The sequence below is a fragment of the Dendropsophus ebraccatus genome, chromosome 4 (genome assembly GCF_027789765.1).
Source record: "Dendropsophus ebraccatus isolate aDenEbr1 chromosome 4, aDenEbr1.pat, whole genome shotgun sequence".
Classification (NCBI taxonomy): Eukaryota; Metazoa; Chordata; class Amphibia; order Anura; family Hylidae; genus Dendropsophus; species Dendropsophus ebraccatus.
In genome coordinates, this window is record NC_091457.1 from 55,310,833 (window position 1) to 55,375,375 (window position 64,543).

The 64,543-nt window shown below is 43.5% G+C and overlaps 1 protein-coding gene across 1 annotated transcript; it reads right to left on the reverse strand.

Annotated features, from left to right (window-relative positions):
• Window positions 1-431: 431 nt before the first annotated feature.
• LOC138789651 (transmembrane protein 178B-like) lies at window positions 432-29,588 on the reverse strand. Its single transcript, XM_069968408.1, has 4 exons — window positions 29,076-29,588; window positions 7,876-7,989; window positions 5,372-5,509; window positions 432-1,612 (listed from the first exon to the last, which is right to left on the reverse strand). The coding sequence occupies exons 1-4, from the start codon at window positions 29,515-29,517 to the stop codon at window positions 1,368-1,370; spliced, it is 939 nt and encodes a 312-aa protein (XP_069824509.1). The 5' UTR covers window positions 29,518-29,588; the 3' UTR covers window positions 432-1,367.
• Window positions 29,589-64,543: the final 34,955 nt, after the last annotated feature.

Here is a 64,543-nt window from a genome sequence, read left to right on the forward strand (position 1 = left end):
GCAGAAACAGACAGCCCTTCTGAGTCACTACGGCTCCGTTCTCATTCACATTAATGATCCCAATAATGCATATGTGTATGTCAAAGGTGAGTGCATCATAGAAATAGCCCAGGCAGCTATTATAGAGCCTCTGAAAAGGAGGCGGGCATTCCAAGATGGTTTCATCCACAATTAAATGGGTGGTGAGAACCTGCACGGGTCTTGTCTCCAATGTTAGAAATACAAAGATGTAGAGGCACTGGTTGGTAGTAGTGTGCTGGTGTCAAAAAGCTCCCGAAAGAGGTCCAATTTTTATTGTTGCTGTATAGAAGGTAATGACAATTTCATAGTGGTGTAAGTGCAGGGATAAAAGGTTAAAACATCTGCAAATACCAGTTTTAATCGATTTATTCAATAAATAAGGTTAAAAAAAAGAGAGAATTGCCGGACAATGAGCTGTTTTATCATGTGCTTTTTATCATTTGTGATGGGACCACATGTACATAATTACATCCCCTGAAGAAGGTTTCTAGAATCACATATTCCCTCCTCCCACCTTAACTTGACAAACTCCCAACCCACAAAAGGCTTTCAGTCCATCTCATCTGCTGGAGCCTCCGATCGTGACGTGCTCGCTGGAGCGCTCTGTTATTGTCATGATTCCGAATATTTCTTTTACCTTATTCCCAAAGCTTCCTGGATGGAGCCTGAGTTTGCTGTAGGCTCAAGAGACCTACTCAGAAGGCACGGAAGGAGGTCTGCATGTTTCTAATGTATCTGTGTTGACGGTGTTGTGCCAAGGCACTAAACTCAGGGCGCAATCTGTATCTGGACTATTTTTTGCGGGGCCAATTACGGATGTGTAAGGCGGTTTTGTGGACTGTATTAAAACATGTAAAAATCATTTACCTGTTGTTATATTACTATATATGTGTGTATACAAAATTCCCAAACACTGAACCCTTAGGCAATGGTCATTTAGCTGCACCAAACTGATGAATGTCTCTGTACAATGAGGAAAGTATCTTCTCTAGAAGGCTGGGATTAGATTCCTGTACCACATGGAACCTTTAGATGACTCCTGTCAATAATGATATCACTTGGGAGACATTACCCATGTCAGCACCTAAAGGTTGAATTTCATCTGTGGTTTTCCCAGTAAAGAGAAAGTCCATTATTCCCTTCTGGCCATGTAACCTGTCCCCATCCACACTTCCCAGAATTCCCTTTTGTTAACACAAAGTTCGAACCTCTGTAATTTTCACAAGCAATCACATGGTCAGACACACAAAGTTGAACAGAACAACTTCCTTAGCAGGATACGAGTGCCTCAGTCTGGTGGCATGTCCTTTTTAAAGGGGCTATTCATATCTGCTCACGGCCATAGGTCACACTGCCCCATTCTCCTGCCGTGGTTTGTGGACGGCAGACTGGGAAGCACTAAGTGATGGAGCCAAAGTGCAGAGAAATCCAGAGAGAAGGGTGAGTCCCAGCCCGCCCCAGGCACAGAACATTGACCAGCCATACCCGTGGCTGATGTCTTCTGGTAAACCGTACACAGAGCGTGGATACCGAGACAGCTCAAAATTGATTCCAGCTACACAGGTGCAGAGGGAGATAATACAGCAGGTTCCTAAAAGAGAAAAGATCAGTACACAATTATACTTGGTGGACACAATTTTTAGAAACAGGATCTACTTTTTGTGGTGAGTTTTGTAATCTAATAGAAGTATGCCGACACAGACTTTTTGGCTCTATGGCTCCTTCATCTATAACAATGCTGCTTCCCTCGGTGTACATACTAACAGTCAGGTCATGTATGACTCACACACCTATGTGACCATAAGATTTCTAAAGAAAAGGTTGTTGAGTGAAACACAGAAATACAAACCTACAAGGTAGGGGTACCGAAGGAGGGGGGGGGGGGGTTGAATCATTAGAGTAAACAAGGCTGAAACTGAAGAGAAGGCTCCCTGTACTAGTAAATATCAAAATCTCACAATTATCTATCTATGCCTTTACATAACTGTTCATCTATCTACACTGCATTCATAGGCTGGGTTCACACTACGTATATTTCAGTCAGTATTGTGGTCCTCATATTGCAACCAAAACCAGGAGTGGATTAAAAACATAGAAAGGATCTGTTCACACAATGTTGAAATTGAGTGGATGGCCGCCATTTAATGGCAAATATTTGCTGTTATTTTAAAACAACGGCTGTTGTATTGAAATAATGGCAGTTTACTGTTATATGGCGGCCATCCACTCAATTTCAACAATGTGTGAACAGATCCTTTCTGTGTTTTTAATCCACTCCTGGTTTTGGTTGCAATATGAGGACCACAATATTGACTGAAATATACGTAGTGTGAACCCAGCCTATATAAAATGTAAAAAAAAAAAAAGAATGTTAGAAATCTTTGCTAATTTGTTGAAAAGAAAAAAATTTAATATTGCATTGCAGGTTCACACATCTGGATTTACGGATTCTTCACCATTCTTCTCTGTATAGATCCTTTCCAACTCGTCAGATTGGGTGGAATGGTGGTTTTGAGGTCTCTCCAGAGGTTTGATTCGATTTATGTCAGGGCTCTGGCTGGACAACTCGAGGACATTTACGCCATAAGCCACTCCTGTGCTATCTTGGGTGTGTGCTTAGGGTCATTGGGGACATTTATCAAACATGGTGTGAAGTACAATTGTCTTAGTTGCCCCTGGCAACCAATTAGATTCCACTTTTCATTTTCCAAAGGAATGAAAAGTGGAATCTGATTGGTTGCTAGGGGCAACTAAGCCCGTTTTACTTTACTCAAGTTTGATAAGTCTCCCCCCTTTATCTTGTTGGAAGGTGAACCTTGGGTTGAATCTGGGGTCTAGAGCACTCTGGAACAGGTTTTTATCAAGAATATCTCTGTACTTTGCTCTTTTCAGCTTTTCCTTAACCCTGACCAGTCTTTCCTGTTCTGGTGACTGAAAAACAGCCCCACAGCATGATGCTATCACCACCATGCCCTATTGTAGGCATCGTACTTAGGCCAGAAAGTTCAATCTTGGTTCAATCAGACACTAGAATCTTACTCTTTTACATTTTGAGAGACCTTTTGGTTTTTTTAAACTCAAGATGGCTTTCATGTGTCCTTTACTGAAGAAAGGTTTCTATCTGGCCACTCTGCCATAAAGACCAGATAGGTGCATGTTGACCTTCTGCAACTTTCTCCCATCGGATCTCTGGAGCTCAGCCAGAGTAACTACTGGGTTCTTGACCTCCTCTCTTACCTATCATTTTTCCTGAATACTGGTGCGGACAGCTCTGGGAGTAGTAATGGTAGTGCCAAGCTCATTTTATTTAAGAATTATGGAGGATTCTTATGGAGAATTCCCACTGTGCTCTTGGGAACTTTCAGTTCAGCAGACATGTTTTCCCCTTACTTTTAGGCTGCATTCACACGTTCCGTGTTCCGCACAGATCGCAGATGTGGATTGCCTATAACGGACTTGTGTGAATGCAGCCTTAGGTGGTTCTTTCCCCCTCATGGCTTGGTTTTTGCTGTGATAAACATTGTCAGCTGTGGGACCTTACATAGACAGGGCTGTGTCTGTACAAATTATGTCCAACCAACTGAATTTACCACAGGTGACCCCAAGCTGTAGAAACTAGGAAATTTAGAAAAATCGGAGACCTCAGTGCTACAGTTCACAGCAGCACATCAAAAGGTCTAAATACTTGTATGTGTGAAATTATTTTTTTTCCTTTATAATAAATCATTTACTCATCATGGGGTAAAATTATTATTATTTTTTTATTATTTTACACAAAGCCTCAACATAACAAATGTCCAAAAAGTGAAAGATCTGATGACTGTTTGTCAAGGGTTGAATGCACTGTTTGTTTGTATCTATCCACATGTCCATCTATCTTCTATATATTTTTCTGTCTCCCGATTTTAAAGTCAGAAAGGGTTAATCTCTACAGGAAAACCATATTGGACAGATTCTGTGTTCATACAGTTCAGCTGCCTCCTTTGGGTTTACAGGATATGAATGACAAGTGACTCCACAGACATACTGATTGAAGTCCCTGGACATCTGCACTTGCAGCCAGGGCCAGAGGTTGGTATTGATTTCACTTTCTTACATGTCATAATTGGTAGATGGGGGAGCCGTACGGTTTATAAACTGAATCAGCCAAAAATAGAAGGGAATATATTGTTGGGAGTGAACAGCTTGGTCACCACCCTGGTCATATGGCCCAGCCAAAGATTCATGTGTATGGGGAAGATGGAAGAGATAACTTGGCCGATAGGTATTGAAGTTGTATATTCACTTCAGACTCCTTACAACAGTTGGCAGAAGAAACAAGCCTCCAACAATTATCATAAAGGTATGTTCACACACAGCAGATTTGTGCATGATATCACATAGGCCTATGCAAATTTATGCATTACCATAAGCGAACATTAAATGCGATATTGCAATGCAATAACAGCATGTACAATAATCACTTGGGTCAAAACTCTGTGAAGCCCTGGCGTAGTAAGATAACTTCTGAATATTGCATGCTACCCTAGAAGCTCTGCTGTCTTATATGGTCCTATATCATGGCACATGTGGTTGGCTATAGGCCCATAGCATGAACTCAGCCTGCATAAGCCTTAGGGCTTGGTTTTACACACCTAAATTTACCAAGACATTCTTACTATTTTAGTAAGATTTAGACTAGATTATTTCAGGTCATTTGGTTATATCTGCATCTGGGAAAGCTAAGTAACAATCAGTGTGGCCATCAATATAGCTTGTACAGAGGCTGCCATTTAGGTTTATGCTTCTCCTGAATAGAGACTCATCAGCCTGGAAAAAGGTGGATGCAGCCCAAGAAGTGCCTGAAAAACATAGATACAGCCTATGTATCTATGTTTTCCAGGCAGTCCTTAGGCTTCACCCACCTTCTACAAGCGGAGGGATTCAAATGCCAAACCTTTAGGTTCATATGAACCCAAACATTCGTCAGGTTTGCTCCTCTCTACTCCAGAATGTATCAGTCAGTAACATCAGGAGAACAGAAAAGAGAGGTGGCAGCCATACTGGAAATCATCCAGCTTTATTAGAAATTGATATAAATAAGACACCTTTTAATTTTAGAGAAAATGCCCTTTAATTTCATGTATCACTAGACATAATAAATCAGACTGCACCGGGTGTGACAAGGTAATTTGTGAGGGGTCCCATAAGACCTCTTAAAAATGAATATAGAGCATCCCCTCCCCCTCCTGGCAGTGTCCTCAGCTGGAGGAGTCTATCATCAATCTATGATCTCTTTGTGCACAGACAAGTCAATAGCTGATAATTAGCTGATTCTATGACCTGAAGTGGAGAGAAAAGTCGTCCTCACCTCCCATGAGAAACAGCAGTCCTGCCACATACTGCATTAGGTCATGCTCCTTGCAGCAACCCAACACTCCTATAAGCCATCCAAATAGGATGATGGAGACCGCCATTCCTATAAAGCCGGCTGTCATCCGGCGCAGATCTGGGGGAGGGAAACAGCAAGAGAAAATTATTTATTCATTGGCAAATCGGAAAATGTTACCAACTAACCTGGTCAATTCTAACCTGTTTTTTCTATTAGAAAAATCTTCACAGTTTTTACATCTATGTTCACTATTTTACAGGTTATATATGGAGTTGACCTAGATATCAAGTGAAGAAAGGTTTTAAGTTATTGCTTGTATTGTAGTTAAGGTTTTTTTTTCCCATTCTGTTTGCTGCAGCTATGGTGAGTGTAATTCCTTATCCAGACTTGTGCTGCTTGGGGGCGACCTTCTCCGCCGGCGGTGCTGGCCGGGTTCTGGTGTGGTGTTTTTGGGTCTGGTCCTGTGGCATGGGGGTCGCAGGGCCGTCCCATTGGCCCCCGTTCCCTGACTGTGCACGCCTGCGGGGTTGGTGGCCACTGACTGGCACGGTGTGGACTTAGTGTAGGGACCCATGTGTATCAGATACCGGCACGAGGTACATGGGGCAGTATGGCTTGATCAATTCATACACAAAATTCTGATGTGTTTTTTATTTAGCCTAGCGGCACTAGTATCAGCCATAGGTGTGAGGTGCAGCACTCTGTTTCTTCCCTGAACCGCATTGTAGTTAAGGGCCTTTTACATGGGCCGATTATTGGTCAGGAGTGTTGCTAGAAACGCTTCTGCGGCCAATAATCAGCCCGCATAAAAGTGACAACGATCAGTTAAGGACCGGGAAAACGCCTGTTCATTTAAAGAAGGCTTCAAAATTTCTCGCCATCTGCCAAATGGATATACATGTGTGTGCCGTCAGTTTGCCAAACACACAGCAGTTGCATATTTACCAAATGTGCTGCTACTTGAGATTCGGCATCCTCTACTGCGGCTCTTCTGTCCAGCGGCTGTCTTAAGGTCCCTCCTTCTCCATCTGTGAATCATTCTGGAGGAGGCGGGGCCTGAAGACAGTGGCTTGACCGGTATTACATGCCCTGATAATCCTGGGGAAGCAAGCGCCAACCTTTCAGTTTAGCCCTGGCTTCCCCCTTGTTCCCAACTTGCTGCCTGCGCTATTACACACACATAGTGGGGAGCAGTGGGAGGAGCCACCCGAATGGTGTTCGCTGATCGTGGCCTTTTAACATGTCCTATTACACTAAATGATTATTGGTCTGAACGGTCCGTAATCGGCCAAGTAATGGTGATAATTGTCTAGTGTAATAGGGCCTTTAGAGTGTATTTATTTCTCGACTGTGCTTTTTCTAGGAAGAGATAAGTCAGCACCTTGTCAAAATCGATTGTCGATGCATATGTGCACATACTGGTAAAGACCCCATTTACTTCTATGGCCTGAAAGTAGTGACCTGGTTAGGTCATTTCCCGTACATATTCTTGAGTTTTACTAGTTTACTACATACTGTAGAAGTAAATAGGGTACGTGCAAGTTCGTGCGCCAATACGTCAACACCTCTTTTTGACAGCGAGCAGGCATAAAGAAAGGGACAATTACTGTGAACTAGTTGAGTTTTCCGTATTAGATGACTAAACCTTACATAATGTAGAGATGACAATTCTCAAAAAAACTTACATAAAGACACTGAAAAGGTAGCAGATGCTTAGCTCATACATACTGTATTTGCCCTGGATGACAAAAAAAATTCCTGCTATTCTTCAAAACTGTGTCCTTGAAGTTAATCAGATCATATATTGGGGAGATAATGTGGTCTTTTCCTGTTCTCAGATATAAGGTGAACTTAGGGTTCACTATTTAGAGCAGTGCTTCTCAATTCCAGTCCTCAGGCCTCACCAACAGGTCATGTTTTGAGGATATCCCATACAAAGAACAGCTGTGATAATATCTGATGCACTAAGTATAATTATATGACCTGTGAAATACTAAGGAAATACTCAAAACATGACATGTTGGTGAGGCCTGAGGACTGGAATTGCGAAGCACTGATTTAGAGGGAACAAGGACAGGCATCTGTCCTATTAGGTGTTGGTACACCACTGGTCAATCTAGGGCTTCCCTTAAAAGTATATTGTTAAATTCACTGTTTTTTACTGTGGTGAAGCTCTGTGGTGTGTGGACCTCTTCCCTAATCTCGGCCCGGTGTGGGACTCTTGGTCATTGGTCATTTTAGCATGCTTACTGAAATGATATTTCCCTACCATGTAACACTACTACACGTCCTTGTCCTGCTACAGAAAGCCATGCCCTGCAGAAGGTGTCACTGTGTATAGCAGGGAATCGGTGTGTACAGTAGAGAAAAGAGGTTGTGGAAAAAACAACAGACTCGGCACTTAGCTTGACAGTTTTCCCTAACTGTGAATAGGGTAAGAGTAAAGAGACTGCGGCCTGATCATGAAGACGTGGGCTACTTACGCAGAGCGTGCCACTCATCTTGACGGATAGTCTTGGTGACATTGATTGGCAGGTTTGATGGCAGCGAGGAGGATGTGTAGTGATATCGGACTGGAGTGCAGCGTTGAACAAGTCCTGAAACAGAAGGTGTAAAAATGGTGAGAAGAAATCACATTGGTGTGTAATGTGACTCTGCAAATGATCTCTAAATATAAACAGTACTGTCTCTATACAGAACAGGCAAAGTGCTGAAGAAATACATTTACAGTACATGTCCTACTACAGTAAACTATTACTTGTACGTATAATATGTATGTACAAACCTGGTTAGTTTCCCTTTAAACATTACAGTAACTTGCAATTTGCAACCAAAACACATTAAAAACCATTGACTGCGATGTCACAATGTGGCCGCCCTACCTTCTTATCACCCTACCATAGTCGCTGTGTAGCCCTAACCTATAGCTTTAATCGTGTTTTATCTTTACAGACTTTGTAAGCTGTAGTGTGGATCATAGGAGCGTACATTTCTGGAGCTGTCAGCCGATAAGAGTCTGTCATAAGTCTACAGCTAGGCTGGTGCCGGAGCAATCCTAATGCATCGAGTCTACAGCCAGCAGACCTGGATCCCAGCCAGAACTAGGTCAAACGCCATCCTCCATCTGCATTCATCAACCAAATTACAGACAAGTCCGCAGCAAAATAATCTCCGGCTCGTTCGCTATGCCTGGTGTGTATGCCACATGAATCAAACATTACTCAGGATATCACTCTTCACTATTGTCTAAATGTTTTCTGTAATGTCCAGCTGAGTGGGGAAAGCAAAGAGCAGCCAGTGAACCATGGCTTAAATGGATTGTCTTATAATAACCCCCTGTGTAGAAACGTCAAAGTGGGGGCCAGGAAATCCATGTGCTTGCTGGCAAAAGACCCCCAAACCATCTGATAAACACAGCTACTTTTCAATAGCAGAAAGGGATTATCCAGAAATTAAATACTTTTTAGCAAAAACAGCACTGTAGTGACTGGAGTCTTGGATCCGCTGTATCATCGTTAGCAATGGCATAAGCCGTACCAGGGAGCGGAGTCTAAGGGGACGCTGGTCTTCACCAGTGCCAACCGCAAGGCGGGATGGACTTACTGCGGCAGGTGACCCCCAGGTCGCTAACCCTGGCTAGGCTTGCTAACGGCGGCGGGCGAGGTGCAGCTGGAGACACGTGGGCAGGCAGGAACACAGCAGGACGCACTGTCCCTTTAAATCTGTGACAGCTGGTGCACGTGCCTTAGGAGGCGGGAACGCGCACGCTGACCAGGACAGCGGGAAGCAGGAGCGTGGCGGGGTAAGAAGCTCAGTGGAGCCGAAGAGACAGCGGCGTGGGACTTCTGCATGTGGGCTCCAGCGTCCGCTGTCAGGGAGCAGGTGGGGGAAGCAGAGCAGGGGCCCGGAGCACAGGACACCGCCACAGCTGTGACAAGCACCACTTCTATCCCCAGGCTGGGTGCGGTATTACAATTCAGCTCCATTCACTTCAATGGACCTGAGCTATAAAACTACACCCAAACTGAGGACAAAAGTGGTGCTGTTTCTGAAGGATAGCAGCAATGTTTTTCTAAGCCTGCATAACAAATTGTATATAAATCAACCCTTAAAGGTGCGTCTGATCAGGACTAAGGGGGATAGAAGGGTTTTAGCTGTTGCTATTGAACATACTGGAATCTAACAGATGCCCTCAATGCCAGATTGGCATAAAGGGTAACATGGAGGGAGTTTAGCTCCGCTACTCCAGTAGATGGGACAGAGGGATGAGCAAGCATGGCTATGTCCACCCATTCTTCTATGTCCATTAATAATTCTATTATTATCTGTCATCTGTCATCATCTATAATTCTTGGATGTTATTGTACTGGCCCTTTAAAAGGTTCATGTGACAACCTCATTCATAATTATTCTACCATAAATCAGGAACATTTCCTCACCATGAAAGCAGTAGCTCAGTGCTGTCTGGACCGCTGCCAGTCTCAGCTTGATGTGTGCCCATGTTCACTAATGCATTGCATGAATCCCTTGAAATAGCGACTCATGTGGCTTGGAAACACTGATGCCATCTTAATTAAATGGCCGAGCTATAGGAAATACTTACCCAAAGTCTCAACATGTAACTTGCTGACTTCATCCTACAACAACCATCTCAATATTTAATGAGGCTACAGAAAAAAATGCATTATGTTCTAGATGTGTCCAGGCCTCATCGGCCAAGAGAATACAATCTTAAAGGGGAAGCGCACCACAAGAAACACAATTATCTGCAGTACAAATGCTAAGGCTGAGACTATAGAAAAACTAGTGGTGGCTATATGAAAGCTTTCCATCATACACAGAGAAGTAAGGGGAGGGGTGACAACCCTGACACTGTATTGCCGCATTTTATTGATATGGCTGTATGAGAACTTTGTAAATTTCTTTGTTTTGCTGCTGTTTAGTGTTCATATAAATTACTCAGATATAGCTTAACACATTTTTTTTCACATTTCACACTGAATGGTCTATTAGATTAATTTTTCAGGATATTACAGTTGTGCGGATACTTAATAAATGTAGAGAAAATGGATGGGAAAAAAATTTAAAAATGGAATTTTTTTTGCAGACTTTTTAATTACATGTTTAAATTTACATGTTTATTTTAAGCTAATAATAAATTAGCATGCTTCTAGGCATCCATCTGGGTCACGATGACACAGGTTTTTCTTTAGATAGCACTTAGGTTGAAATAACAGCATGCTCAGTGTACTGACAGCCCTGGATAGCAATCTAGGTCCCCAGGGATCACTAGACAGGGGATTCCTGTCCATGATCACATCACAGAGATCCAGTAACACCATTTAAGAGGAAAGACCCCCTTGATCACAGGGTTAAAAAAACAGTACTGGAGACTTCGCCAGTGTCAGCCGGTAAAACAGGATTTTGGCGGTCAACACCTGTGCTTTTTGATTACACAGGACACCCATGTAGCACTTATTCTAAGACCCTTTAAAAAGGCATGTTGGTAATCATTGAAGTAATATAAATGTTTTTAAATTTAATACAGTGGGAGGAGGGACTCAGAAGAAGAATAAGAAGGGAAGTGCGGCATGTAAACAAACATTCCAGCACTACATATTGATGGAGCAGCATGGGAGAATGGAAGGAGAAGAGGTACATGGGGCGATATGTATAAATATGTGGGCTGAGAAGGCAGTTTCTGACCATCCAAAATTGGATGCAGGAAGTAAAGGACAGTAGCAGGGACTGGAATACTTCCAGTGAGCAGACAAAATATTTCAGCCTGGAAAACTGCTTTGAATGATTACTGTCTTTTTAACGTTACTCCATTGAATAGGTAATAAGATTTCTAACATGTTTGCAAATTACTTAATTTAACAAAAAAATCACTCCTAGCTGCCAAAACTCAGCTCTAATATCTGTGTACCTGCAGTCTGTCAGCCTGTCTGCCTCCATCAGAAAATCCACACTGTCCCTGAAAAGTAAATCAGGTCTTCTCTCTCATATTACTGCAGTGTCCCGATTTATGTAAAAGTTTGTTGTGTGGCTGAGGAGCTTAGCACTTCAAACTGTGTTTGGGTATTGTATGTTGCTTGTATGTACCAATACTTTACTTGTCACAATGCTCAACAGCAAACACTGCAGTATATTGTCAGGGCAAGGCTGGGTTCACACTACGTATATTTCAGTCAGTATTGTGGTCCTCATATTGCAACCAATACCAGGAGTGGATTAAAAACACAGAAAGGCTCTGTCCACACAATGTTGAAATTGAGTGGATGGCCGCCATATAAGGCCCCGTTCCCACTGAGGAAAGGTAGCGGAATTCCGCGATGGAATTGTCCGCCGCGGAATGTCGTTAGCCTCCCGCTCATAATGGGAGTCTATGGGAGGCGCGCACTCCTGCCCTGTCCGCGCTGAAGAATGAACATGTTCATTCTTCAGCGCGTACAGAGCAGGAGCGCGCGCCTCCCATAGACTCTCATTATGAGCGGGAGGCTAACGGCATTCTGCGGCGGACAATTCCGTCGCAGAATTCCGCTACCTTTCCTCAGTGGGAACGGGGCCTAACAGTAAATAACGGCCATTATTTCAATATAACAGCCGTTGTTTTAAAATAACAGCAAATACTTGCCATTAAATGGCGGCCATCCACTCAATTTCAACATTGTGTGAACAGATCCTTTCTGTGTTTTCAATCCACTCCTGCTTTTAGTTGCAATATGAGGACCACAATACTGACTGAAATATATGTAGTGTGAACCCAGCCCAAGGGTTTATATTTCTGCTGTGTCTTTACCACATCCAGTGTCACATGTATGGAAGTAAGATGCTTTTGGTCACATGACACCTCTCAACGTTAAAGGGTGGACTAAAAACAAGTGTAAACCAATGTGAGCCTGGCATTTGGCCAGAGAACATGTGTAGGTTTTCTCAGTGTTCTGTGTAAGGCCAGATTCACACATACCAGATCTGCAGCAGATATCACGCAGCGAAATCTTCTGCGGATCCCTTGCCTGTTAGTTACTTTGAGAATCCATACTTGCAGCGGGATTGTCATCCAACTGCAAGTTTGTAAGTGACAGCCCTCTTAGCCGCCCGCTGGCCGGAGCATAAATCACCTGCTCCACGCTTCGGCTTGCTTTGGGGGCTACCAACGTCTGGACGTCCCGCTCAGCCAATCAGTGGCTGCGGCGGGGCAGTGCACTGATTGGCTGAGCAGGACTGTCTTCAAGGTCTGAATCTGTTTTCCAAGTGAATATATGTATTTCCTCTTCAAGATTCCCATTTTCCAAAGTAAGTGCTCTAGAAGGGTTTGTAACAAGAGTAACTACAACTACAGAGACCTTGCCTCTGAGAGCTTCAGTACCTGCGAGTAGAACAAGCTACATACTGCCCGAGAGCCTCAGAGTCAACTAAAACACTTCCTAAAGCCGTTTCAAATCAAGTCACCATTTCCAGTCCATGCTATGAGAATAGGTTCTATGTTCTACAATCTTCTTCGAGTCCAGGGTTGGATAATTCCCAAGGGCCCCCTGGCACCTACCATTCTCTAAGTAGGCCTGATCAGCTTCCTGGTGTGACAAGTCATTGGTCTGCATTGGAATCACAGAAACAACTGGCATTACTGTACCCAGCTAGCTCTGTGCTATACCATCTGTTGCGGTCCCTGTTGTCACCACATCAGTTAAGTGCTTAGTGTAACTCCTTGTTTACTGTGCTGTTGTTTCTTTCATTTTATCAGTACCTGCAGAGAGAGTGCATTAGTTACTTTATTTCCCCTCTATGCTATCTACAGAAATGTACTGTAAGTTATCCCCAGCACACTGTCAGCCTGTTCAGTCTACAGCAATCTGACCAGCACAACATCCTGGCATAGCAGAAAGGGGTAGGTCATATACTTTAGCTAAGATAAGGAAAAGGAAGCCCTAAGTGTGTGCTACCAGCAAACTACTCTGCTGTGGTCACACCATGAGAAATGGAAACAATGGAAAATAGCTGTGCACCATGACAAGGCCTAAAATAACCTTGTCACCACTGACCACTGAAGGGTTAATCTAAGAGAACCATGCAGGTTTTTAAAAAATCTTTTAAAACAGTAAAATTAAACCTCAGGGTTTACTTATCATGATGTCACCCTATATTACGTTATGTTTTGGTGGGACCAAATTAGTCTCTAATGTGTGTAAATGTCCCCTGATAGATGTCGGGGGATGGAAGGAGAAACATTGGCATGCTAGATTAGGTTTTTTGGTAGATAAACGCAGGGCCGCCTCTGCCATGAGGCAGAATGAGTATTCCACCCCAGGCAGCAGATTCTTTGGTCCCTGAGGGGGCACTAACTTCTGCTCAGTCCTGGCCGCTCTATGTAAGCTGCTAACCTGCTGCCTGGCTTCTCCCCCTGCACAGTGTCTTCTCAGACAAGCTAAGCTGCTACCTTTGTGGTGTCTATGTAGTGTTCTATGCACCTGTTGCAACATTCTCCCTCCAGGTTAAGTGGTGATAAATTATTCTAAAGTTTCGCCACTAGTTGTCAGTGTTTTCTATGTGTCTATGTATTGCACAGCTAAAGTCGGCATTGGGTTAATGTTTTATGTGTGCCACGTGTTTATTACTGACCTATAGGTGGTGCTTTCTTTTTTTCTACCTATCCCTGCTCTATACACACTCACCCCCCCTGTAGGAGTTAGTTAACTCCGTGTGGGAAGAAGTGAGCAAGGCAGTCTAGTCTAGACACAGAAGTGTGCAGATGCATTAATTTACTACCACTACGTTTAGTATGCAGTGCTAAGCACTTTAAAGGGAGAGGTAACCAAGGAACACCCTGACCCATGCCGAGAACACGTCTTAAAGGAGCAGGGCAGTATCCTGAGCACAAGAGGAACTAGCCCTGATAGGACAAAGCAGCCAGTACTGAAGGCCTACATATCCTATCGCGCAGTGCAGGTAACTGGGACACCCCCAGACACTTAGCTACACCAAGATAACCACGACTGGGGCTTGTATTACCCTGACAAGACGGGTAGCGCACAACTGTAGGGCAGAAGGTGGTCAGACCAACGTCTAAACACAAGTACGAGTACACAGCTACACTGGGTTGGGACTCCTCTGGCCAACTCCTCTCCCCTACTCTACTCTTCAAGCACCATTACAACTACCTATCTTTCTCCTGCTACTCTCAAGCACTTCCTTGGGTACAAGTTCAAGCACTAAAGCCTGCGTTAAGTTTTATTCATTTTGTGAAACGTGTACTGTTATACTAGGAAGCCTTACAGTAAAGTTGTTCTATTTGTTATACTACTGGGACTCTGTCATCTTCTGTAAGCACCGGCACCCATACACACAGCACTGCACACCTTGGGTAATGTTTCCCCTTTCTGTTGGTGGCAGTACCGACAGTCTGGGTAAGTCAGTTGCCACTCAGGACTGCCATGACAAGAGCCCAAGGGACTCACTACAACCCAACAGGTCACCGACCATCTTGGGGACACAAACCGGCCATACACAAAACAGGTACCAACATCACACCTGTGTGCTGGACAAGCACTGACATCACAACAACAACCATTACTGGCCGAGTCACCACACCTAGCCTAGGATGTCACTTCCTCTGTCACCACTGCAGTTCCTTCATTATATCCCATTGTGGCTCCTTCTGACACTTGCTTCTTGTCTCATCTGTCTGCTTCCGAAATGACAGAATGAAGCAGCAACTGCCTCCTCAGCCAATCAGAATAGAGGGCCAGTGGGAAACCATGAGCCTCAACAGGAAAACGCAGTGCAGAGTTTTAAACAAGCAGTAATAATGCTTTTATTTGTATAGCACACACAGATTCCGCAGCACTTTACATAGTTGTTTTTGCCAATTATTGCTCCCTGTCCCCAATAGGGCTCACAATCTAAATTCACCTATCTGTATGTTTTGGGTGTGGGAGGAAACCGGAGTACCCGGAGGAAACCCACGCAAACACAGAGAGAACATACAAAGGCTTTGCAGATGTTGCCCTTGGTGGGATTTGAACCCAGGACCCCAGCGTTGCAAGGCTACAAGGCCATGAGCAAAACTTGATACAGATGTTCCCCGTTGACTTCAATGGGAAGTAAAAATCCGCAATGAAATCTGCAAGTCATGTAATTTTGCTATTTTTTCCTATTTCTGGATAAACCCTTGCACTTTTTGACACTCAGACCTTGTGACACTTGATATAAGGGCTGAAATCATCTTCATGAAGCTGGCTTGAGTCACAAAGGCCAAGTGACTCAAGGTGTCAAATGGCGAAACAGGTGGAATTCACCAGAAGAACAATATACACAAATGACTGAAGCAGATGGAGGACCACATGTTTATGACAGTCTTCTGACTTGGCAATATACTTTCACCCTAACACCAGGTTAACACATTAGTAAGCCTAAAAGATTAAGGGGCATAAGAATTGACCGCTATTACATTTTTAATAGAGATGAGCGCAACTCAAACATGCTGGGGTCCATCTGAATGAGACCGTGTGGCATTTGATTATCAGTCGCAGAAGAAGTTAAATGGAGCCCTAGGGAGTCCTTAAAACAGGGCTGCATCCAACTTCTGCCACCAGTAATCAAATGCCGCATGCTCAGGTTCGGATGGACCCGAGCATGCTTGAGTTGCACTTAGTTCTAATTTTTAATATTATAATTTTTTTCTCTGGGGTTGGGGCTTTACTTTAAGGGAACATGTCACATTGAGCATTCTGATCTACCAGTACTATGTTATAGAGCAGGAGGAGTTCTGTAGGACTTGAAGGGCTCAGCTCCTTCTGCTAATAACATGATGTGGGCAGATCAGATAGCATCTTAAACGTGACAAGTTCCCTTTAAATCAAAAATAACCTATTATGGATATACTGGGGAAAACACCAATAAAACATCAATTTTAATAATATGATTAAAATAGAAAAACCCCACAAACAATTAATACCACACACGTGATGAACAAAAAGTACAGACAAAATTCTACAAGGGCACGCACCAACCACGTGGCACTCCTGGACCTTAATCCACACCAATGTTCATGAATGCGGTAGTAAAAGATAAAGATACGATCTCACCCATTCAGTTGTCCAACTCGTTCATGGTGTGTCACTCCATGGTCCAGTGTAATGCAGGAGTATACACTCACATTTAGCAGGCCTCCTTTTCTCTCCCTATATGCCCCTAAGTATGTGTGTGTATATATGTTTCTACCCCTGCTCGCACAGGGTCCGTCGGGGCACTAGTAGGGATCACTAGTTTAGTCTACAGGTAGCCACTGCACCAGACTGCACCTTGGCAGGCCCCTAAGCTAATATAGTGCATCGGCTTATTACTTACCCACTGGTATAGTTTACAGCACTGAGCACTTTAGCATTTGGGGATTTGTTTACCTGCACAAGACACTATTTTGGAGTCACCACTGTGACCATATTTAGGTACTCTGTTATTTACGCACTTTAATACCCAGATAAAGTTATTCCTTTTTGTTTGCCATTCCCCTGATGATAATTGGCAAATCAAATAGAAAAGGGCCACGTCAGGAGGCAGATATAGGGTTTCTATAGGGAGTGGATTTCAAAGGGTAGATCGGGGCAGGGGTCGCCCTTGTTAGGGCGAGTGCCCCGACGGACCTTGTGCGAGCAGGGGTAGAAACCTATATTCACACACGTACTTAGGGGCATATAGGAAGAGAAAAGGAGGCCTGCTAAATGTGAGTGTATACTCCTGCAATACACTGGACCATGGAGTGACACACCATGAACGAGTTGGACAACTGAATGGGTGAGATCGTATCTTTATCTTTTACTACCGCATTCATGAACATTGGTGTGGATTAAGGTCCAGGAGTGCCACGTGGTTGGTGAGTGGCCTTGTAGAATTTTGTCTGTACTTTGTGTTCGCCACGTGTGTGGTATTAATTGTTTGTGGGGGTTTTCTATTTTAATCGTATTATTAAAATTGATGTTTTATTGGTGTTTTCCCCAGTATATCCTTAATAGGTTATTTTTAGTTAATTCTAGGTTAATTCTAGGTTAATTCTAGCATTTAGCTGGATTTGGTATTTTTTAAGTTCCCTTTAAAGAAAAAGCACATGTGATAGCACACAGAAGTCATTCTAGAAGCTCCTTCATTGTACTTGGCGTCTCTCGAGAACAAAATGGCTGATCATAGAAGGCACTAGAGATCACCAAAATATAAAGCGAGTGAAGATAGGATAATCTGTTCCTTTAAGTAGCTAATGCTGTAACACCTGTCCTCTAGGTATAAGAAGATATCACTTTATATCCTCAGTTATAAGCCCATCTCTTGTATGTAGGAGATGCCCCAGCGGGAAGGAGAGAGAATTTGGCATCCTTACAAATTATCATCATCCTACATCCAGGGTAAAAGGATCGCAGTTAGTGGATTATAAGGGATTAAAGGCTCCGCTCATGGCCTGGAGATCTGTGATGGGATAGATTTGATTGCTTCGCTGAACACAATGATAAATTTTCCTCTCAAACAATTTATTAATATCACTTGATTAGTAAAGTGATAGTAAATCCTGAAGACGCCCATACATGAGGAAAAAAATCAATGGTTTTGGGGGGCCAGCCAAAAGCCTAATGTGTATAAGGGTGTACTAACTTCCATGATGTGGGACAAGAAGCATTGGCATACTGAATTTCATCATGCCCAGTTCCTTTTGTAGTCATGGGAGACAGCATGTCCCATCACACCACTACTCAAAGCTTCTCCTAGTACTCAGGCTTGGTGGAAAAACATTACGGTAAGTATGAATGGAGCTCCTCAACCACTACCAACACCAATCATCTGCATATGCTGCAAATGCAGTTATTTTATGGCTCTTTTTAGCATCACAAGAAGCATAGAGAAGAAATCAGAACTCTGGGCTCCCCGCGTGTCAGGCCCTGGGGCCGGTGATTGGGCAACCAGGACCCGACACAGTCTGAATAAACTGGGTAATTCAGGCATTAACATATTTAAAAATAATGGGTGGCTTTATTAAACCTTTTGCAAAGGAACAGTGAGGTAGTTGCCCATAGCAGACTATTAGATTTTAGCTTTTAATTTTTAAAGGGGTCGGCCACTTTATAGTAAAATTGTTTGGTGTATGGTATTATTAAATGTACTCACTGTATATACTGACAACAGCTCCCTGTGTACCTCATAGAGCTAAAATGAGACACCCGTCGTCTAGGCTGGCCTGCTCTGTGGTGAGTCTGTCCATAAGATGGCTGACATGGAGGAGCATGTGACCATGCCCCACCCCCCAGTGTCCACCACTGAGCCTGTATATTTCTAAAGAGGACACAGAGGGCGGGGCATGGTCACATACTCCTCCATGTCAGCCATTTTATGGACAGAACCACCACAGAGCAGGACAGCACAGCCTGGAGGAGATGAGTCTGATTTTAGTTCTATGATGTGCACAGGGAGCTTCTGTCAGTAAGTAATGTGAATACACTTATGCTGCACACAAACAATGTGGCCAACACATTTAAGAGGCCTTTAAAAAAAACAGCAATATGATTGGCTGTTATAGGCAACTGTTTCTTTGAAACAGTTTTGATAAATTTACCCCAATATCCTCTCTCTTTACACAGGACTGTGAACAACTGAGACGAGCCGACCTGACACACATTGAGGATTATTTACACGCTCACATTCACATATCTTGCATATTAACTGCCACCAGACTGCTTTGTCATATAACTAATATGTGATGTATTCAGTATTTTTTAAAGGGAATATCCAGAGAGCAGTAAAGGTCCTACCTTTTCTGCTCTCCAGATGCTCCACTTCCCTCGTCTGCCTGTCCGTGCATGTAACTTCCGTAGACAAGAGAGGGTACCAAGATTGGTAACATCGGGCAACTATTGGTCACTGTCCATAACATGCTCTCTCCCCCCTCTCGTCTGCAGAAAGTTTCTTGCACAGACGAGCAGAGGGGGGAAATAGAGAGGCTGGAGAGCAGAAAAGGTAGGACCTTTCCTGCTCTCTGGATATTCCCTGGATGAGAAAAACACAGCTACATTGGATCTAAGCTGCATAACTACATGTAAACTAGGGACAGGAGAGGTGCTGTATCTGGAAGAAAGGGGCTATATTTTTCTACTCCTATACAACCCTTCTAAAGGGGTTATCTGCCTTCACCAATTTCTGCTTATTAGAAGGATCCTTTGGCAATAGGCCAGATGCAAAGCGCCCCTCTAGTGGGACCTCTAGTGATCAGCTCTAATCTGTTGGTAAACTTGGCATAAGTGTTCAGATTCCCTGCAGTAGGGTTGGCCAATTTATAGTTGTACTATAAAGGGGTACTCTGGCAAAAAAAAATTATTCAAAATCAACTGGTTTTGGAAAGTTATATAGATTTGTAATTTAGTTATATTTAAAAATCTTCCCATACTTAGCTGCTGTATGTCCTACAGGAAGTGGTATATTCTTCCCAGTCTGACACAGTGCTCTCTGCTGCCACCTCTTTCCATGTCAGTAACTGTCCAGAGCAGGAGAGGTTTTCTATGAAAATTTGCTGCTGCTCTGGGCAGTTATTGTCTTGGACAGAGATGTCAGTAGAAAGCATTGTGTTATACTGAAAAAGACTTTTTTTTATTTTTTTAAGTCAACTGGTTTCAGAAACTTACTTAGATTTGTAATTTATTTCTATTTAAAAATAAATAGAAATAAATTACAAATCTTTATAAGTTTTGGAAACCAGTTGATTTTGAAAAAAAACAAAAAACTATTTTCAATAGTGCACCTCTTTAAAAAAAACTTTTGATTGGTCAGGGTCTGATCAGGAGAACGAGATTTAAGACGTGTGCATCTAGTGCATCTCCTCGCAGTTCTGTGCCATGTATTCAAAACGGCTGCATTATGTAAGTGTATGGGGGCACCTCGCTCACATAGGTGATAGATGTTCAACCAGTGATAGACTGGTTGAGGTCTGAATATACAGGTGTGGTGTAACACCTGATCTAAAGTTTTTTAGAATAACAGGTAGACTTAAGCATTACAAAGTGCTAATTCAAGTCACTGGTTTATCTAATAAAGGACAGGGTAGGTCCTCCAGACAGAGATGCTTTTGGTAACTGTTCTGCAAGAGAGGAGGATCCCACTAATAAACTCAGAATTCCCAAAGAGGTTATACAAAAATGGATTATTTAGAGCAGCGCTTCTCAAACTTTGTCTTTTAGAGCCTCACCCAACAGACAAAATGATGCCAGACTGACCAAGAGGATGCTGGGACATCACCATCCATGCACATAGAAAAATTATTGCTCAGTCTCACCTTCATTTGTCTTCATTTAATCTCCTTAAATAAGTACAAAATGAGTCAATGTTCCTAAACCAGAGATTGTTACAGCCAGGGAAAGGACTGTGCAGCTTATAGTCACTTTTGTGACTACTGCCTCCCCAGCAACTAGGGGGCGCCTCACAATGTTTGAGAAGCAATTATCTAAAATGCACAACACCTTGATAAAGTTTTTCTAGTCTCAGACATTAATTGTATATACAGAGAATATTCACTTCTATGGAAGTTACAGAAAAACCTGTTTGTCTGTTTTTGGAATCCATGGGTTGGAAGGGGGTATTCTAGAGATATAAGCATGTCCCACCGGTGGGATCCATATCTATGAGACATTTAGGCCACTTGACTCCTAAATCACTGAAGTGGAGATGTAAGCAGAAATGTTGTAGCTGTCCCTGCGCGTGTAGCATAGTAGCTGCTACAGCAGTTCAAAAATGTAAGGACCCCTCCAAATAATGGCCATAGCCAAAGAGGACCTGTCACCTCCCCAGACATTTCCTTTTTATTAAAGAGGCTGGCCACTTTATAGTAAAATTATTTTGTGTGTAGTATAAGTAAGTGTACTCACTGTATATACTGGCAGCAGCTCCCTGTGTACCTCATAGAGCTAAAATCAGACTGTGCTGCCCTGCTCTGTGGTCAGTCTGTTCCTAAGATGGCTCACATGGAGGAGCATGTTACCATGCCCTGCCCCCCAGGGTCCTCCATAGACATATACAGGTTCAGTGGTGGTCACATGCTCCTCCATGTTGGCCATCTTATGGACAGGATCATCACAGAACAGGGCACCACAGCCTGGAGGAGGGGAGTCTGATATTAGCTCTATGAGGTAGAGGGAATTGCTGTCAGTATATACAGTGAGTACACTTACTAATACTGTATACTGAACTATTTTACTATAAAGTGGCCAACCCCTTTAAATACTTGTATGCTCCATAAAAATAACAGTTCTAGAGAATCTTTTTTAGAACTCTGCATTGTGCCTTTCCTTGGTTATTCCTTCTATAAATGTACTAATAAATTGACAACTGGGTGTTAGTATTATGCTTTTCCATTAAGCTTGTCCTTACACACTTCAACAGTATTCAATTAAAGCAGACTGCGCAAGGTCACACACTACTGGCAAAGGGTTCCAAGGGCTTTAGTTAGGAGACTAGAGAGGCCGGATTTTAAAAGGTATCCTGGGCACCCTTACAATAGGCCATCACTTTTTAATTGGAAATGATCTGATGGGACAGTAGCAGTCACAGTCACTGGTACACCTAGAAATGTTACTTGGAGAGGGGTGTAATCTGGGATTAGTGGCATAATTTATTTACAGTATGTCTCCTGAATTCTTTATCCAATACACTATGACACTTGCCTGTGCCATTAGATTGCATGCACAAATGTGCATTGTTGCATGCTGGTACTTTTCATCAACAGGATTTTGGGGTTGCAAGGATACCTCATACCCGTCAGTCAGAGGGGTCTGATTTAATATGAGCACCCAGTGTACCACCGGGAACTGCTGCCCATACAGATGAGTAAATAGGACTTTGTTAAGTATGATGGTAATTAGGTCCATTCTGTGTGAGATCTGCATGTACTGGACAAGCCTTTTAACTGAAGTCCCAACTAAATGGTGGAAAATCCCAGTGAACTGAGAATGTGTAATGCTGCATCAGTGCCACACTATTAATAGTATCTGTCCTCAGTATCTAGTATGTATCTGAACCTGGGTATAAAGGGTAAAATTCAGGCAAACCTCAACTATGTGAGTAATGATGTTATGTGAGTTCATTGTCAGGAATACACTGAGGATAACACCCCTGCGCTCTGAATCCACAGTGTTTGTACAGGTAGGCAGCTGCCTTTGGGAAGCAATAAGAGGGGAAGGAATGTCGAATATATCATTATTCTTCATAGAAGATACGTGCATTATATAGACAAGTGGTGTGTACGTACACAATTCATCATACAGGTGAAGCCCAAGAGAATTTTAACACATTAAGCGCCCCACATGATCTGATCACTAGAATCATTTTAAGGTTATATTCGCACATGTTGGAGTTTCATTGCATTAACGCAATACTGGACAGCAATGAAATAATTACTGCAATGAAATTATGCATTTACATTGCATATTCATTGCGTTACTGCACATGTAAACACAGCCCTATTACACAAAGTGTAAAGTGTTCAATGTAAAAATAATAAAGTTTATACTTACCTATTCTCCCCGGTGTTCTGCAGCCTTTTGCCTGCATTCCCTGCTCATATCGATGTTTCTAGCCCCCTATTCATTGACAGACTGCTAAACCAATCACTGGCTGTGGCTCTGTTCTATCTCGGCCAGTGATTGGACCAAAGAGATGAGGCCCGAAGCGTCAGCGTCATGGTTTTTGGCAGGCTCCTGACTATTTAAAACAAAATTAGGAGAATAATATAGGACTTCTTGGGAGGAGACAGTGACCTCACTAGGGTCCTGTCAACTAATGTGGCCCAATGCAGATCATAGTTTGTCCCGATATGCAGGATCTATAAAACTCCACGGGTGCTATGGAGAATTGGATTAAGACGGAACCTGAATGTCTCTTAAATCAGAAGGCTTCTGAAGAGAGTGATGGTAGCGAAGAGGCCCAAAGTGGATCTTATGGGTTATAAAATACTATGCCCTGTGAATGGAAAGGCTGCAATGAGGTTGTGCACAGGGAAGGCGTAATGGAGCAATAAAGTACAAAACCTGAATTGTCTGAGCTACTAGCTAGTTTTGAGCCTGTGCAGGTCAATGGTCTGTGCATCCCATACCAGTGATTATATTCTGTAGAATCATCCAGTCTCCATTTAATATGGCCATTTTACTCCTTAAAACCATATAGCTTCCAGGCTTGGATTGCAGCCGCACTTCCTATTATGTTCCCAAAAGATAAGTGCACTAGAGTCGTAGCATCTGCTTCCTTCAACCCTCCCCCATCTCTGTACATAGTAAAGAAGACCTTCAGGCTTGCACATGCTAAGGTTTATTTGCCTTTGCATATGCATCTTGTGGTTTAGTTCCTTAAGAGTTTATATTCATTGTATCCTGGATGTGCAATAACTAGAGATGAGCGAACCTCGAGCATGCTTGAGTCCATCCGAACCCGAACTTTTGGCATTTGATTGGCGGTGGCTGCTGAACTTGGATAAAGCTCTAAGGTTATGTGGAAAACATGGATATAGTCATTGGCTGTATCCATGTTTTCCAGACAACCTTAGAGCTTTATCCAAGTTCTGCAGCCCCCGCTAATCAAATGCCGAACGTTCGGGTTAGGATCGACTCGAACCCGAACCCGGTTCGCTCATCTCTAGCAATAACGTGGCCATGGGCTACAGCAGTCAGTTGGAGCAAAGAAAGCTGAAGTGTAAAGCATGGGGGAGGGGAGAGCAGTAGCCGGAATTTGTGGTGAGACAGCACTTTCACATCACCTCCATTCTTTGTAGGCACTGTAGCTACACTGCAGTCATCTACCACAGCCAAAAGGGGTAGGTAAGACCAAGGAAAGTATCCAACATGTTGCATCGGCTAAAGGCACTAACTTACAACTGGATATCTACATAAAAACAAATGCTTAGTGCAAGTGCATGTTATTGAGGACACTGGGATTGCTTTGGAGGACCCAATATCTGTGTATTACACATCCAGCCTCTTGATTTCAATGAGAACTGTGTACAACTCGAGTTCACCTGTGGGGGCGCTGCAGTAAAATGAAACACAGAAAACCAACTCGTAGAGTACTCTAATGTTTACAAAAGACATTTACAAAGATGAAAACCCATTTAAAAAATAACATTTGGCAACCAATATTCAACGTTTTGATATTTCTCAATGGCAAGCCTAGTTATGTGGTTATACATCACTGCAGCCTTCTCCTTCATTTCTGCCTTTGGGTCACTGGCTCCATGCTGGCTCTGACATGTAAAGGGTTAAGGCTGAATTTCACACTCTGAGTTACCTTAATAGATTTGCACAGTTTCCCCTATGTAAGGAATGTGACTTCTTAGCGCCGAGCACAATTTTCTCTAGATATAAATATAGCATGTGTGTGAATCACATCATTAACATGAGGGAATTAGTGCCCCGATGTTCCTCTGTGGTGAACCGGATGCAAGGGGTTAACAAGCACAGCTCTAGAACAGTGCCTGTAGTTTTATAGGTAGTGCTCATTTACGGTCAGGCACATCCATAACCCCTTACAGGTCTCAAGGGCTCTGTGCTCATACTGCCAGGCTGCACTTGACATTCAGCACCATGGACAGCGGACAGCAGCACAGTCTATGGCTAAGGAGCAGCCCCCTCCCCTCAGCAGTATGCTGCAGTCCACTCATATATGTGGTGAAATCCACACAATGTAATGCAGTGCTCTCCAGCTGTCACAAGACTACAACTCCCAGCATGACCTGACAGACGCAAACTGTCAATGTGCTCACCAGTCATTACATACATGTGGAACTTTCCATTCATGAAGCACTAGGGTAAATCAGAGGGTGCAGAAAATCTAAACCATTGCTCCAGAACCCATCATGATTTTGTCCCTCAACACATACCGGAGCTGCAGCACCATATGCATGGAGCCTGTATGTCAGTACACAGTCCATATGATTGAATAGTATGAAACAAAGCTTCAAGGTCCCATAAACTCCAGTGGGTTGCAACTCGGACTTTGTATGTATCCATAATATGGTCATGTGTCGGAGCCCTTACTTTATAAGCATTCAGATTGGGAAATTACACAATTTTCAGGAAAGTGTAGCGCCCCTTTAAGATAATAGAGCAGGTTTCCTTGCAGCCCTCTAGACAGATTACAGAAAAGTTGGACAAACATGGCTTTGGTGGGACTCTAAAGTGTATATTGGTAACTCTCAAGACTCTCTCCAACATATGATGTTAGGGATAAAGACCATCAAGCACATGGAATTTCAATGCCTAAAACTTTTTTTTCCCCCACAAACAAATAGCTATCAGGAGTGTCTAACAGCGGCCTTCTCACCTATAAAAACACCGGCATGCTTGGCCGTATGGATAACCTGGAGGGATAGCTGTTAACTACACAAGTGTTTGGCCAACAGCTATTGGATGTGCGTACATTACATAGGACCAAAGGTAACACATTATCACAAGGATTTGTGCCAAATCACAAACTTGTCTCTGCTACATCTGTGTCACATTCCCCTCCATGTTAACCCTTTGTATATGGAAGAGTTTTAACACAATTTACACAAAGCAGCCGTATATAGAGGAGATGTGTAAACAGACCCCCCTCTCCCCCAGCACTGAGGCATCCATAGAAGGTACCCTATTAGGATACAAATTGCATCTGTTATACTTCTGAAGGGCCCCTTTAACATTATGAGCCATGGCAATGGCGTCAGAAAAAGTAACTGGAAATTGACCGCCATTTACGCAAAACACTTTACGGGAAATTTATAGTCTACGCTCTGGTCGTCTTGTCGCCTGGCTGTTTCCTGGTCTCGCATGTTGTGGTAACAGTAAAGCCAATGCTTGTGTGTAACCAGTGATTACCTCATTCCTCCCCATTACTTCCTAATGGATAACCCGGGAGTAATATTTACTGTAGTGTGAAGAAATCTTGCGCGTTTCGCTGCGTTTCCTTTCTCCAGATCGTAACGTCTCCTAAAATATCAGCTCATTAAGCGGTTGAGAGATGTATGTCACCTTTTCAGCATGTCGGTGTAATAGTGTGGCATGCAGCTTTTCAGCCATCTTCTATGGAGTACTAGTAGAGTGTGTGTGTGTTATATCTTGGTAAAAGCTACTGACCTATATTGACCTATTTTGGCCTACTGGCTGTCAGGGTGTGCTGGGAGTTGTGGTTCCACAAACTCTGGAGAGCCACAGGTTGCAGACAACCCTATTATACTCCATGCACATATATCATGCCGATTGGCAACCCCAGGAGACCTCTGGCTATGAATGACTTCAATTTATAATCACCAGCTTCTTATTACGAGCCTGTAGGACGCTCACTCAGCCATATCTCCCCTGGCCATTAAATCCTCATTAATGGACCCCACACATATTAACAACACTCATGAATACCCCTCCTGTACACAGACACAACAGAGTACCTCTATAGACCTTGATATTAGGAGCTGAAGTACTTTGCTTTACACCTACAATATTAGCCCCCACCACCACCACTACTATGTATAACGTGGTAATCAGACATGAAGCATGCGCAATGTTAAGGTGGAACATTACCTAGATGACAGGATCTTGGGGTGAGGATACCTTGCAGGAAAATGTATGCACTATATGGCAAAAGATTACTATGGTTGGCATCTGGGAACCCTGATTAAAGGGATCTCAGTACTAAAGCATGGCACTGAATAAATAAAGGGGTCTCCAAAATTTTGTAAATTCTATAAGGGAATTTTAGATAAAAACATGAATTCCCTGTATTCATATAAATGTATGTGGTTTATGAGAAAGTAAGGGATTCATACAGCAGGCATCCTTACAATTTAATAATTGAAGGGACTCTTGGCATTAAGTAAGTCAGAGGGTTTCCAGCAATTAGCTCCTGGCACTTTGTAAACAAAGGAATTCCGGCATTCAGAAAACTGGATCAACAGAGGGGTCCTGGAATTTGATCAAAGAAAAGATCCCAGAATTTGGTCAATAGAAGGGTCCTACCAACTGGTCAATAGAGGGAACCTGTCAACTGATCAATGGAGGGGTCCTGCCAACTGGACAATGGAGGGGTCCTGCCAAATGGTCAATGGAGGGGTCGTGCCAACTGGTTAATGGAAATATTTGGCAGACTGGTCAATAGAAGGGTCATATAAACTGGTCAATTAAGGGGTCCTGCCAAATGGTCAATGGAGGGGTCCTGCCAACTGGTTAATGGAAATATTCTGCAGACTGGTCAATGGAAGTGTTATACAAACTAGTCAATGGAAGGGTCCTGCCAACTGGGCAATGGAAGGGTCCTGCCAACAGGTCAATAGAAATATTCTGCAAACTGGTCAATAGAAGGGTTATACAAATTGGTGAATGGAAGGGTCCTGCTAAATGGTCAATGGAAATATTCTGCAGATACGTCAATAGAAGGGTGATAAAAACTGGTGAATGGAAGGGTCCTGCCAAATGGTCAATGGAAATATTCTGCAGACACGTCAATAGAAGGGTGATAAAAATTGGTGAATGGAAGGGTCCTGCCAACTGGTCAATGGAAATATTCTGCACACTGGTCAATAGAAGGGTCATACAAACTGGTCAATGGAAGAGTCCTGCCAACTGGTCAATGGAAAGGTCTGGGCTTTAGGTCAACTGAAAGGTGTTGTCATTTTCTCAACTAACAGGTCCTGTTATTTAGTGAATGAAAGGGCCCCACTTTTAAGTTGACTTATCGGTCCTTTCATTTGGTCAAATAAGTGTCCCAGCATTTAGTCAAGGAAAAGATCCCACCTGAGGAAGTAGAGAAGACCCCTGAAATGCAGCTGCTGTTTGCTGGAGTCGGAGGATGTGATCACTGAGGGGAGACTGCCCCAGCACTTCAGAACTTGTTAGGGAATTCTTTGTTCATCAAGGTGATATTCTGTATATAAAGATGATGTTTTTTTTTTTTGTTTTAAATATAAACAGCTAAACCACTCCTGCCTGTGTTCTTTGTTCCTGTTGTTTGAGGATCAGAGGGATCCTGCCACAATAGTGGGTTCCTACTATTTTGACAACATTTGACAGCATTTGTCCCATTTGATCCACGGAGAGGTCTCATGGAGGCAGTCGGTTAGCTGAGGGGACGTGCCATTTAAGCAACCAATATTTTATCACTTGGTCAACAAATTGGTCATGCATTCAGTCACATAAGGGAGTCCTGCCATTGGTCATCACAGGGGTCTTGACACCGGACCCCTTAACCTCTGATTAGCCCAGACCATGAGATTTCTCAGAAGCACATGAAATACAATGACCCCAATGTAGTGATGGCTCCATGTTCCAGGGGTGCACATAGTGTATAGAGTTGAAGGGGGTCTCATCCATCCACCACCTCTCAGGACCCCTTAGTTGAGGTCATCACGAGATGTTCCTTGGCCAATATGAAATCCATGTGCATTTATGCTATCTACAAGTCTGTATACAGGTAGGCGGTCCCCACCCCCCTAAATTTAGGGCAATGGTGAAGACGCACAGCCCCCTCCCTTAGTGTGTTCTTCTCATGTGTGAACTGCATGAAGGATAAATCCTGAAACTACTGAACCCCTTTTAAGGTCATGTGACCAAGATCAATTAATTGGAGCAATATCCAATGCAGCCCTCTCGTAGGACCCCCGGTGCCCGGCCATGGGCAGCAGCCATTGAGGTGAGCCCCCTACCTTTAGAGATGAGCTCCTCGGTGTCCTTGTCAAACCCCTCCCGATGGCATCTCCTCCATAGCCCGGAGACTGTAGAGTTGAAGCGGCGAGTACAGTGGGAATCCACGGCCAGGTAAGGGCGGGGGGCGGGGGGAGGAGGGGGCACATCCCGGCCGGGCACCGGGGGCTCCCCCGCTCTGGAGATGAGCCGGACCCCTCTCTGCAGGAGCTCTCCCCCAGCGCGGACCGCCCGGCTCTTGGAGTGCCCCCCACCACGGAGAGGCAGGTGCTGCCCGGGGGTGTACATGTAGCCCGGGTCGTTCCGTTTGCCCCCCGGTTTCCTGCAGCGGTCCCGGTGTCTCCGAGCATCAGTCTCGTACCAGTGGTCGGTGCAGAGAGCCACCGCCAGCAGGGCCAGGGCGCACAGGGCGAGGCACAGACCGGCACCGGCCAGCAGCCTCATAGCTTCACCGGGGGTGGATCACACCCCGGGCACCGGCCCCAGCATCAGATCATCCGCCGCTACCGCCGCCGCTGCTGCTGCTCTGTCTATGGAGGGAGAGGAAGGATGAGAGGAGGCCGGGGGAGGAGCCTGAGTACCGCCGCCCCGACACAGGCATACACTATATACTGCTCCTGCTGTACCCTGATACAGGTATACACTATATACTGCTCCTGTACTGTACTCTGATACAGGTATACACTATATACTGCTCCTGCTGTACTCTGATACAGGTATACACTATATACTGCTCCTGCTGTACCCTGATACAGGTATACACTATATACTGCTCCTGTACTGTACCCTGATACAGGTATACACTACATACTGCTCCTGTACTGTACCCTGATACAGGTATACACTATATACTGCTCCTGTACTGTACCCTGATACAGGTATACACTATATACTGCTCCTGTACTGTACCCTGATACAGGTATACACTATATACTGCTCCTGTACTGTACCCTGATACAGGTATACACTATATACTGCTCCTGCTTTACCCTAACAGGTATACACTATATACTGCTCCTGTACTGTACCCTGATACAGGTATACACTATATACTGCTCCTGTACTGTACCCTGATACAGGTATACACTATATACTGCTCCTGTACTGTACCCTGATACAGGTATACACTATATACTGCTCCTGTACTGTACCCTGATACAGGTATACACTATATACTGCTCCTGCTTTACCCTAACAGGTATACACTATATACTGCTCCTGTACTGTACCCTGATACAGGTATACACTATATACTGCTCCTGTACTGTACTCTGATACAGGTATACACTATATACTGCTCCTGCTGTACTCTGATACAGGTATACACTATATACCGCTCCTGCTGTACCCTGATACAGGTATACACTATATACTGCTCCTGTACTGTACCCTGATACAGGTATACACTACATACTGCTCCTGTACTGTACCCTGATACAGGTATACACTATATACTGCTCCTGTACTGTACCCTGATACAGGTATACACTATATACTGCTCCTGTACTGTACCCTGATACAGGCATACACTATATACTGCCTCTTTACTGTACCCTGATATATATAGGCATACACTATATACTGCTCCTGCTGTACTCTGATACAGGTATACACTATATACTGCTCCTGCTGTACCCTGATACAGGTAAACACTATATACTGCTCCTGCTGTACCCTGATATAGGCATACACTATATACTGCTCCTGTACTGTACCCTGATACAGGTATACACTGTATACTGCTCCTTTACTGTACCCTGATACAGGTATACACTATATACTGCTCCTGTACTGTACCCTGATACAGGTATACACTATATACTGCTCCTGCTGTACCCTGATACAGGTATACACTATATACTGCTCCTGTACTGTACCCTGAAACAGGTATACACTATATACTGCTCCTGTACTGTACCCTAATATAGGCATACACTATATAGTGCTCCTGTACTGTACCCTGATACAGGTAAACACTATATACTGCATGCATACTGTACCCTGATACAGGTATACACTATATACTGCTTCTGTACTGTACCCTAAAACATGTGAGAGTTTTATGTGTAGTATAAGTGTATTCACATTACTTACTTGTAGCAGCTCCCTGTGCACCTCATAGAGCTAAAATCAGATTCACTTCCTCCAGGCGGCCCTGCTCTGTCGTGAGTCTGTCCATAAGATGGCCGACATGTGACCATGTCCTGCCCCTAGTGTCCACCACTGAGCCTGTATATGCCTATGGTGGACACTGAGGGCGGGGCATGGTCACATGCTTCTACATGTGGCCATCTTATGGACAGGCTCACCACAGAGCAGGACAGCACAGCCTGGAGGAGGGGTGTCTGATTTTAGCTGTATGAGGTACACAGGGAGCTGCTGTCAGTAAGTGCAGTGAGTACAGTTACTTATACTGTACACTGAACTAATTTACTATAAAGTGGCCAACTCCTTTAAGAAATGGGTCCAGAAGTGGCAGTGGCGGCTGCGGTAATCGGGAATGCTGGGAAAGGGCAGCAGGACACCGGGGAAGTATGGGTAAATATAAACTTTATTCTTATTATCTCTCTGTCATCAGGCTGTTGGCCATGCATCACAATTACATGTAGTATGCGCAGTCGACGGCTGATGATTTTTTAAACGTGTTTAAAAACAACAATGAGCCAATGATCAGTTGACTTTATCAAACACAGCAATATCTGGCTGAATTGGGCTGACTCAGCAGATAATCGCTCTGTTTAACAGGGCACTAATGTTTACATGGAGCGATAATTCGCCCGATCGTACGATTAACGGTTTTGAAGTAACGTTTTGTTTTTATAACGATCAGCGTTACATAGGTTAAATCGCACATAGGTTAAATCGGTGAACGACTGTTTACACGGAACGATCTGCGATTTTTTTGCGAACGACCAACAACGATTTGAGAACATGTTTAAAGATCAAAATGAACGATTTCTCACTCGTCGCTTGATCGTTCGCTGCTTTACACGTACGATTATCATTCGAATTTGATCTTTATCGTGCAAATTCGCATGATAATCATTCCGTGTAAACGCAGCATTAGTGTCAGACACATTATGGTAGCAAGAAACTCCACAGGTCAACTCTTGGGCAGGCATGCCTGGTACCAGAGCCATTCAAAGTGACTTCCTTATGAAGCCGATTAAGAGAATACCAGGAGTGTGCAAAGCTGACATCAAAAAAGGACGCTACTTTAAAGACTATAAAATATACTGTATTCTGGTTTAACTACTTTTTTTGTTTGTTTACTAATTGATTCCATGTGTGTTTTTTCATTGTTTACATGTCTTCAATATGAATCTGCAATGTAGAAAATAATAATAATTAAAATTATTAATAAAAATAAAATTTAAATGAAAATGTGTGTCTAAATTATTTAGGAAAAGGGATGATGAGAGGAGGCTGGGGAGGGAACTATCCACAGATGCCCCGACATGGGCATAACTATATACCACATTTATACTGTAGCCATGACATCATGTGGCAGAGAGTTCCATAGTCTCACTGCTCTTACAGTAAAGAATCCCCATCTGTGCTGATGGTGAAATCTTCTTTCCTCTAGGCATAGAGGATGCCCCCTTGTCATGGTTACAGGCCTAGTTGTAAAAAGACCATGACAAAGACCTCTGTACTGTTCATTCATATATTTGTACATTGTGATCAAATCGCCCCTAAGACGTCTTTTTTTCTAAACTAAAAAGCCCCAATCTCCTTCTTATATACCGGTGTCCAAAACTGTACACAGTATTCCATATGTGGTCTGACCAGTGATTTATAAAGAGGCAAAACTATGTTCTCATCTTTAGCATCTATACCTCTTTTGATGCATCCCATTATTTTATTAGCCTTGGCATCCACCTGTATACACCGAGACAGGCATACACTATATAATGTATATATAGTGCTCTGTGTATACAGCCTGATACAGACATAGGCAATCATCACACAACGTAAGAGACCGGCCGGTACTGCAGAGTTCTGACGCGGGCGCATCCGTGCGCGCCTACATCAGAACTCCCCACTGCACACTATGGACGAGCGGCTGGAGCAGCATGCTCCCTAGTGTGCACTGACAGGGTTTTCTGCTGCCACTATTCACTGAATAGTGGCTGCAGAAAACTGACATGTCATTTTTCTAAGGTGCCGCAAGAGATCCTGGCCGGAGCATATACTATAGAAAACGCCGGACTTAAAAATGCCTCCGCATCTCCGGCGCTACGGAGATTTATGTAGAGGCGGACTGCCTCTACATAAATCCCGTGCGAGCCGGTGCGCACGGCCGAAAACCTACGCCAGCTGAGGACTGGAGTAGGTTTTCGACTTATCTTTTGGCGGAACGAATGGTGAATCGCGCGCCCTCTTTTCCGCCCCTCCACACCCCCTTCCTGCCCCCCAGCGTACCTGGCGGAAAGTGCAGAGTTGCGAATATTTTATTTGCAAATGGCCGTTTTGCGAATAAAATATTCGCAAATCGGCACTTTCCGCAAAAAAATACGCATTGTTTTCTTGATACATGTCCCCCTATGTGTATACGCTCCGGCCGGGATTCCATAGTAGGCAAGGCAACATATATTTTCGTAAAAAGTACGGCCGTTGTTGCCGATTGCAATAACGACCATACTTGTATGAAAATATACGTTGTGTGAACATGGCCATACACTGTATTTATATAGTATTGCATAACACTGTACTGTGCAGACCCTGATGTGTAGAGACCCTGATGAACCTAATACACTGAACACACACATACACACTCATGAGGCTGTATAGTACTGCTCTACTATACCGTCTTTCCTAAAACAAATATATAATTAAAAAATAACTATACCTGTATATACTGTATTGTGTATACACTGTGTGACCGTGCTTCTTGGAGGCTTTCGGTTGCTCTCACCTTATGATGAACTATAAATCCGTATTTAATCCTCCCTTGTAGTGTACAGAGCTGTAGTGTAAGTCAGTGCTTTATATATTCTATTAAAAGGTAAATTTATAATTAAAAAAATCAAGGACAGTTTAAATAATTCACAATATGTAAAACACATGACATTACAAACACACACACATAATATATATATATATATATATATATATATATATATATATATATATATATATGTATACAGTAGATGGTTTTGTTTCTATATCTCCTGTGTGTGCTGCTGCTGTGTCATACGTGTACATACCACCCAAGTATACGACCCTCCCCCTGAAATGAATCCCGTCTATACATACCTATATTAACCCTACAGTGTGTGCACAGCCTTCCCGTTACATGGAGGACACATGCTTGCAGCTCCCCCCACACCTTTCCCATAATAGCCCCTTATATAAATCAACCAAATTTTAGATTTATGATTAAACAGGAAAATGTATGGGGAGGGGGCAGTCTACACCCATTCCACCTCCCTCTTGCAGTGTATTAGTCCCCACATAAAAAGGCGGAGGAGATGTGAGAGTGCCATCTGTCCCCATAGCTGAGCCCAGGAAAGTGGGGGGAGGGGAGAGGAGGGGGGGTGCTAACTGACTGTGTATTGCAGGTTGGTGACACTGTGACAGCACATGGCGGTGTGTTCAGCTGCTGGTGTTTAAGCCTGTCAATCATTGCCAGCTTTGGAGATGTGCTCTGGGTGTTGTGTCTATGTATTGTCACATTGTGACAAGCCTCAAGTCTTTGTGGAGGTTCCCTTTATGTAACCCATTCAGTACCTGCCCAACCGTGTGTGCAATACAAACAGCTGCGGGGATGAGAGTTTTCTGTGCCAGGCATCATGTAGGGTTATGGATGACGTAATGCTGGCATCCATGGTGTACATGACAGAACGGGTCTGGGAGACTGACAGGTCCTGTGTATGCTATGTATTGCCATCGCAATAGGAAACACATGGATATAAAGAGAAATAAATGACTACTGGAGTCACCTGAGCTAGAAAGGAGGGGTGGGGGGGAGGGTGATGACCTGTGGATTTATTTTATTGAATTTTTTTTTTTTTTTGTCAGAAATTGAGGTTGGTTTGTTAAATGATTTGCTTTGGTCGCTGTGGAAACCAAGCCTGCAATAGACGAATATATAAAAGTGATGAAGGGATAAGGACACTGCAGGCTTAGTGAATGGAGGAATTTGGGACATCGCCGTCTTTTTGTGTGCCAGATAAATAAATACATCCTCGCCGCAGATCATTTCATACATGGTTTGCATATCAAATATTATTATCAGGATCACAATGTAAACAGCCAGGACTGAGGCGGCCTAAGCCAGCATTAAAATGGATTCCATGCTGTAAGGAGCGTGCAAGATTATGCGCCGTACTGCACTGATTATAGTGTTCACGCTATAAAGGGGCCGAGGCAAATTGCACCAGATATGGACACGGGTCCTCAGTGAGTTACATAGAAATTCAGTTAAGACTCAGGCTTGTATCAGGTCTCTGTAGTCATATAATGTGTAGTCATATAATGTGCGGCAAGATGTCACTTTAAGAGGGGACGCATTGTGTTTTGCAATCTGATGATTGTAGTAGATATGCCGTGCAATGCCACATTCAGTAATATCTGCTTATCTGTACCTGCAGCTGGCGGCACCACCGAGTGATCATGACAGAGGACCAGCCACTGTACAAGGTCTATTCATGGAGAAAATACAGTGTACTGAAGAGGGATTTTCCCCTTAGTTTCAGATTTTCATACAGAATGTCAACACAAAAACAGCTACACTCATCAGCCATAATGGTAAAACTACCTGTTTAATATTGCGTAGATCCACACCCATCAAGGCGCAGACTAAACAAGACCCCTCAAGGTGACCTCTAGTATTTGGCACCAAAGCACTGGTACAGGGATAGGGAACTACAACTCCCATAATGCATAGACAGCCAAAGCTAAATCTAAAGCTTTGGCTGTCCAGGTATGATGGGAATTGTAGTTTTGCAACAGCTGGAGAGCCAAGGTTCCCTACCCATGTACTAGCAGAGGTAACATCACAGGATAACATCAGTTTTTTGTGATGTTTTTTTGTAATTTTCTGTTTTACTATCTGTATTATAAAATATTCCAGAAATCTTGCAGTTTTTAGTTTGGATACTAGGTATAATGTTAAACTGTAATTTCTGTGGTCTGTACAGAATTACAGTAGAAGGTAATGTCAGTAGATAGAAAAAAAAAACAACAGTTCCCAGCTCAGACTCATCTTCCTTGTGGAATGCACAGGTTAGAGAGGTCACAGAGCATGCTTACAAATGTGTCCTATACAAAGAATAGGGTCTGGAGAAGCATATCTGGGGTCTGGAGAAGCAATAGATGCTGTAAAGCATATCACTAAAGGCTGTTAAAAAAAACAACTCAAGCAAGATGCCCGCCCCATTATAATGTACTAAAATTTAAACAAAAAAAGATATTTACATTGAGAAAATAGAAACAGATTGGAAAAAAAGAACAAGTTTTAGTATCTGGCTCTGATAAAAAAAAAGTCTAGATGACATGTTCTCTTAAAGTCTTGTAATGTCTTTTTTTAACAAAAACAAGGAGTGGGTGGAAAACACAGATCTGACCAAGCTGTAATATGACCTCCCTGGATTTTGGGACCCCACTGTACCTCTATGTTTTCAGTTTTATTTGAGCTATGGGCACTCCGGCACTGCCATTATATGGTGTATATGGTGCTAAATCTGAATTGCAGAAGCAGAATAATAATAATTTTTGGTAAAAAAGGACTGAATACTTGCAAGACAAATTGTTTACTCATAGAGTACCCCTTTGGGGAGAGGAGAAAGCTCTGGTGCTGGCTTATCTCTTACAGAGCAATGGGGTTGGGTGTTAAAAATTCATCACACCTGACTATTTTATTATGATTTAGTGGAGAGTCGGGAGTCCCCCATACACCTTTGCTGCTCCACCTTTTTGTCAGCTCCTCACAGTGAGGACTCACCTTTGTGATGAATATTTCATCTCCTTTATGAGATCATGAAGGATTGAAGTGACTTCTTCAGAAAACTCTTTGGGAAAGGAGAAAGGCTGTGTTCCCTTAAAGGGGTTGTTCATAAAAAAAAATGTTTTCTTTCAAATCAACTGGTGCCAGAAAGTACTTTGTAATTTACGTCTATTAAAAAATCTCAAGTCTTCCAGAACTTATCAGCTGCTGTATGTCCTTCACTAAGTGGTGTCTTCTTTCCAGTCTGATAGAGTGCTCTCTGCTGCCATCTCTGTCTATGTCCAGAACTGTCTAGAGCAGTAGTATGTGCCCATAGAAAACCTCCCCTGGAAAGAATAAACCACTTCCTGCAGGACATACAGCAGCGGATAAATACTGGAAGACTGGAGATTTTTTAATTGATGTAAAATAATTTTGGTGAAGAAACCCTTTAACCCTCGAATTTGCATTGTCATTGTTGTTTTTTTCTTATCGGTCAATTGTCTCTCAAACTTCTACTCATGGCCATTTTATTAGCAAACAAAATCTGCACTGTCCTCACTACTAGGGGCCCCTACCAGGTTGGGTTATGCAAAAGTTCTGCTCTGAAGTTGATATTATAGGTCTTTGAGAGGCTACTCACTGATACAGCCTGCCCCACTTTTACGGAACCCAATGGTTACAATTATCACTTATTGGCAAATGTTGCCACCTACATTATTGTTGAGCCCTACATGGGCTGAGTTAAAGGGGTTGTCCAGCGCTACAAAAACATGGCCACTTTTCCCCCCTCTCTTGTCTCCAGTTCAGGTCTGGTTTGCAATTAAGCTCGATTTACTTCAATGGAACCGAGTTCCAAACAACCCTACCCATTCTGGAGACAAGAGAGGGGAAAAGGTGGCCATGTTTTTGTAGCGCTGGATAACCCCTTTAAGGGCTTCTCTCTTGTCTGCAGACAAGCACACAGGTGCGGCAGGTGGGGACAATAACTAATACAAAGTAGAAGAACTCCAAAATACTGTAGATGGGTAAAATGATGGTTACTCTCCCTTATTTTTTAGTTATTATTTCCTAGAAACTTCAACAGGAAATTCTGGCGTTCCAGATTTATTGCAAAACTGAAAAAGCTATGCTTGTGCAGCAGAGACATTCCCGTTTACATGAATGGAATAGATTTTAGGTCACACAAGCTTCTGCAGTAAAACTGCTGCATGTGAACATTGATTCCAGGGCCATCGGGCACTGAGAGAGGGTCTGCTAAATCCTATAGACATGAGACTTCCAGCATCTTTCCAGGATGTGGCTGTGATGACCTACAGGCTGGAGCCATCCCACTAAATCATCCAAACTGAACACAGACTTTGTTGTTTTGTGCGTATTCCAAGCAGCTGAAGCTTCTCTTGTGTGGGCAGCGGACAACTGGTTTATTTGTATGTGGGCAGAATAAGCTGGTTAAATTCACAAACACAAATCAACAAAAACAGAGCTGTGCATGTACTGGGGTATAGAATGGTCACATTATGGTCACCGGAATATACTTGTAAAGTTGGCCAATGATTATTGATGGCTTTTTTGTTTTATGTAGCGTTTTACCAAAAAATGGGAAATGTGTCGTATTTGCCTAAGGCAACAAATCGGAGCTCAGCTATCAATTTACTAGCGCACTTTGAGAAATGAAAGCTGAGCTGTGATTGGTTGTTGCTGGCAATCATGCACATTCTGTCTCATGCATAGTTATAAATCTGGGCCAATGTGTTTTAGCACACACATTTTTTTTGTGTGGCCCTTTTCCCATTACAAGTCATGCATGTATATAGGGATATTCCACTAAATAGCTAAAAAATAAAATGCTCCCAAATCTAGCTGGTCTTACGCAATAAGTCCCCCTGAGTATTTTGAGCCACATCCCATCTTTCTAGCTGCCGCCGTTCCTGAGTTATACGTTTTTCTAAAAGCCGAACTATATCCAAGATGGTGCCAGCCAGGAAACGACATTTCCCAGCATACATTGCAGTTCAGAGCCAACTGGCAAGTACCTGCCCATCGCTGGCTCAATCTACTTCAGTTTAACACTGTAATGTTTTCACATAAATCTGTCTCTGTCACTTTTTCTACCTCACACCTAATTTGCTTCATTTTAACTCACCGTACACTGACTGGACTCCATGCATGATCCTTCTATGCCCCTTCTCTCACAGCACAGCTCTGTTAACTCCCTCACTGCTTGACAACTAGCAATGTTGTGTGGGCGGGGTAAGAGATGAGATGTTACTGTTTCCTGGCAAAAGAATTTTCTGCAACTTCAGGGAAGGGTTAAAACGTGAAGGGTTAAAACACTATTTAAAAAAAAAAAACTCTAACTGTAATAGGTTTTATTAAGCAAAAGTTTCCTTCTGTACTCAAAAAGCTGTTTTCCTACCTCCCCCCTCACTTCAGAGGATTCAGCAGGATTTCTGTGTCCATTATGCTCTATGTAAAGGGGAGGGGTCAGGGAGGATGAGTGAGCACAGAGAGGAGAAAAGCAGGGCCGTACAAAACAACATCCTGCAATCTTCTCTCACCAAGCTCATCCCCCTCGACTCCTCCACCTTGATAGGTTATACAGGGGCAGTCTTGGCATTTCTGGGGCCCCAAGCGAAGTTGTGTCTGGGCCCCCCCCCTCGACACGCGTTCCAAAACAATAGACTGCTGTGTGTTTCCCCCAGTAGTATATACCCCTTGTGCGCTACCGCCAGTAATATATACTCCTTGTGTGCTGCCCCCAATAGTATTTACTCCTTGTGTCCTGCCCCCAGTAGTATATACCCCTTGTATGCTTCCCCCAGTAGTATATAGACCCCTGTGTGTTCCCCCAGTTATATATAGCCCCCCTTGTGCTCCCCCAGAAGTATATAGACCTCCTGTGTGCTGCCCCAGTTGTATATAGACCCCCTGTGTGCTGCCCCCAGTTGTATATACACCCTGTGTGCTCCCCCACTAGAATATAGGCCCCCTGTGTGCTCCCTCAGGGGTATTTAGCCCCCCTGTGTGCTCCCCCACTTGGATATAGACCTCCTGTGTGCTCCCCCACTTGGATATAGACCCCTGTGTGCTCCTCCAGTAGTATATTAACCCCCTGTGTGGTTCCCCCAGTAGAATATAGACCCCCTGTGTGCCCCACCAGTATTATATAGACCCCTTGTGTGCTCCCCCAGTTATATATAGACCACCTGTGTGCTTCACAAGTAGTATATAGACCCCCTGTATGTTCCCCCAGTAGTATATAGACCCCCTGTGTGCCCCGCCAGTAGTATATAGACCCCTGTGTGCTCCCCCAGTAGTATATAGCCCCCCTGTGTGCTCTCTCACTTGGATATAGACCTTCTGTGTGCTCTCCAAGTTGTATATAGACCCCATTCTGCTGCCCCAAGTAGTATATAGACCCCCTGTGTGCTGCCCCCAGTAGTATATAGACCCCTCTGTGAAGCCCCAGTAGTCTATAGCCCGCCTGTGTGCTCCCCCTGTTATATAGCCCCCCTGTGGTCTCCCCCCATTTATATAGACCCCCGATGTGCTGTCCCCCAGTTAAACAGACCCCTGTGTGGTCCCCCTCCCATATAGTATATAACACAATAACACAAACACTTATACTCACCTGGGTCCGGGCGTCTCCTCTTCTCTTCACTCTTGTGGCCGCAGGAAGGGTTTTCCCTGCGATCACAAGACGCCGCACTCCCCTTGTCCTGGCGCCAATGCTCCAAGAGTGACTGACAGGAAGGGAGCCAATGTCTCCCGCCCTGTCAGTGCTGCTGCATGTAACTATGAGCGCTCATTACGAGTGCTCATAGTTACAGTTCAGATGGCAGCAGCGAGCGGGGCAGCGGCCCTGTCCAGCGGTCTTGAGCATAAAAGCGGGGCGTGGGGCCCTCCCTGGATGTTGTTGGGTTGCTTGGTGCCAAAGACCGCCACTGAGGTTATAATTGACTCAGCAAATCTGTCTTCTCTTTGCTCCCCTGTAATGAAGACAGCTTCACCTGATAATGCACAGAGAAGAAGTCGGGGAGGGTGTTTGCAGGTTTTTAAGGCAGTGTAAAGCCAGCCTTAAGGATTTCTCATGAAAGAATGTAAAAGACATGGCAACACATTTACTCATGAATTTCCTTTAAGCAGGAAAAATACTTCCTGGCTTAAAAAAACATCATACTCATTGTTCTTTCTGTTGTTATTTGTATCGCAAAATAACAATTATTTGGCTGTTTTATGGTATAAAGGGGTAAAAAAAAGTCACCAATGAGTTATTTACAGTTCAATAGTTCAACAACTCAATGGAAAAAAGGCTGGTAATGCGCACACTGTGTTATCTAAAGGGGTTGGCCACTTTATAGTGAAATTGTTCAGTGTACAGGACCAGTATATACTGACAGCAGCTCCCTGTGTACCTCATAGAGCTAAAATCAGACTCCCCTCCTCCAGACTGTGCTGCCCTGCTCTGTGGTGAGCCTGTCCATATGATGGCTGACATGGAGGAACATGTGACCATGCCTTGCCCCCAAGTGTCTTACATTGAGCCTGTATATGCTTATGGAGGACACTGGGGGCGGGGCATGGTCACATACTCCTCCATGTCAGCCATCTTATGGATAGCCTTACCACAGAGCAGAGCAGCACAGCCTGGAGGAGGGGAGTCTGATTTTAGCTCTATGAGGTACACAGGGAGCTGCTGTCAGTAAGTGCTGTGAGTACACTTAAGCTGGGATGAAAAAAACTGACACATTTGTGTGCATCCGTTTTGATCTGTTTTTCCATTGACTTCCATTGTAAAAAAAAAAGGGTTCAAAACTGATCCGTTTTTTTTAACAGACACAAAAATATTGTCACCTACGTTTTTGTGCCCTTCAAAAAAAAACGGATCCGTTTTGATCCGTTTTTTTTACAATGGAATTTAATGGAAAAACGGATCAAAACGGATGCACACAAATGCATCCGTTTTTTCATCCGTTTTTTTTGCAAAAAAAATGGATGAAAAAAACGGATAGCAAAAACGCAGTGTGAACCCAGCCTTACTAATACTGTACACTTAAAACTTTTACTATAAAGTGGCCAACCCCTTTAACAGTTGTTATTTTAGAAAGAAAATCAAAAGATGACAACAATAACTGCCTTTTTATGGGTATAAAGACAGGACAAAAAACTGTTTCTCTTTGTAATATGCCCCAAATTATATCACTTTATAGTATAAAAACAAAACGAAAAAAAAATGTATGTGAACATGAGTCTAAGAATTTAACATATACTGTATGACACAAACATTGTTGTTAGAGTGATTTATACTTTCCAAATGGTATACAGCTAACATGGTAACCAGCACTTGTTATAGTATTAAAGGGGTAGTGCGGCGCTAAATAATTATTCACAGAATAACACACATTACAAAGTTATACAACTTTGTAATGTATGTTATGTCTGTGAATCGCCCCCTTCCTGTGTCCCACCACCCCCGCCCGTGTACCCGGAAGTGTGTGGTGCATTATACATTACCTGATCTGTGTCGAGCCCGTCCGCCATCTTGTGCAAAACGTTATCTTTGGACGGACGGCCGAATCCCTGCCGCCGACCCCCTCCGCCGAGTCATAACTGTGCTCAGCCGCGATTGGCTGAGCACAGTTATGCTCAGCCAATCGCGGCTGAGCGGCTGATGACGCGGCAGAGGGGGGATGGCGGCAGCGATTTGGCCGTCCGTCTGAAGATGACGTTTGGCACAAGATGGCGGATGGCCTCGACACGGATCAGGTAATGTATAATGCACCACACACTTCCGGGTACACGGGCGGGGGTGGTGGGACACAGGAAGGGGGCGATTCACAGACATAACATACATTACAAAGTTTTATAACTTTGTAATGTGTGTTATTCTGTGAATAATTTTTTAGCGCCGCACTACCCCTTTAACATAGCAAATCACTTTGTTAGCTCGTCAGCCGGCTGCCTTTGAACTCTGTGATGCTCTGCTCTGGGTGCTTTGAAAAGCTGGATCCATTCTTTAGAAACCGGGTAAAAATTCCCAGGACTGGATTTTTCTTTTCCAGGTACCCAGAGCGGTGAGCACAGAGTTCAAAGGCAGCCAGCTGATAACCCGGCTGACAAGCTAACAAAGCGGGTTTCTTTGTTAAGGCTATGTGCACACATCGTCAGAGACCAGCCGTTCCGTGACCCGGCCAGGTCACGGAACAGCTGGTCTCTGAAAAGATCATCCCAATCGGTACTGCAGTACCGGCTGGATGACCTTTGGCCCCGCAGAGTTCTGATGCGGGCGCATCCCTGCGCACCCGCATCAGAACTCTCCACTGCACACTATGGAGCGTGCGGCTGGATCCACTCGCTCCATAGTGTGCACTGACATGGTTTTCTGCGGCCGTTATTCAGTGAATAGCGGCCGCAGAAAACTGACATGTCAGTTGTTTGCGGCGCCGCAAGGGATCCCAGCCGGAGCGTATACTATGTGCATATGCTCCTACCCGAATCCCATAGGCAACTATGGCACATATATTTTCGTAATAATCATGTTGTATAACAGCCGTGGTTTTACAAAAAATATACGTTGTGTGAACATAGCCTAATACTATAAATTGGCTCATCTCTAGAGCAAATCTTTCAATAGTTTTTGGTAAAATTACTGACTAAAACACTTTATGTGAACCCAGCCTAAGGCTATGTTCTCTGTCTTCTTTGAGTCTTTTTTTTTTTTTGGCCTGTTTTGTCAGCCATGTTTTGCTCACATTGAAAGCAGTGTGTGAACATAGCTTAATGATGTTTAGTTGACTTATTGATCACATTTAAATGTCTCAATTTACATGCACGGGCTCAGCTGGATGTATGTGGGATTTCCTAACAGCAAAAGGCTATAAGTGACTTCCAGATGTCTTTGATAATGCTTACACCCCGGGGACCAAAAATATTGTATAGGAAATATTGTACTTGTACTGTAGAATCTTTGTTTCCCCTGTCTTCATACATTAGTTCAGCATCAGACAATGGACTGTGTGCAGGGGAGGTCAAATATATCTAACATCTACAACTAGCCAGACTGAGCTAATCAGTAAAGGAATACTCTGGCGAAGAGTATTTTCTTTCAAATCAACTGGTATCAAAAAGTTATACATGTTTGTAATTTATTTATATTTAAAAAATCTCAAGTCTTCCAATACTTTTCAACTGCTGTATGTTTTGCCGGAAGTGGTGTATTCTTTCCAGTTTGACACAGTGCTCTCTGCTGCCTTCGTGTGTCCCTCTGTCCTTGTCTGATACTTCTTAGAGTTTTCTATGGGGATTTGCCACTGCTCTGGACAGTTCATAAAACTGACAGAGGTGGCAGCAGAGAGCACTGTGTCAGGAAAGAATACACGGGTTCCTGGAGGACATACAGCAGCTGATAAGTACTGGAAGACTTTTAAATAGAAGTAAATTACAAATCTATATAACTTTCTGACACCCGTTGATCTGAAAGAAAATTCATTTCACAGGAATGCCCCTTTCAGTCAATATCAGCAAAACACACTATTTAATGTATTCCATGGATTGCCCTCCCTGCTCCAGCAGAGGCACATGTGATGATATTACTTGAGCGCCCTCTATCACAGCAGGGTAGGAAGAGAAGAGAAAGGAGCATCAGGCAGGACCCCGGTGGTTAGGTGACTCTAGGGACAGGAAGGTCCTAGATACTGGAGTTATCTACCTACATGGGGGGGACATGTCTACTGGGAAAACTACCCACAGGAGGACATGGCTACTGGGGATACTACCTACAGTGGGGGACTTGCCAACTAGGCATACTTCATATAGGGGGGAGCTAGCTACTAGGAATACTACCTACAGGGAAGTCTAGGCTAATAGGGGAAATAAGCTACAAGACAAAACTACCTAATGGGACAAATTACCTACTGGGGACACCTGTCTGTCCACTGGAGCAACCTATCTAATGGGGGGGGGGGGTTTCTACCCCCCAAACCACTTTATATAGGCTGTTAATAGTGTCAAGGAGACGGGGCCCATTATCGGCTAGGCCCTAGTGCCACTACACCTTACTGTATTCTGTATACAGAGTTTCTTGCTGATTATAGCAGGCATATAGCAGAGCAGGGGCGTAGCTACCACTGTAGCAGCCATAGCGGCTGCTACGGGGCCCACCGCATCAAGGGGCCTGTTGGCCCGCTCCTGCAATACACTGTGCCACCTGAGCTGTCATCATTTGTAGCACATGGTAGCCGAGCAAGCCTCTCAGGCTCTGAAAATGTCTCCTTAACTGCAAGCACTCCTGACGAGCACTTTCAATAGAGTGAGCATTAGAAAAATCACAGCTGCTTTCTTTCAAAAACAGGACCACCCGTCCCTAGGCTGTGAGCAGTTTTGCAATTCAGCTCCATTCACATCAATGGAACTGAGCTGCAAAACTTGTCTAAACTATTTTAACAGCATTTAGAGACATGGTTTATAACAAGCCCCAAAGTAAGTCATAAACAACAGCTATTGTGTGCATCTCTGTTATCTATATACTGGTGTCACCTGTCACCTGTCACCTTGTCTGTCTGTGATGATAAGTCTCAACTTAAGGCCCTATTATATGAAGCGATTATTGCCCGTATGCGGACGATACCAACCGTTACTGTCGATAATTGCTTTGTGTATTAGAGGACAACGATAAGCCAACATGCACGATGTTGGCTGATGGTTGTCTTTCAACACGTTGAAAAATCAACGATCACGATAGCAGTGATCTGTTGCCGTTGTTGCATGATATAGGAGTGGCGGCAGCAGACTGCCGCTATCTTCTATGGGCTGCCCGGATGATCTGCGACGCCCCCCCGGTTCTTACCCGCTTGCTGCCGACACGTGTAATAGCACTGGCAGCAAGCAGGGAACGAGGAGCTCCCTCTCGTCACCCTGTGTAATAGGGGCTTTAGTTTAAGGCCTGGTGGCAATATTATTTTGAAATATAGATAGGAAAATTAGAAACAATAACACCAAAAATTCTTAAAAAATATATTTGATATTACAGTGGTACCTTGGTTTAAGAGTAACTTGGTTTAAGGGTGCCTTCACACCTACCGGATCCGCAGCGGATCTCACTTCTGCGGATTCGAAGCGAGAACCGCTGCGGATCCTGTACCATTCACTCCTATGATAGCACATACTCACAGCGGGATGTAAATATGTGCTTTAACCCCCCGCATCCCCCCATTCCCGGGCGCATCCTGCAGCCCGCCGCCGAGAGCATACAGTACCTGCTCGGCGGCGCGGCTGCAGTGAGGCTGCCGGCTCCGGTCCCGCTCAGATGAGCTGAGTGGGATCATAGGAGTGAATGGTACCAGATCCGCAGCAGTTCTCGCTTCGAATCCGCAGAAGTAAGATCCGCTGCTGATCCGGTAGGTGTGAAGTCACCCTTAGAGCGTTTTGGTTTAAGAGCTCACAGTTTTTCTAAATTGTGACATGGTTTAAGAGCATTGCTTTGGTTTAAGAGCTCCCTGTACTGGGTGGGAGCACGAGTGGGACAGGGGCATGGTCTGCATAGCGGGGCCTACAGCACTGTACTCTGACCCAGGAAGTCTCCCTCACCTTCCAAATCATAGCAGATCCACTTCAGGCTGGGGCTTACATCAGGGGACAGGACTGTGGGGGTAATCTCTCCATAGCTGTAACCCCTCTCTCCCCGCACAGAGAGTCCTGCATGTATGTGCCCACATCTGCCCTGCTCATTCCTTCATGCTCCCTGCAGTCTCTGTCAGCCCTTGTGTTTCCCATCCTCTCCTATACTGTACAGTAACTTATAATATCACATATTCTGCTGTTTCTGAATGTTTGTTTCATCTGTTTTACATGTTATTCAGAATAATAAATCATTATTTTTGGGGGTGTGGAACCGATTGTCTGCATTTCTATGATTTCTTATGGGAAATTTTGCTTTGGCTTAAGAGTGGATTTGGATTACAAGCACGGTCCCGGAACGAATTATGCTCGTAATCCAAGGCACCACTGTATATATTAACCCTCTCTTTAAATATTAGGTTTAAAGAGAGAGTTATTTTCTAGTAACCCATTCCCTTTGACCCCTATTCTGTGAATATAGGTAAGTGTTGATGGGGGGGGGGGGGGGGCAAGCCTTGTAAGGGTAATCGAAATATATAAAATTGGAAGACTGGAGCAGGGGCAAGGACAAAGAGGCACCTGAGAGGCTGTAAGCTGTAGTATAAAAATGATCTCTACCCCATGAAACACAGCTTATTCTGCATCTATTCATGAGGTAATATGGCCCCTCTTCTGGACAGATGGAGCTGCGTGTAGCATTTGTCTCCCCCCTGACAGCAGCTGGGATTCCCTGGGCCTCATTACAAGGTAATCAAGCTGAATCAGTCTCTGGAGGCACAGACGGGGGGCAGCATTGAAATGAGGAGACGCTTCTCTCCCAGGTCCATCTTTATAAAGCAGAGAACAACAAATCAAATCTGTGATATTTATGACCAGCTGTGAAGTGTTTAATCCAGAAATGAGAGGGAAGAGGTTAACTTGTTCCTGCGTGACATTTACTGCCCATAGACAGACAGTCCTCAGACAATGTTAAGTGGGAACAAAGGCAATGTCACTAAAAATATTAACATAGTAGAGCTGAATTTGTCATATAATTGATTTGTCTAATGCTACGTTTACATGGAACGATAATTCGCCCAATCGTACGAGTAACGATGTCGGATTAACTTTTTTTTTTTATTCATAACGATCAGCGTTTAGACGGTACGATATATCGTACGGAAATTTGTTTTGCGATCGCTTAAAGCCTATCTCGCACATAGGTAAAATCGGTGAATCACTGTTTACATGGAGCGATCTTCTAATTTTTTGCGAACGACCAACGACGATTTGAGAACATGTTGAAAGATCAAAATGAACGATTTCTCGCTCGTCGCTTGATCGCTCGCTGCATTTACACGTACGATTATCATTCGGATTCGAGCGTTATCGCGCAAATTCGCACAACATCCCGTGTAAACGCAGCATTAACCTGATTGTTAAAGGTAGAAAACCACCACATCATGGGCTGCAAACTATGGCGACGGCTCTAGCATGCCTGATGCGTCCCTAACAGACATATCGTTACAGATTGCAGAGACCGTCCTGTTATTCCGTCTTCTCTTGTATATTACATAGTTTGAGTCAGTTTCTATGTATCTTCTTCACAGCTGACTAGTGTAGATTAAGTGATCATGACTGCTCAGATCTGAGCTCATTTCTGATGAAGAGCCCTATTACATGGAGCTATGAAAACGGTGCAAGTAGGGAAATAAATCCCACATCCTTCTGGCACTATTTAAAGGGAAACTATCAGCAGGTTAGACACATTAAAGGGGTAGTGCGGCGGTAAACAATTATTTACAGAATAACACACATTACAAAGTTATAAAAGTTTTACCCCTTTAAACCTGCTGATATGTCCCTATAGTACACGGGGCTCTGAGGATGACATTCAGTTTCTTACCTTGATCCTCAGTGTCATTTTCAGAATATTTATAGATAATTTCATATGCTAATTAGGTGTTTTGGTGCACTGGGGGTGGGGCTACCACCCTCTGCCCCGTCTAATGTATTTTAGCAAATTTATCTGGCAAATGTATCATTATCAGATGCACATTCCCTGTTTAGAAAGAGTGATGTGTGGTGAATAACCATTGCCTTTAGAGGCCTCACAAAAGATCCAACCAGGTGAGTAACCAATGTTTGCTTGTTTGACAGGTGATTGTTGGCCTCTTTGCTAGGAATCCTCATCTGTGTGATTAGGGGTACTCATCTGTGCCTTAAAGGGGCACTCTGGGCAAACGTAAAAATACAAGAGAGGGCAGGAAGTGGGAAGATAACAATGAAGTGATACTCACCCATCTTGGTGCCCTTGCAGCTCCACCACACACAGTGGGATTTTATAGCAATAATTGAAGATTCCTGTAATTGCTTTATTGAGATAAAGAACAATACAGAAGAATGGAGCTGGAGTGAGCTGACATGCTCTGCCAAATAAACATCAGCGCCAGTTATTTTTCAATTTAATCCTGTAACAACAAGCATGTATAATGTGTTCTGCTCACTAGAAAGGCGCCTAAAAATGGAAAGAAAATTACTCTTGTGTAAAGAAATCTAATGGAGATTAAAATTGATATCTGCACAGTGTCTGAGCATCACTTGTGGTTATTGCTATTTACAGTAGAGCTGCGTTAAGTTTGGGTGTCTTACCCTCAAAGAGGTTTTCCCAAGACATTTATGACCATGATCACAAGAATGGGGGTCACAATTCCACAGTTTATCTCGGCACCCCCTAAAGCAGGGATGGACAAATAATTTTCCCATGGGGCCACATGAGAAATTGGAATGGTTTTAGAGGGCCAGACTAATATACTTAAAGGGGTATTCCGCCTTTCATGGAAAAAAATAAAATGCTTCACAACTTTACTAGTCATACTCACCCAGTCCCTGTGAATATTTTGAGCCATCTCATGCCTCTCTATGTGTCGCCACTCTTTTTTTAAACTTTTTTTTTTCTAAATGTTTGCAGTTAAGATGAACTTTTCCCATCATGCAGTGCGGCGCCTTCATTGGTGTGTAGGGCACAGACAGCTGGCTGATTGCTGGCAGTGTGACCCAGAGGCCCCCCCCCCCCCTTGGGCACAGACAGTATATAACTGGAACTGTGGCTCAGAGCCACCCCACGTATGGGGTCCATACAGGATTCATGGGGGTCCATAGTGTTGTTCAGAGTGCTGCTGACACTCTAAGCACTTATCCTGTTGGCAAATCTCATGTGGGCCGGTCAGAGCTAGTTAGAGGGCTGGATGTGGCCTGCGAGCTGTACAATGCCCAGGTCGGCCCTATAGCTACCACCCCTGATGAACAATATTTCTTTTTTTCCCTATTAACAGTAGTGTTAGAATTCATTATTTAGCCACGAGGAACATCTCTACATGACATTTTTTAGCAATAATCGAAGACAAATCTGCATCTACCAAATCAAGGAACAGATATTAATATGTGCTCTATAACTCTTCAGTATATTTTTTACCATTTCAATTGTTTTGCATGGTTTAGGTACATGCTTTATTTCCAAATATATTCCCATCTATAAAAAGCAAATAAAATAAATATTACTACTTGTAGATAATACTATATAAACACGAGATTACAGTAATACCTACTTCTGCCTGCAGATGTCACTGTTGTACTTGATGCAAAAAAACACTTGGGAACCTTGTAAAGGTCTACATTTTTCATTTTCTTCTATGGAGCTTATAAAAAGGTAGTAAAAGGTATTAAACATAGATTATTTATCTTCAGTGACAGCAGTATTTGAAATGAATACTATTACTGCAGAAAGGAAGGGGGGACATACATATGTATTCCTACTGGAGGCAGATTGTAACACTACAATTTATTCTGTATTTATGCCCATAGCTATATCATGAGCTGCCCACTGAGCTGGAAATTCTGAAAACATAGAATAATGGATACCTGCCTGCAGGTGGAGGGTTCTGACATAAATTTCACTGAAAGGTGGCACTTTTTACACTTTGTACCTGATAAGGAGTGGAAACTATGAAGTAAGCAGCTCTATATGTTGGGTTAATACCAAATATTCTTGAAGTTTTATACATGTCCCGTATCTCCTATTGTGTTATAGGAACTGAATGCTCAGTGTGAATACACTGATCCAAGTGGAGCCACCATCAGAATTATGTGACCCCCTTATGGAAAAAAATGGCCATAGCTACTCAACTTTAAAATTTAAGAAATGATTTGATCCATATGCACCCTCCCATATTATATATTTAGTGGGGCTAAAGAAAAAGAAGCAAACAATACTAATTTAGACATGCATTTAAAATATTTGTGAAATTCAGGGCACCACATTGGGAACCAGTTTTGCACCTCATTACCCTTTCAATAAGGTCCTTTCCATTAAAAGTGTAACTTTCTAGCTCTCATGCATTGGCAATAAGATGGTAGGTAGTCTTCACCCACAGGTAAGATTTGGTCCAAGTATGACCCAGCAACCCATATAGCTTAGCAGTTATCCGAAACCAAGTCTATACCACGCTACATAATGTATTACAGTCTTATTGCCTAGTGACATATCAGTCCCTGTAGCACAGCACATATCTGATAATTCTACAATAGTATGGCATTAGGGCAGGAGGAGCAGTCTGAGCTGTGGAAAGGAGCAGGACACGCTGTACCCTACACATAGGAGCGGAGCACGAGGCAGCACACGGGTACTGGTGCTACCTTTTATAAGGGGCAAAGCTGCAATATTAGACATAACCCATTACCAGATATAGGGATGTGTGGAAAATGTGCAGTATCCAACTGCATTCGTTTCTTATAGTCAGATGAAGCATAACCTCAGTAATGCTGCTTTTCTAAATGTTCACTGTATACTGCTGCTTATATTATTTGTATTCTTGTACTATATCAAGTGTTGGCTGATGGTTTAAAAGTTAAAGCGACTCTGTACCAACAATCTGCTATTAATCTAAGATCTGTCCTGGGGTCCGTTCGGCAGGTGATGCAGTTATTGTCCTAAATAACACCTTTTAAACTTGCAGCCTTGTGTCAAATTGGTGTGGCCTAGAGTGTCTATGCCCTAGGCCTGCACCTCCTCTCCCTGTCCTTTTCACCATTAGGAATGCCCCAGGCAGGATTTCTCCTATACATCACCTGTGTGAACACTGCACATGTGTTGGATGGTTAAGGCCCCTGTGCAGTGTTCAAACAGGTGAGGAATAGGAGAAATGCTTGGGCATTTATTTTTTTATCCGATTTTTTATTGTTTTTATTGAAGTTTTTAAAACCTTTTTTAGTAAAAACACACATAGAAACAGTGCCAAAAAGAAAAAAAAAGAGACCAAAACCCCAGACACGGGGAGGATTGTAAGCATACAGAACGAAGTAGATATAGCAACATGAAAACCAGCATTATATATCAGGCATGTACATTGGTATGCTAAATAGTTTAAATATTAATAAAGATAATTCTTAAAACAGAACAATGTCTTGTGCATTTGTGCAGGCATCACAAACATATCTCCATTCCATCTCACTCACATGTGCATTAGGAGATAATGTCGTTACCAGAGGGGCGAAGTGGGAGTCTGCAGCTTTGTAAAAGTGTTCTCGAAGGTAGGCCTTTAGAATCTAACCATCTCCCCCATATTTTCTCAAATTTGTGACTGCATTTTTTTTAATGTATACAGCACATTCCAACCGTATGTGTTTGTTTATTTTATTAGTGTATTCCTGTATGCTGGGTGGATTTGGCTGTATCCAGTGAGACGCAATAACTTGAGGATGATACAAATATTAATTTTTACAGTCTAATGCTTCAGTTTTTAAAATGGCAATTTGCATATACTCCAGAATGTTATAAAGAGTGAACAGCTTATCAGTAATTACTTGCAAAGTCAATATTTGCCTAGAAAATGAACTTTATCCCCCAAAACACATTTCAACATCATTGCAGCCCTGCCTTAAAAGGAGCAGCTAACATCGTTTCAGTGATTGCTCCATTAACACAGGAGTGGGTGTTGATAAGGACAGGGCTGGAGATCAATCTGTAATGATTAAGTAAAAATGACACTACTGGACACGTTAAAAGGAGGCTGGTGCTTGGCATCATTGTTTCTCTTCTGTTAACCATGGTTATCTCTAAAGAAACACGTGCAGTCATCATTGCACTGCATAAAAATGGCCTAACAGGGTAGAGTATAGCAGCTAGAAAGATTGCACCTCAATCAACAATCTATCGCATCATCAAGAACTGCAAGGAGAGAGGTTCCATTGTTGCTAAAAAGGCTCCAGGGTGCCCAAGAAAGACCAGCAAGTGCCAGGACCGTCTCTTAAAAGTGTTTCAGCTGCTGGATCGGGCTACCAGCAGTGCAGAGCTTGCTCAGGAATGGCAGCAGGCAGGTGTGAGTGCATCTGCACGCACTGTAAGGCGGAGACTCTTGGAGCAAGGCCTGGTCTCAAGGAGGGCAGCAAAGAAGCCACTTCTCTCCAGAAAAAACATCAGGGACAGACTGATTCTGCAAAAGGTACAGGGAGTGGACTGCTGAGGACTGGGGTAAAGTCATTTTCTCTGATGAATCCCCTTTCCGATTGTTTGGGACATCTGGATAACAGCTTATTCGGAGAAGACGAGGTGAGCGCTACCACCAGTCTTGTCTCATGCCAACTGTAAAGCATCCTGAAACCATTCATGTGAGGGGTTGCTTCTCAGCCAAGGGAATCGGCTCTCTCACAGTCTTGCCTAAAAACACAGCCATGAATAAAGAATGGTCCCAGAATGTCCTCCAAGAGCAACTTCTCCCAACCGTCCAAGAGCAGTTTGGCGATCAACAATGCCTTTTCCGGCATGATGGAGCACCTTGCCATAAAGCAAAGGTGATAACTAAATGGCTCAGGGAACAAAACATAGAGATTTTGGGTCCATGGCCTGGAAACTCCCCAGATCTTAATCCCATTGAGAAATTGTGGTCAATCATCAAGAGACGGGTGGACAAACAAAAACCAACAAATTCTGACAAAATGCAAGCATTGATTGTGCAAGAATGGACCGCTATCAGTCAGGATTAGATCCAGAAGTTGATTGACAGCATGCTAAGGAGAATTGCAGAGGTCCTGAAGAAGAAGGGTAAACACTGCAAATATTGACTTGCTGCATTATATCACTCAAGTTGCCATCAGAGATGCTTCCCACATCTATTTCCCACTTTTCCTTAAAGAAGAGGCAATATTGTTGGAAATATTCACACAATAAGTCAAATTTGACACAGGGCTGCAAGTTTAAAAGTTTTTTAGGACAATAACTGCATCAACTGCTGAATAGACCCCAGGACAGATCTTGGATAAAAAGCAGCTATCTGAAGGTACAAGTGGTTTGGGGGGGTCAGATTATGGGTACAGAGTCGCTTTAACCCACTCTCACTCTTAGAGAAGGAGCTAGTATATGTAAAAAGTCTCAGGACATCCTATTTTAGAAACAATAGGGAAAATTATATATTTAAATACCCTAGCATGTAGTGGGTGATGGGGCCTAACTTTTAGACTATGTCCAGGACATGGGTGCCAGACCATCTACTACTGCCAGGAGCCAGCCATTGTGATTTTTCTGTCACCTCAGTGATCCATCTCAGGAACACGCTGACAGGTTGACTCCTTGTTACGAGCTACCACCTGCCACTACAGGTATCCTCTATTAGAACTGTTTAGGCTGAGTACCCACACTGTGTGGATGATGTTTTCATGTTTAAGTTACCACTTGTTGCAACTCTTGAGTCCTGGTGTCTTGGTTTCCAGCTGTACAACAACCAGCATAGGCATCCCATTTACCACAGTCCAGGACATTATCAACCAGGGTTTGCCTTAGAGGAATAATTACCATTACTTTAAGTGCATACCCTATTCCCTTCATTGTAGTGACCCCAGGGTATCATCCAGGGCTAGAAAATCCTCTCCACCCATTGCTGAATACACCCTCCAAATTGCTGCTTATACCAATAATAGTTGGCCTTTGCTATAACATCTTTGTTTTCTCCTGTAATGGTTTGTTGCAAATAAATCTCATAAAGCTACTTTAAAGGGGTATTTCCATTTCAACTAATATAGTTTTACTCACAGGACTCGTCACATTAAATATTTTTCCATATACATTAATTCAGCAAATTGCCTCTTTCTGATATGCTACTCTTTTCCTTTCATTGTTGACAGGTTACAGACCACCAGTCTAAAAACAGTGGTGTGGCTGGTGTATATATACATATACTATACATATTTATATATTATACGGTATATTTACACTGTATATTTACATTATAGCTATATATACACCAACCAGACTACCGATTTTAGAGCAGCGTGATGTTTTGGAACCTAGACGACCAACTGTCAGCAATGGATGGAAAAAAGGCAGCATATCAGGAGAAGAAGGCAAATTTGCTAAATGAATGTATATGTAAAAATATTTAACTTGATGAGTCCTACAAGTATAACTATATTAGCTGAGGTGGGAAAAAAAACTTTAAGCACAGGTGTAATGTCCTATGGATTTTCCACAGAATAAATCCTTACCCTTTCTGCACTGGAAAAGACGTACCAGGTCATGCCGATGTTTTTGTGGATTTGCTGCACCCTGTGTGAACACACAATGGGTGGTCTGCTTTGGACAGTCTTTTTTGGTAGAAGAGCCCCACTACAATAAGGTGATTGTAGGGTATCTCTTTGCTTAGATTAGGAGCAATGAGTGGTAAACTTGTCAGCAAGTGTTCAATTTCCCTATAGCGCCACCAGAGAGGAAATGAAAAATTACTCGGAAGTAACCCTTTTCTCAGTCCTGTATATCCCTGTCATTCCTGCTTTGTGTTTTTTCCTGTTTCTTTATCAGGAAAAAAATATATACAAAAAGATGAATGTACATTTACACCAAAACGGGCCAATTTCATGCTTGGACTTGATGGTTGGTGCATTTCCCCGCCGCTCTAAATGTCCCTAGGTGAACCTAGTCTAGGCCACCTGTTTCCTTATTCTTGTCTCAGATAATGCTGCTCAATGATTTATCCCTTTAATTCAGAACATGTCAGACCCTGTAGACAAGTTTAAAGCATAACTTTATTATTAAGTGTTGTCAGCCTTTATCTAGGCAGGATATAAGCACTGACATTGCCATTAAAGTTATCGGCATGCTCTAAATAATGCATCGGTTGTACGTCTCTAGCAGGAAAGGAGCCTAAAATATAGCTGATTTTGATCATGTAATACTAAATTCAGGGCCGTTTCTAGTGGCAGGGACGGCGACAGCTAGGGGGTGCTGGTGGCACCCCCTGGACCTCACCTAGCAGCGTGCACCCTGCTCAGTGAGTCTAAAGTTTTTTTTTTGTGTGTGTGTGTGTGGTTTGGGGTATTACTATGGGACAGAGCACGAGGGGGGGGCATTATTACTATATGGACAAAGCATGGGGGAATTATTACTATGGGGGGCACTGGGGGATTATTACTATGGGGAAGCACAAGTGGAATAATTACTATGGAGGGAGCACAGGTGGGATTATTACTATGGAGGGAGCACAGGTGTGATTATTACTATGGGGGAGCACAGGGGGATTATTACTATGGCGGGAGCACAGGGGGATTATTACTATGGGGGGGGCACAGGGGGGAATATTACTATGGGGGGAGCACAGTGGCGATACTACCACCGTAGCAGCCGTAGCGGCCGCTACGGGGCCCCGCCGTATTGGGGGCCTGTGGCGCGGTCCTCCGGAGCTCACATAGCCTGTAGCACCCGGTGGCCGAGCAGGCTTCCCGGGTGCTACAGCTGTTTGGGGTCCAGGGATGTCCCGGGGATTCCCGGGCAGCACAGGTGACAGGCTCGGAGTGGCTTGGCATCCGCTGGAGGCCGGGGCAAGTACTTCCGGCGCAGGGACTTCCAGCACTCTAACAAGCGCTCCTGTGTACAGGCTATGGGCGGACGCTGAGCTCACTGGTACCTGTGCTGCCGGGGATGCTGCCCACCCTTGCCACCGTATTGCACCGGCAGCACAGGTACCAGTGAGCTCAGTGTCCGCCCCCAGCCTGTACTTTCGGCACAGGAGTGCTTGTTAGAAATGCACCCTGCGCCGGAAGTACTTGCCCCGGCGAACACTGAGCCACTCTGAGCCCGACACCTGTGCTGCCCGGGAATCCCCAGGACGCCCCCCGGGAGAAGAGGAGAAGACAGCCGACGGGGGAGTTAGGTGAGTTGTGTTTTTTTATTTTCTATCTGTTTTGCAAAGGGGGATATTACAGGGTGGGGCCATCTATGGGGGAAATACAGGGGGGCATCTATGGGGGATATACAGGGGGCCATCTATGGGGGATAATACAGGGTGGGGCCATCTATGGGGTATAATACAGGGTGGGGCCATCTATGGGGGATATACAGGGGGGACATCTATGGGGGATATACAGGGGGCCATCTATGGTGGATATACATGGGGGACATCTATGGGGGATAATACAGGGTGGGGCCATCTATGGGGGATATACAGGGGGGGCATCTATGGGGGATAATACAGGGGGCCATCTATGAGGGATATACAGGGGGGACATCTATGGGGGATATACAGGGGGCCATCTATGGGGGATAATACAGGGGCCATCTATGGGGGATAATACAGGGGCCATCTATGGGGGATATACAGGGGGCCATCTATGAAGGATAATACAGGGGGGCCAATCTATGGTGGGTTATACAGGGAGGTATATATATATAGGGGGACGCCATAAGGGGGCATTTATAAGGGGACCAAATGAGAGGGCATCTATAGGGGGACAACATGGGGGACCATCTATAAGGGGGATGGTCAACACGGGGGAGGGGTAATTTATAGGGGCAAACAAGGGTAGCATCAGTAAGGGGTAAAACAGAGGGGCATGTACTATAAGGGGATCACATAGTGTCAGGGCTATCCACTAAACAAGGACGTAAAGGGGCCAATACAGATGTGCAGTGTGTATAGAGATAAGGATGGTGCCAGAGTGAGGAGCCTAATATGTTTCTCTGGCAGATTCTGTGGATTTGTGGCTCGGAGAAGTTCTAATGGCCCAGGAAGGATGAATAAGAAAAGGAAACAACTCCGATCAGAGAAGACGTCCCCTGTGAGTCACTTAATATAACTGTACTGTAATTTATATGGTGTACAGAACCTGTGTAGAGCTGAGTGTGTTGATGGCGTAGTGGTCGATTGAGGAGGTGGGGGCCCCAATCAAAAGTTTGTTATGGGGCCCAGCCATTTCTAGTTACGCCCCTGGGGGAGCGTACATTACCTGCTCCACGCTCCTGCTTGCTTCGGGGGTTCCTGGGGTCTGGACATCCCACTCAGCCAATCAGTGGCTGTGCCAGGCAGCGCACTACTTATGATCTGCCTCTGCTCAGCTACACACTATGTATCACTTGGACCACAAAGAAGTTTATAGGTAACAACATACCTATAGATCCCATAATATAATTTACAGTCACAATCGGGAGCAAATAAGGGGTCACGTAAATATTATTGACATTCATTTGCTCCATTTTTAATGCCCGTTATCCATTGTAACGAGATTTGTGAGCCTGGCATATTGCTACCACAGCTCAAATGCTCATGTAAACTGTAGAGTATTGGAAAATCAATCACTGTGATGAGATCTCTAATAGGGACACTTAGGCTTCTGTAATCTAAAGGGGTTAGCAATTAATGCCATCGATTGGATCAATTCACAATTACACAAACACAAAGTCTAATTGTAAAAGTTAACAAAAATCCAAACAAGCAAAAAGACAAACGTGTCCAGATGTTTACTAAGGAAAGGATACCACTCAATGTATATACAGGTTAATGTACTCCATACTGCAGGGTCAGACTGGCCAGGTCATATACATGATTACAGTGCAGTCGCAGTGTCTCAGCACCCATATTCCATTTTTCCTTTTTATCTCCATCCAGCGCAGACTGACAAAGTCTTCTTGACCAGCTACAACTTGCAGAATCTGATGGACAGACATCCCAATAGGCATAGTGTATAGGTTTCCACATTAGATAGATAGTTTTCCCTATATGTTAGGTAAGTTCTCTCAATAAGTAGATAGAACCCCAGAGAATATTAACATGCCCACCTCCACATCGACAGTGTCTTTCATAGAATTCAGATGTGGTACACCAGATCTAGGGTCCCCACTCTCTAAAGCCTTATAACTGCTTCTACTAAATACATCATAGTAGCTAAAATAAAAAGCTAACAAGTTATACTCATGTTTCCCCCTTAAAACTGAAAGTTAGTTTTCTTTTTCTTCTGCAAAATTTGCTGAATTTATATCAAATTGTATATTCAGTACAACAGTTTCGCTTATAAAAAACACAATCCCTAAACAGCACCACATTTGTCCATAGGTTGGGTGTAGTACTGCAGTTTGGCTACATTCACTTAATCTGAGTTGAACTAAAATACCACCACAACCCACGTATGTAAATAAAGCAGCCATGTTTTTGTCATTCTAAACAACCCCTTTAAATACTCCCTGTCAATTTTAACCAGTGTCAAAGATTTGACAGGCTTGTATGTGACAATAGATCGAACAGAATCAAATCGAGATGGGGATATTGAGCAGTCCTAGACATGTTAAATAATTCAATGCAAAATGATCAGAATGATGCTGATTGACATTACATATTGTAATCACCCTGCTAGATAGCTATTCCAGAAAGCCATGTGGTTTTCAGCCATGGATATTGCTTACCATTTTAATTATATACTTGATTGTATATTTTAATATTAATAAAAATTGTGCGGCAGCCAATAAAAAAAGATAATGAATGAATAAGGGTGCCTTTTATAACTGAGTTATAGCGCCATATCATAATTATTATTACCACTAGACAGTGACTATATAAAGCTTTGTTCTCTTCTGTGTCTGGGGCTCCTTTTTTGCTTTTGCACCATATATCTCACATTACCGCCTCTTTACTAATGGCAAGTTACCGCCATGCTACTAATGGCAACCCCAATGACCATTTTGCCAGTGCAAAAGGCCCTCTATGCCAACCATGATGCCACCTTGTTGAGTCCAGCTCCTGTTTACTTGCATTGGGCTTCTTGTCTGGAGCCCAGAGCGGACATTAGAACATTGGAACATCTGGGCCTATTGATGCTGTAGGACTATACAATGTATACATAAGAAGATTTCAAACTTAAATACGACCAACTCGTAATGACAAAGAGGAGCAGCAGCCAAAGTTTGGGAACTATGTTTATTTTACTTACAGAGATACTGTAATCTCTCTTTTTAGTAGATGACATTTTGGTAACAAGAAGGAAAGCTGAATATTTTATATTTTAAAAGCAGGTCTCTTAAAGGGGTACTCTGGCAAATCTTTTTTTCATTCATATCAACTGGTTTCAGAAAGTCAGATAGATTAGCAATTCATTTCTATTTAAAAATATAAAGGTTTCCAGTAACAACCAACTGCTGTATGTCCTGCAGGAAGTGATGTTTTCTTTCCAGTCTGAAAGTGCTCTCTGCTGACATCTCTGTCTGTGACAGGAACTGTCCAGAGCAGCAGCAAATCCCAATAGAAAACCTTTCATGCTCTGGGCAGTTCCTGACAGAGGTAGCAGCAGAGAGCACTAAGCCAGACTGGAAAGAATACACCACTTCCTGCAGGACATACAGCAGCTGATATGTACTTGAAGACTTAAGATTTTTAAATAGAAGTAAATGACAAATCTATATAACTTTCTGACACCAGCTGATTTGAAATAAAAAAAAAATCAGTTTTAAATGTTGGTTTCAGGCTCCCGATCTTCTAACAGTTACTACTACCCTACTACTGGACCTTCGTACCTGAGGTTTGATGAAGTCTAACCAAATAAGTTAACATTTTGCTATGTTAATGTGTTTTCCCTGAGTCCTATTGGCCTCACAATGGATGGGGTGTCTCTGCCCCTGTAAGGCGCGCAAGACGAGAGGAATATTTAATAAATGAAACAACTCCACCCCCTACTGCCTATAAGTATGATGCAAGCCCCCTTACCTCCAGTTCAATAACAAGAAACAATAATATAAACGAACAGGGGGGGTGGACTCTTGTGAGGCCAATAGGACTCAGGGAAAACACATTAACATAACAAAGTGTTAACTTCCCTTAAGTCCTATTGGCCTCACAATGGATGGGGAGTTAGCGAGAAGTACCCCCATCGGGAGGGCCCTCAGACACTACAGCACTTAGGACAGAACTGGCGAAAGCCGTTCTGTTAGCAAGAAGGGAGTGAAGATAATAAGGAGGGAGTGAAGATTAATAAGTGTCCGATGTAGACCAAGTGGCGCATAGGGAACAGCACATCTTTCTGCCCATGAATTTGAAATGGCTCTTGTAGAATGGGCCTGTAGAAAAACTGGCAACTGCCTCTCTAATAGAGTACAACATGTTCTAATACAATCACAGATCCATCTCGAAATGGATGGTTTAGAATTAGATGCCTTTTTGCCCCTGAACCATCCCTGAAAGTGCACCAGCAGATTTTCATCTTTTCTGAAGTCTTTAGTTCTGGTAACGTATACTCTCAGACAACTAGGAACATCCAAGGAAGCATGGTCTTCTGAGTCTTCTGGAGTCTGTTGGAAGGCAGGAATGATGATGGGCTGAATCAAATTAGCAAAAGATGGCACCTTGGGTCTGAACTGTGGAAGGAACCTTAGCACAACCCTATCAGGGGTGAAAAGTTAAATATGGTTCCAAGGAACCTAGAACCTGGAGAACACTTACCCTTTTGGCTGTCACTATAGCCAACAAAAATGTGACCTTAAAGGTAAGGAACTTGAGGTCAGCCTCTTCCAAAGGTTCAAAGGGATGCCACACATTCAAGATGTTTTCTTTTAGAATTAGTCTTCCCTCCAGTGCCTAAGCCCTCTCTGGAAGACATCTATAATATGATGCTGCTTTAGCCAAAATTTCATAATAGCAAGAAATGGTAGAAACCCAGGCAAAAACACTTACATTATAGCCGGAAACAGAAGTGGACAAAGAATGTAGGAGATGCTGAAATACCAGCACACGCCTGCACAAAAGCCGTGACACACATTCTCATCATGCGTCCGGCTCACTGCCCTGACTCATAAGGAAGTACGCAGTGGCATCTGAACAGAGCGGCTACAACAAAATGACGGCGCCAATAGAGGGGACACGTCTAAACGAGAAGGGTTCCAACAACATAGTGCCGCGCACCGTATGGATTCTAATGAGAAGTTTTATCTACTCACAGATCCCCTGCAATATAGTCTGCAGAAGCTATTGAATAACGCCACACGGGCTTTAAGCTAGAAACTATAGAATAGAAATAAAATAGAGATGAAATAGAGATAAAAAGAAGAATTTAGGTCAAAAAGTCATGGCCTCCTGACCACCTCTCACTGCGGTCCCGCAAGGACGAAAAAAGAACCGGAGGTAAGGGGGTTTGCACCATACTTATAGGCAGTAGGGGGTGAAGTTGTTTCATTTATTTAAATTTCCTCTCGTCCTGCAGGTCTCACAGGGGCGGAGACACCCCATCCATTGTGAGGCCAATAGGACGTAAGGGAATTTATGTTCTTCCAAGTTCTAATTTTATACTGCTATTGATATTGATTAATTGCACTGTTGTTTTACAAATGGTACAGTGCTGGCCAAAAGTATTGGCACCCCTGCAATTCTGTCAGATAATTCCAGAAAATGATTGCAATCACAAATGCTTTGGTAATATCTTCATTTATTTTGGTTGCAATGAAAAAACACAAAAAAAAATCAAATCATTGATCATTTTACACAAAACTCCAAAAATGGTCCGGACAGAAGTATTGGCACCCTCAGCCTAATACATGGTAGCACAACCTTTAGACAAAATAACTGCGAACAACCACTTCCGGTAACCATCAATGATTTTCTTAGAATGCTCTGCTGGAATTTTACACCATTCTTCTTTGGCAAATTGCTCCAGGTCCCTGATATTTGAAGTGTGCCTTCTCCAAACTGCCAATTTGAGATCTCTCCACAGGTGTTCTATGGGATTCGGGTCTGGACTCATTGCTGGTCACTTTAGAAGTCTCCAGTGCTTTCTCTCAAACAATTTTCTAGTACTTTTTGAAGTGTGTGTTTGGGTCATTGTCCTGCTGGAAGACCCATGACCTCTGAGAGAGACCCAGCTTTCTCGCACTGGGCCCTACATTATGCTGCAAAATTTGTTGGTAGTCTTCAGACTTCATAATGCCATGCACACGGTCAAGCAGTCCAGTGCCAGAGGCAGCAAAGCAACCCCTCCAACATGTTTCACTGTAGGGACCGTGTTCTTTTCTTTGAAGGCCTCTATTTTTTTCCTGTAAACACTATGTTGATGCCTTTTCCCAAAAAGCTCTACTTTTGTCTCATCTGACCAGAGAACATTCTTCCAAAAAGTTTTTGGCTTTCTCAGGTAAATTTTGGCAAACTCCAGGCTTTTTTATGTCTCTGGGTCAGAAGTGGGGTCTTTCTGGGTATCCTACCATAGAGTCCCTTTTCATTCAAGTGCCGACGGATAGTATGGGTTGACACTGTTGTACCCTTGGACTGCAGGGATGTTAGTCAAAGTTCTTTAGCCACCATTCGCACAATCTATCGTTGAAATCTCTTGTCAATTTTTTTTTTCGGTCCACATCTTGGGAGGTTAGCCACAGTGCCATGGGCTTTAAGCTTCTTGATGACACTGCGCACGGTAGACACAGGAACATTCAGGTCTTTGGAGATGGACTTGTAGCCTTGAGATTCCTCACAATTTGGCTTCTCAAGTCTTCAGACAGTTCTTTGGTCTTCTTTCTTTTCTCCATGCTCAATGTGGTACACACAAGGACACAGGACAGAAGTTGAGTCAACTTTAATCCATTTCAACTGGCTGCAAGTGTGATTTAGTCATTGCCACCACCTGTTGTGTGCCAGAAGCATTACCAGATTTTTCTAAGGGTGCCAATACTTTTTCCACCCCCCTTTTTATGTTTGGTGTGGAATTATATCCAATTTGGCTTTTCTGACAATTCTTTTTGTGATTTTCCATTGAAGACAAATTAAATGAAGAGATTAATACCAAAGCATTTGTCATTGCAATCATTTTCTGAAAGAAATTGAGTATTATCTGACAGAATTGCAGGGGTGCCAATACTTTTGGCCAGCACTGTCCATACACAATAATGATTTCTGCTGCCATATACTGATCTGCTGTATTCTCTATAGATTACACAATAGCTTTGCCATGGCAGAAGAGACATCTTCATTTTCCCTTTAGGGTGTCTTCACACAAACCGGATCTGCAGCAGATGCAGAGTAATTTGATGGTGCAGATTTGATGCTGTGTTCAGTTATTTAGATCAAATCAGCTGCGGATCTGCAGCAGAAAATCTGCCGCGATGCGGTGTGAGTGTGTGAAGCTGCCCTTAGGGTATATTCACACGGGCGGGCTCGCAGCGAGATTCTCGCTGCGAGCCCGGCAGGTCCTGGCAGTTCCCATACACTACATACTTGCTGCGGTCTAAACGACCGCAGGGAGTATGTAATTATACCGCCATTAACCCCTTCTGCTCCCCCGCTGTGTATATACTTTACCTGTCCTCGCTGCACGGGTCCGGCGTCCTGCTCTCCTGTCCGGCCAATCAGTGTGTTGCCCAGCCGCAGCCACTGATTGGCTGGGCGGGAGAGCAGGACGCCGGACCCGTGCAGCGAGGACAGGTAAAGTATATACACAGCGGGGGAGCAGAAGGGGTTAAGGGCGGTATAATTACATACTCGCTGCGGTCGTTTAGACCGCAGCAAGTATGTAGTGTATGGGAACTGCCAGGACCTGCCAATCTCGCTGCGAGCCCGTCCGTGTGAATATACCCTTAGTCTGCGTTTATAATGCGTTTTCACAAACGTCACAATTGTGGTAAAATAGTGTCATCTTTTGCCACAATGTCATCAAAATTGA

What these genes read in the sequence shown, in the direction of transcription:
- LOC138789651 (XM_069968408.1), bottom strand. Translation starts at nt 29,517, where the DNA reads ATGAGGCTGCTGGCCGGTGCCGGTCTGTGCCTCGCCCTGTGCGCCCTG. An exon ending in AGATGAGTGGCACGCTCTGC is followed by an intron (nt 5,510 to 7,875) that starts GTAAGTAGCCCA and finishes TCCCTCCCCCAG; the next exon opens with ATCTGCGCCGGATGACAGCC. An exon ending in ACTGCTGTTTCTCATGGGAG is followed by an intron (nt 1,613 to 5,371) that starts GTGAGGACGACT and finishes TTTCTCTTTTAG; the next exon opens with GAACCTGCTGTATTATCTCC.